We start from the raw sequence: 72,089 nt of genomic DNA, 5'->3' as shown, positions 1-72,089 counted from the left end.
CCTAGGGAGGTAGCTGCTCTCTTCTCTGGCTTCTGCAGTGTGGATGCTCCCTGAACTTAACCTTTGCTGTCCTCTCTCACAGGGCCTGACCTGCCTGAGGGTATCTCTGCATCCTCAGCCCCTGAGGCTTAGTCAATACTCTGGAATGAATTACATAGGACATTTAACCCTGCATTTCCTAGGGCAAAGCACCCAGAGAAATTCCACCTGGGGCATAATACAGGCAGAGATGATGCTGTCGTCTCTGTTTTGCTATTGACTAGAGACAACCATTAACGTCCCTTCTCACCCCCATTCAAGCTACAGAAACGAACACAACATTGACAGCAATCATTTTGCCAAAAAAACCCCAAAACACCACCCCCAAAACAAACAAACAAACACTGTGAAGGAGAATCTCTGTGTAACCTGAAGCCCTTGACACGCTGAGAAGAATGGCTGTAACCGGTACTGCTTCCCATTCAGGTGTTCCCCCAGGTGTGGTAAATATTGTGTTTGGAACGGGGCCCAGGGTAGGCGAGGCCCTGGTGTCCCACCCAGAGGTGCCCCTCATCTCCTTCACTGGGAGCCAGCCCACCGCCGAGCGCATCACGCAGCTGAGCGCCCCCTACTGCAAGAAGCTCTCGCTGGAGCTGGGGGGCAAGAATCCTGCCATCATCTTTGAAGATGCCAACCTGGCCGAGTGCATTCCGACAACTGTCAGGTCCAGCTTTGCCAACCAGGTATGTCCTCTGTTTTTCTCCCCCTTTGTTTTTTAGCTTGTTTTTTAACTCAGCAGGCTTGTCAAACAGCATCTGTTGTATCACAATGAAAACCAGGGTGCGTAGGTCAATGCAGGGCTATTTCAGTGAGAGGAGAATGGTTACACTGTGTTACTCTTTTGACTATCTCTTCAGTCTTATTTCACGTGGTGGCATTGTGGCATCACAGCTCCTGTTTAGCAAGCTCTTCTTCTCCAGTTGTTCAGTTGCTCAGTCAGGTCCCACTCTTTGTGACCCCATGGACTTCCCTGTCCTTCACTCTCTCCTGGAGTTTGCTCAAACTCATGTCCATTGAGTAGGTGATGCCCTCCAACCCTCTCATCCTCTGTCACCCTCTTCTCCTCTTGCCCTCAGAACTTTTATGGGGGACCAGCCATGGGCCAAATGATTGCTTTCTAGCTTCTCCATTCCTCTATTTATACTTTTCCCAGTCTTTTCTTGCTGTCCAAGAGTCTTATCTCTTGGAAAGCTTATTCTCTGCCCTCACCCAAAAGCACCTCAAATGCATTCACACACTTAGAAATAAATATTTGAATCAGTCTCATACGAGTTTCTTACCTTAAAATCATGGAGGAGCCTCAAGCAACTTTGTATTTCCTGATCATTGGAAGAATTGTGAAGATCCAATATCAATGTGATGAAAATATATGTTTATGTGTACAGGTGCAATCATATATACACAATGCTGACAAGTCCACAGTGTGGTTTGTAAACCATTACATGTTATGCTCAAATAATAGTAAGGATGGCTTTTCACTCAGAAACCTTTTAGTGCCTCTCCCGGGAACACCCAGTGTCTCTGTTTGGATGTCCAGTATCATCTGAAACTTCACCTGAACAAAGCAGAACTTCTGATTTCCCTCCTTTCCCTGCACCATCTCTGCTCTCCCTGCCTCGTGTTTTCCTTTCTGAAGAAAAGACTACCATCCACTGTGTGCTTGGGCCAAAAATCTGGGACTCATCCTTGTTCTAACCTGCTCTTTTCCTTCCACCTCACTTAGCCACCAATAGGTCCTATTGGTTCTATCTTTAAGGTATATCTGGAATCTTCTTGGGAGCACCTTTGCCAGTTTCTTTACCCTTTTGGAGTCCCCTTGCCCCTTTAAGAATCTGTTGACCTCAGTGGATTCCTTTCACGTCTCTCATCTCTGTTGATTCCACCTGGTCCAAGGTACCTCCCCTTACCGGGTGTCTGAAAAGCTCTCCTAACCCACTCTCATTCTCTCCAATTCTATTCTCCACACAGCTGCCAGAATGATCATTTAAAAATGTAAATCCTGACCACATCTTCTTGCTGCTTAAAGCTGTCCATGGTCCTTTCATGATACTGAGGATAAAATGCAAGCTCCTTGTGAGCCTGTGAACCTATAAGATTCTGCATGATGTTGCCTCGCTCCTCACCTCCTGCCTTTGCTCTGACCCCCATTCCTGCCTCCACTCCCCCACCCCCTTCAGCCCCATTCACCTTCCTCGCTTTCCTCACACACTCCAAGCTCATTTCTCACTTACTGCTGAGAATTCTGTACCTCTATCCATCTGGCTCCTTCACATCAGTCAAGGGTCAATTCAAACATTCCCTGTTCACTAGCGTCATCCAGGACTCCCTTTAATAAAAGGGAGTAAAAGTTCTCCCTCCCCACGAGTTTCTACTCTTATCCTCAGCTTAGTTTTCTTGTATTGTTTTGGTCATGGCCTGAAGTTGTGTTATTTATTGAGCATTATGGCGTTATTGCCTGTCTTCCCCACAAGACAATGTATTCCAGACGTTGGGACTTTGTCTTGTTGACTGCTGTTCCCTATTGTCTAGACCAGTGCTGGATATGTGACAGGCACTCAGAAGTGCGGGGCGATCTGTCCATGCAGTGGAGCCCCCTGTCTTGTCCTTGTCTTCATGAGTCATTCTTGGCAGGGTGAAATCTGCCTCTGTACCAGCAGAATCTTTGTCCAGAGGAACATCTATAGTGAATTTTTAAAGAGGTTTGTAGAGGCGGCCAGAATGTGGAAAGTTGGTATTCCTTCTGATCCATCGGCTGACATGGGCGCTCTGATCAGTAAAGCTCATCTGGAGAAAGTAAGTAAAACCCTCTGTGTAAGTTTCAGAAAGAATTCTTAAAAAAAATTTTTTTTTTTAAATTTTGTATTGGGGTGTAGTCACTTGACAATGTTGTGACAGTTTCAGGTGAACTGCAAAGTGACTCAGCCATACATATACATGTATCATTCTCCCCCAAACGCATTCCCATCCAGGCTGCCATATGACATTGAGCAGAGTTCCCTGTGCTATACAGAAGGGCCTTGTTAGTTTTCCATTTTAAATATACCCATGTTCCATGTACTATGCGGGGTTTCCCTGGTGGTTCAGATGGTAAGGAATCTGCCTGCAATGCAGGAGACCCAGGTTTGATCCCTGGATCAGGAAGATCCCCTGGAGGAGAAATTGGCAACCCGTTACAGTATTCTTCCCTGAAAAATCCCATGGACAGAGAAGCCTAGCAGGCTATAGTCCCTGGGGTAGCCACAGAGAGTTGGCCATCTATACAGCAGGTCCTTGAAGATTATCCATTTTAAATACAGCAGAGTGTACATGCCCATCCCAAACTCCCTAGCTCTCCCTTTCCCTGATCCTTCCCTTGGCAACCGTAAATTTGTCCTCTTAAATCTGTGAGTCCAGAAAGAATTCTTATGGGGAGAGAAATTCAGTGCCAAGGCATAGCACCATCTTTGAAATACTGTTAAATTACTGCCCTATTCTTTTGTTAAAAATTATGATCTGTGAGAAATTGTCTCCGGGTCCCAAGTCTGAATATGTTAAAGATAGATACACAAATGTAATCAAGTTAAAGCAGCACCTACATGACGTAAATAAACTTGGGAAGTCAGCATGGAGTCTGGCTTCCACAGAGCCAGTCAGAGTGAGGAAAGCAAATTTCAAAGCATAAAGGTCAGCTGACGAGAGTGTTGTGGGCTGAGGGTGGCAGGGATTTCCACAGGTAAATGTTCCCAGTCAGTTCTCAGGCAGTGAGGTTCTGCCTCTGGGTGATAGCAAACAGGGTTTCTGGAAGTGCGCATCCAGTCTGAACAATGTGGACTTTAGCTGGTGGGGTGACTTGTGGGGTCTTCGTGGGAAAAGCTATTGAAGAAGATGTTCTCAGGTGCTTTGTGGAATTTGGGTCTTTAAGATCATTTTCATTTCCTGATAAAACTCCCACAATAAGTCATAGAATTTTGGAGTTAAAAGATCTCATTTTGAGCTATGGTAACTAAGACCAAGCAAGGGTAATGGTAGTATGCCCCCATGGGTTAACCAGTGAGGGACAGAGCCTTTACGTAGATTCAGCAGACTTGCTACATTTGAACTTTGACTTTCACTATACTGTGAAGCACAGATTCCCACAGGTAGGAACATGTAGCATCAGTCTTCCCAGTCTCTTCTTATTTCTTTTCTTTTCTCAGTAAAATAGGAAGCAAAGTGAGGAGGGGAGATGGTGTTGAAGGTTTCAAGGAGGAGGAAAAGTTCTGAGATAGTCTTCAAGGCGATCAGGAGAGAGAGAAATGGACTTGAAGTGACAGTATTGTCAGCGGGGCAGCTCCAAGGGCTCCCCCCGGAGCTGTGATCACTTGTGGTCACACTAACAAAGCATATGGTCATTGATTTAAAGTGAGGCGAGCCAGCATGGCTGTGTCTTCCTCCAGTCAGATTCACCTGCATAATTGCAGGCACATGGGGTCCCCCCTGGGGGACCCACAGCTGTAGATGTTCCCATCTTGTAAAGCAAGGTGTCACCTGGTGTAAGAGGCTCCCTGGTTCTCTCTCATCTGACTGTTCTGAATTCAGGGATCCATGCTGTAAACCCACGCATGCAAATAAGTGGCGAAAAATAACTTTTGCCTCTTTCCGAATGCTTCCTGTGGAGAAAAGTTACCTTTCCAGGAGCATCTTTCATTAAGCTCAGGCCAAGTGAAATTAAAAGACGCTTGCTCCTTGGAAAAGAAGTTATGACCACCTCAACAGCATATTAAAAAACAGAGACATTACTTTGCCAACAAAAGTCCATCTAGTCAAAGCTTTGGTTTTTTCAGTAGTCATGTATGGATGTGAGAGTTGGACTATCAAGAAAGCTGAGCACTGAAGAATCGATGCTTTTGAACTGTGGTGTTGGAGAAGACTCTTGAGAGTCCCTTGGACTGCAAGGAGATCCAACCCGTTCATCCTAAAGGAAGTCAGTCCTGAATATTCATTGGAAGGACTGATGTTGAAGGTGAAATTCCAATACTTTGGCCATCTGCTGTGAAGAACTGACTCATTTGAAAAGACCCTGATTCTGGGAATGATTGAAGGTGGGAGGAGAAGGGGATGACAGAGGATGAGATGGCTGGATGGCATCACTGACTCAATGGACATGAGTTTGAGTAAGCTCTGGGAGTTGGTGTTGGACAGGGAGGCCTGGCGTGCTGCAGTTCATGGGGTCGCAAAGGGTTGGACACAACTGAGTGACTGAACTGAACTAAACTGATGTGCTGTCTGTGTTTAGTCGCTCAGTCGTGTCTGACTCTTTGTACCTCCATGGACCACCAGGAGGTAGCCACCAGGTTCCTCTGTCCATGGGATTCTCCAGGCAGGTATACTAGAGTGGGTTGCCATGCCCTCCTCCAGGGGATCTTCCCAACCTGGAGATCGAACCCAGGTCTTCCACATTGCAGGTGGATTCTTTACTGTCTGAGCTACCAGGGAAGCTCAGGCCACGGGACCATCTAAGGTCCCCTGTGCAGTTCACCAACTCGCCGGAGACTCAAAGCTCTCTTCATCAACGCAGCAGAGAAACTGTTTTTCTGTCCTAGGCACTGTCATATCATTAAGTTCTCCAGTGAGGGGAGGTATGTCAGTGAAGCAAATCAAAGTATTTGACTTTCCTGTAGCAGTTGAATGATGTGTAGCCCCTCTATGTGTGTGCATGTACACGCATGCATGCACACACACACAACTGTCTTTTGTGTGTGAGAGAAACCGACACCATTTACAGACTCCTATCGGTAGTTACGACTTTTCTTGGTCATATTCTGATTATTTCTCCCTTTTGCCCTATATCGTGAACTCGGACCAAATACAGACTTGCTGGGTTTCCCGTATTGTAGGTCCTGGGAGCGTTAATGCAATATTTGTGATGCTCAGCATATTCCTCCTGGCACAAAGGGTCCTGTCCTCTCTTTAGCCCCCCACCCCCCTGCACCCTCCTGAACTCCACCACAGGCTCTCCTCTGCTCTCCAACAACAAGCAGCCTCAGGCTGTGTAAGCTACTCTACCCCATGTGGGCAACAGGACCTTTGTCTACTGAGCCCTAGTTCCATTCAGAGGAGAAGAGTAAACAAAGCCAGCTTCTGACCCTGTTGTTGTGCTGTTCAGTCACTCAGTCATGTGTCTGACTCTTTGCGACCTCATGGACTGCAGCACGCCAGGCTTCCCTGTCCTCCACCATCTCCTGGAGTTTGCTCAAACTCATGTCCATTGAGTCAGTGATGCCATCCAACCATCTCATCCCATTTCCCCCTTCTCCTCCTGCCCTCAGTCTTTCCCAGCTTCAGAGTCTTGACCCTGTGGTGCCCTTTAGATGATGCCTCATGATGACAAGACAGTCAAGAGGAGGCCACTTAAAGTCTGGTTGTGCTAAGCTCAAACACACTGCCCTTTTAAAACATCCATCTTGAAAAGAGGGTACCTCATGGGGTTGCAAAGAATCGGACGTGACTGAGTGACTGCACACACACACACACACACACACACACCTCAAAAAGTTCTGAGGTTCTACTAGAAGATGTTGCAGTGTTAAAAAATTTTTTTCACAGTTAAGAACTTAAAAATAGTATTTATCATCAGCCATTTATTTTTGTATTTTAGGGAAGAACAGTACAGATGGTATTTCCATTATTCTAATGCACACAGAAGTGCAGGTAGCTGTGGGGTTCCCCTTGTTTTGTGGTTCCATGCGCAGATCTCTCAGCTTGGCTCGTAGTCACCCCAACACACACTGAAAGTCTCAGAACCATCCTGCTGAGGTTCAGAGGGTCCCTGGACACCTGCCATCCTCACTACTCCGCCCAGAGCATGTGTGCCTGGATGCCAGGAGTCGCAGCTTTACCTTCTGGGTCTCTCACCCCATGAGCCCCTGGAGGGGGGCTTTGCCAGCTTAAGTCTTGTGAGTGGACCCTGTGCGTCTCTGCCCATTGAGAGGGAGCCAGTGGAAACAGCTCGGGAAGCACATATGTGTCTTTTTCAGGCTGCGATTCTTCTCAGTTCAGTCTGCCAAACCTTAGTCTGGGATCAAGGAGGCAGCAGACACGCTCCACTGGTGGTTGTGTTTCCTCACCTTTCACCAGGAAGCTGTGGGGCTGCGAGTCAAGGAGAGGCCGGCTGCCATCTTGGCGTTCCGACCCTCCTCTTCTGCAGTGGGTCTCTGACATCTCCAAACCAACTTAGCCAGGGGGTCTTTGTGTCCATCCTACTTCTGTGGGATTGTCACAACAGATGGAGATGCGGTGACAGAAGAAGCCAACTGGAGCGTGTGACGGATGCTCTGTAACGGCAAAGGGCTCCTGGGTGCAGGCGTGGAGTCCCAGGTTCCTGGTGATGGCAGGGGAGGCACGGGAACGGCAGGTGATGTTATCCTCAGGGGATGCAGAAATGTCTCCCTTGTCTCTTTCACAGGGTTGCCTTTTGTTTTTGTTTTTTGCTTTTTTTTTTTTACTCTCTGGAATCCTCACCTACATGACTGTCTGGAGAATCTGGCTCTAGGCCAGCCTACCAAAGATGCAAGTAACTGGAGAGAGAGAATGCTGGATGTTGACAGTGAGTCTGGAGGAAGCACAGAGGAAGTTCATGGGTTTATCCCCCAGTAAGGCCAAGCTTTGGGTCTAACTAAGGTCCACTCTTTTATTATTTTTTTTAAACCAAAAACATTTTGTATTGAGGTATAGCCAATTAGCAACGTTGTGACAGTTTCAGGTGAACAGTGAAGGGACTCAGTCATACATATACATCATTCTCCCCCAAATCCAGCTTCCTGTCCTCCTTTGTCAGTTAAGAAAACTGGCATACAGAGTAGGGGACATCCTTCAAGTCTCACAGCTTGCGAATGTCAGATTATGCATTATACTGTCATCATCACCATCAACATGAGCAGCAGCATCTGACCCTCAGAAGTTTTGCTATGTGTCAGGTGTCACGCTAAGGACTTTACATATATTATCTTATTTAGTCTTTGCAAGAACCTATGAAAGAGGTGGCACAGTCAATCCCATTTTTCTGACAAGGAAACCGAGGCCTAGAGCATTTGAATCCCTCAGCTGGTAAGGACCTGAGATCGGAGCTCTACTGGACTCCTAAGCCCGCTCTTCCAACCTCCAGGCTTTGACTTTTATGTCCAAAATTACCAAGTGCTGACGATTCTCTGCTCTCTCCTCTCAAGGAAAGGTCTTAGAGGAATAGTTCATTCCATTTTGTATCACCTTTATCAGTCACAAGGTTGTTAGGAGTGTAGATATCATTGTGTCATCTAGGGATATTTTCTCTAGAAAAGAAGTTCAGTTTCGTGTGAGTCACCTTATATGCTAAATTAGGTGAATTCACAATGTGAAAACCGACACTTCCCTTCACATTTTATTATCCTAAAAGCTTCGAAGAGAGAATTGGGTAATTTTGCTTAGACACGATCATCTGAAGGCAGAGCGCTCCTTGCACTGTTTGAATGGCTGCTGAAAGTCCTGGCTCTGCATCCAGCCGGGCCTCTGCAGACTCACCTGCACACACCCTGTTCACACAGAACGCTGCCTCTTGGCATCTTTTAATTAATGTGAGTGTGCTGCTTCAATAGGGGCAAGAGAGCAGGAGAAAGAGAATTCTATCTTTATTGTTTATCAGCCATATGAACTATGTACCCTTTTGGAGATTCACTTATGTCATCAGCAAATAGAGAACAGTAATATGTAGCTAATAGAGTTTTGAGAGAATTATGTGAGAATGTGTTAAAAGCACTTATCCACATGCCTGGCTCTTAGACCTTAAATAAACAACTCTCCTTTTCTTACCTGTGAGGGCTGACTGGCCAGATGATGGTTACAGCATGTCTGCCTTCAGGCTTAGCAGCTGAGTGAAAATATAATCAACCATAGATGTTATGGGGGGAATAACCTTATATGTCTTTCCTGTGTGTGCATGCTCAGTTGTGTCCGACTCTTTGCCCCCCCATGGACTCTAGCCTGTCAGGCTCCTTCATCCATGGGATTCTCCAACAAGAATACTGGAGTGGGTTGCCATTTCCTACTCCAATATGTCTTTCCTAGGTGCTTGAAAAATATTGAATTTTCTCTGTGCTATGTGAAGACCAATGATAAGTTGTTACTATGTTTTTTCTCTGCCCAGGTCAGAAGTTACATCAAGAAAGCTCGCATGGAAGGGGCCCAAATTCTGTGTGGTGAGGGAGTGGATAAGTTGAACCTTCCCCCCAGGAATCAGGCAGGGTACTTCATGCTTCCCACGGTGATAACAGATGTTAAGGATGAGTCCTGCTGCATGAAGGAAGAGATATTTGGTCCAGTGACGTGTGTCGTCCCCTTTGATAGTGAAGAGGAAGTGATTCAAAGAGCCAACAATGTTAAATATGGACTGGCTGCTACCGTGTGGTCAGGCAACGTGGGGCGTGTCCACCGGGTGGCCAAGAAGTTACAGTCAGGCTTGGTCTGGACCAACTGCTGGCTTATTAGAGAGCTGAACCTACCTTTCGGGGGGATGAAGAGTTCTGGGGTGGGCAGAGAAGGAGCCAAAGACTCTTACGAATTCTTCACTGAAGTCAAAACCATCACTGTTAAACACTGACCTCAGCCAGTACAGAAGCTGATGCCTGGCTGCAGAGAATCTGTCGTCCAGTGTGGTGAAAAGAAATCCCTGCATAAATTTCAGCCAAGTCTTGACTCAGCAGAAGATTCTCTCTATAGCTTATCCTCTGTACTCAGTATTTTTACCGACTGGTGAAAAGATGCTTGCTCTTTTCAGTGAGGAGTCAAAGAAGAGATCTCTGAGTAGGAAGGCATGCAAAGGAAGCCGCAGAAACATTGGGCTCCTCCTAGGCTGTGTTTTTATTGTATTTTTTCATCATTTTGATTCAATTCTTAAAAATTCACAGATAATTAGTTTCTTTTTTTCATTTGCAAGTATATGGTAAAAAAAAAAAAATCTACAAAGCTAAAGAGAAACACATCACCATAATCTCTAACTTTGGGGAGTCTGCAGAAATGGTCTCTCCATCCATCAGCCACTGGCATGGCTCATTAGTAATCGACTGTACCTCATTATGCAAGGGTGCTTTGCATGTTGATGATGTAATTTATGTGGGATTTGTCAGAGTAACCGTATATGGTAGGTCCTACTAAATATATCTTTATGAGGACAAAGAAAAATGAAGTAATGACTACTTTTGGAAGAAACTCAGAACAAGGAGTTTGATATTTTCCTACTATGGAGTCTAATCAATTCCAATTCAAAGTGTATGTATCTCAGGAGACTTAAAATTTTTGAATACTGTATGGCTGAGTCTCTTTTCTGTCTACCTATAGCTATCACAGAATTGTTAACTATACTCTAGTATAAAATAAAAAGTTTAAAAACTTTACTAATCTTAAAGGAAACAATAAATGTTAATTTTAGCAAGCAGTCACCTTCTTCATGAATTGTCCTTTATTCTTATCTTCATCCTCTTAGGAGCGTAGACTTTTTACCAAGTATTAGTGATATTCTTAGCTCTTTTTTCCTGAATCTCACAATGTTCAGAGGAGAAATCTGAGATTTACAGACATTAAGTAGCACATTTGGGGTCCCACAAATAATGTGGGGAAAGGAAGAACTTGAATCCAGGGCTCTCAGATGCCATACCCTATGATCTCTGGCCATTTCATGCTTGCCTTGGATATTTCAGAAAAATGAAGTCCTTAGAGCTTCCCTGGTGGCTCAGATGGTAAAGAATCTGCCTGTAATGCAGGAAATTTGGGTTTGATCCCTGGGTTGGGAGACCCCCAAAGAAGCAAATGGCAACCCACTCCAGTATTCGTGCCTGGGAAATTGCATGGACAGAGAAGCCTGGTGGGCTACAGTTCATGGGGTCACAAGGACTTGAACACAACTGAGCAACTAACACTTCACACTTCAGTGGTTTGTAGAACACATCATGTTGGGTATCCCCTCTGTGTCTCCCTCCTGCTTTGCCTCTCCCTCCTCTCTCCTGCCTTACTCCACTCAGCCATGCAACCCAATCTATGCAGCCAGCCCTTTCCCAAGTTCTGGTATGCTTCTTCCCACACTGACCAAGACTATCTATTCACCTCTCTCTCTTCCTGATGGGACGGGAGTTGCCACAGGTCACGGCAGACATTCCTCCCCTCTGAAGTCTCAGAGTCACAGTCCAGTGCCTGGCTGTGCACAAAGGGTGCCCAGAATGAGTCACAAGATAGAACGAGGTCTTCCTGGGGCCCTAGTGTATTGGTTGCATAATGTATGGGGGATTGGGGCAGGTGTACAGAATAATCTTTGTCATTTTGTGTAGGATTTAGCGTATGTTGGCTTGTTTACAAATGCTGAAAATTATAAGTCCCTTTGAGGTCATGTGATTATATCTACTACTGCGGACAGGAACCCCTCAGAAGAAATGGAGTGGCCATCATGGTCAACAAAAGAGTCTGAAATGCAGTACTTGGATGCAATCTCAAAAACCACGGAATGATCTCTGTTCGTTTCCAAGGCAAACCATTCAATATCACAGTAATCCAAGTCTATGCCCCAACCAGTAACGCTGAAAAAGCTGAAGTTGAACGGTTCTATGAAGACCTACAAGACATTTTAGAATTAACACCCAAAAAAGATGTCCTTTTCATTATAGGGGACTGGAATGCAAAAGTAGGAAGTCAAGAAACACCAGGAGTAACAGGCAAATTTGGCCTTGGAATACGGAATGAAGCAGGGCAAAGACTGATAGAATTTTGCCAAGAAAATGCACTGGTCATAACAAACAAACACTCTCTTCCAACAACACAAGAGAAGACTCTATACATGGACATCACCAGATGGTCAACACCGAAATCAGATTGATTATATTCTTTGCAGCCAAAGATGGAGAAGCTCTATACAGTCAACAAAAACAAGACCAGGAGCTGACTGTGGCTCAGACCATGAACTCCTTATTGCCAAATTCAGACTTAAATTGAAGAAAGTAGGGAAAACCACTAGACCATTCGGGTATGACCTAAACCAAATCCCTTATGATTATATAGTGGAAGTGAGAAATAGATTTAAGGGCCTAGATCTGATAGATAGAGTGCCTGATGAACTATGGAATGAGGTTCATGACATTGTACAGGAGACAGGGATCAAGACCATTCCCATAGAAAAGAAATGCAAAAAAGCAAAATGGCTGTCTGGGGAGGCCTTACAAATAGCTGTGAAAAGAAGAGAAGCGAAAAGCAAAGGAGAAAAGGAAAGATATAAACATCTGAATGCAGAGTCCCAAAGAATAGCAAGAAGAGATAAGAAAGCCTTCTTCAGCGATCAATGCAAAGAAATAGAGGAAAACAACAGAATGGGAAAGACTAGGGATCTCTTCAAGAAAATCAGAGACACCAAAGGAACATTTCATGCAAAGATGAGCTTGATAACAGAAGCAGAAGATATTAAGAAGAGATGGCAAGAATACACAGAAGAACTGTACAAAAAAGATCTTCATGACCCAGATAATCACGATGGTGTGATCATTCACCTAGAGCCAGACATCCTGGAATGTGAAGTCAAGTGGGCCTTAGAAAGCATCACTACAAACAAAGCTAGTGGAAGTGATGGAATTCCAGTTGAGCTATTCCAAATCCTGAAAGATGATGCTGTGAAAGTGCTGCACTCAATATGCCAGCAAATTTGGAAAACTCAGCAGTGGCCACAGGACTGGAAAAGGTCAGTTTTCATTCCAATCCCAAAGAAAGGCAATGCCAAAGAATGCTCAAACTACTGCACAATTGCACTCATCTCACATGCTAGTAAAGTAATGCTCAAAATTCTCCAAGCCAGGCTTCAGCAATATGTGAACCGTGAACTTCCAGATGTTCAAGCTGGTTTTAGAAAAGGCAGAGGAACCAGAGATCAAATTGCCAACATCCGCTGGATCATAGAAAAAGCAAGAGAGTTGCAGAAAAACATCTATTTCTGCTTTATTGACTATGCCAAATCCTTTGACTGTGTGGATCACAATAAACTGTGGAAAATTCTGAAAGAGATGGGAATACCAGACCACCTGATCTGCCTCTTGAGAAATCTGTATGCAGGTCAGGAAGCAACAGTTAGAACTGGACATGGAACAACAGACTGGTTCCAAATAGGAAAAGGAGTTCGTCAAGGCTGTATATTGTCACCCTGTTTATTTAACTTCTATGCAGAGTACATCATGAGAAACGCTGGACTGGAAGAAACACAAGCTGGAATCAAGATTGCCGGGAGAAATATCAATAACCTCAGATATGCAGATGACACCACCCTTATGGCAGAAAGTGAAGAGGAACTAAAAAGCTTCTTGATGAAAGTGAAAGTGGAGAGTGAAAAAATTGACTTAAAGCTCAACATTCAGAAAACGAAGATCATGGCATCCGGTCCCACCACTTCATGGGAAATAGATGGGGAAACAGTGGAAACAGTGCAGACTTGATTTTTCTGGGCTCCAAAATCACTGCAGATGGTGACTGCAGCCATGAAATTAAAAGACGCTTACTCCTTGGAAGGAAAGTCATGACCAACCTAGATAGCATGTTCAAAAGCAGAGACATTACTTTGCCAACAAAGGTTGGTCTAGTCAAGGCTATGGTTTTTCCTGTGGTCATGTATGGATGTGAGAGTTGGACTGTGAAGAAGGCTGAGCGCCGAAGAATTGATGCTTTTGAACTGTGGTGTTGGAGAAGACTCTTGAGAGTCCCTTGGACTGCAAGGAGATCCAACCAGTCCATTCTGAAGGAGATCGGCCCTGGGATTTCTTTGGAAGGAATGATGCTAAAGCTGAAGCTCCAGTACTTTGGCCACCTCATGTGAAGAGTTGACTCATTGGAAAAGACTCTGATGCTGGGAGGGATTGGGGGCATGAGGAGAAGGGGACGACAGAGGATGAGATGGCTGGATGGCATCACTGACTCGATGGACGTGAGTCTCAGTGAACTCTGGGAATTGGTGATGGACAGCGAGGCCTGGCATACTGCGATTCATGGGGTCGCAAAGAGTCGGACATGACTGAGCGGCTGATCTGATCTGATAGTGTCAGATTATACCTGGTTCTTAGCTTCTACCTTTTACCCCCATTCCTTTCCTTGCTTTCCCTCTTCCCTGGCTAAGCTCCCTTGACCTTGATCACGTAAGTCTAGGACCAATTCTGAGTGTCAGCAGGAAGAAATTCAGTAGCTCCAATGTCTAAGAATCTACATCTTCACTCTTGTAGTTGATCTGGCCCAAGCTTCATCCTTATTTCTAATACCTAAGCCCTATCTTCAGTCCAAATTCTGACAACTGAAGCTCTTAGCTCCTGGTGCCTGAATACCCATCTCCCAACATGCTGGTTTTCTGTCCAGGAATCTGTCCTGTCTGGAATTTGGAGTCAGCCTTGTCCAGGATCTGGATCCTGCCTTGTGAAGGTGCCTGCTTCCTGCCGACAGACATCCTGGGGGCCATTTCACTGTTTCTGTGTCTCTTGTGGTCTCTAGGAGCTCCTCTGGGTTCACATGTCAGTCTCATGGATGCAGATTTGACCAAAGGCCGTTCTCCGTCAACTCACCACTGCCTTGGTTCTCAGTCCTTCAAACCATTAGATACAATGTCTTAGCACCCCTGTTAGACCTTTCCTCATCAGTTCTGTCCCAAGTGGGTGAGTTTAGTTCTAAGACCTTATCCTTCTCCAGCCATCTCATACCTGCTAAGGGTACCATTTGTGTCTGTGCCCACCCCACTACAGAGTTCCACCTGAGGGGAGTGCTGCCTTTGTGTGTGTGTGTTGGGGGGGCAGGGGGCGGGGTGAGTTTGCTCAGAACTGAAATAAAAAATCAAGGGAGATGTTGGCACAGAGCCTGAGATAACTCAGGCCCTTTGCTTGCAACTCAGAGGAGGCGGAAGGAAAGGCAACCCCACCTAGCAGTGAAATCCACCAAAGAATTTCACTTCCCACGGTGAAGTCCTCCTCACTTTTATAGTTATGAGGATACAAGCTGGACTGTCCACATACCCTAAAAAGAAGCCTGTTTCTGATCCCCTCACACACAGACGTGTAAAGTTGGTCCCCCATTCAGTGATGAGTTTCATGGGTAAATTGTCCTTCCAAACTGCAAAGAATAACCTTGCCAATTACCTATAATAATCAGCCAGAATGCTTTTTTATTAAAAAAATATTACTGACCAATCAGGGATCATCAAATATTTGGTAAAAGAGAAATATCAAGATGTGTGAAAGGTGACGCACCACAGGGGGAACACAAAAGGAAGACAACCAAAAAAAAAATTGAATTAGCATCTTCAGAGAGGTCTGAGACGACAGTGGATTCACACAAAAGAATAGGCTGCTATGAAAAGAGAGCAGGCAGAAAACAGGAAAGAAGCCACGACAGATTAAACATTCCCCAAATACATTTTAAAAATCAGTAGAATCGAATCACTGGTTTGACTGAAAACTAAATTAGTATCTGGAAGATGAAGTTGAGAAAATGGCTCAGAATGTACAGAATGACTGAAAAGGAAAATGTCCAAAAGCTGAAATGGCAGATAGAGCTAGAAACTTATTAATATGTAAATAATCCACACTCAGAGAACAAAAATGAGTAATGAAATAAATTAGAAAAGATAATTTCCCTGAACTAAAAAAAAGATTTTCAGATGAAAAATATTCACCAAGTGCCAAGAACTAGTCTGTTGAAAATCTGAAATTCCTAATATAAAGCTTGTGGAGAGAATTACCAGGATACCTACCAAAAAAAAAAAAAAAAGGCCACACAAAGTAAAAAATACAAAAAGAAAGCTCAAAAGACTGTCATCATACTTTACATTAATATTATTGATGCTAGAAGACAATGGAGCAAGACTTCAAAGTTCTCAGGGAAAATTGTTTGAGCCTCATTTAATAGCCAGCAAACTGTTACTTCAGAATTAAGGCAAAGCAAGTTGTCCAACAATGGCACCCCACTCCAGTCCTCTTGCCCGGAAAATCCCACGGACGGAGGAGCCTGGGAGGCTGCAGTCCATGGGGTCGCTAAGAGTCGGACACGACTGAGCGACTTCACTTTCACTTTTTCACTTTCATGCTTTGGAGAAGGAAATGGCACCCCACTCCAGTGTTCTTGCCTGGAGAATCCCAGGGACGGGGGAGCCTGGTGGGCTGACGTCTATGGGTCACACAGAGTCGGACATGACTGAAGTGACTTAGCAGCAGCAGCAGCAGCAAGTTATCTAATGACTCAGAAATTTTCTCCTATGTCCTCCTCCTGAAATGACTTGGGAATGTAGAAAAATAAAACTGAAAGCAATGAGCAGAACTGTCTGAGGAATAAAATGGAAAGACATTTCAAGTTATCAGCTGTTAATCAGGCCTAGAAAGCAGTTGGCTCAAATTAGAACAGGGAAGACAGGAGATAGTGACTGGAGAACATTGATTAAAAATATGTTTAATAATCTGGATGATCTTAGACATGTAAAAAAGTACATGTAGGCTATTCTATCCATTAGAATAAGAGAAACAAAAAGCTATTCAGATAGCATGATAAGACAAGGCAAACTGAAATGTGACATGATTTGGAAAAATTGAAGGGGTAAGTGTAAAAAGAATCCATTTTTCCATCTTTTTTTTTGGATGGAAATTTTCGGTAATATAAAAATCACATTTCTATCTTTATGGGCCTTACACACTACTTAATAGTAAAATTAATATTTATATATTTTGAATATATAAGACTAAAGGCAAAAGGAGAAGAGAGTGGCAGAGGATGAGATGGTTAGACAGCATCACTGACTCAGTGGACATGCTGCTGCTGCTGCTGCTAAGTCGCTTCAGTCCTGTCGACTCTGTGCGACCCTGTAGATGGCAGCCCACCAGGCTCCCCCATCCCTGGGATTCTCCAGGCAAGAACACTGGAGTGGGTTGCCATTTCCTCCTCCAGTGCATGAAAGTGTAAAGTGAAAAGTGAAAGTGAAGTCGCTCAGTCGTGTACAACTCTTAGTGACCCCATGGACTGCAGCCCACCAGGCTCCTCAGTCCATGGGATTTTCCAGGCAAGAATACTGGAGTGGGGTGCCATTGCCTTTTGAGTAAACTCCAGGAGATAGTGAAGACGGGGAAGAAAGACTGGCCTGCTACAGTCCATGGGGTTGCAGAGTTGGACATGACTTAGCTACTGAATAACAACGTTTTGAATATCTCAATATCTGTTACTGGTTTTCAATTTTTAAAGTCAAACTATTTTGGAAACTTAACTAAATTAAGCTTGGAAGGTGTCCTCCAGTGCCCCGAGTGCTGCCTGTCTGCCCAGCACGAGGTTCTAGAGAGGCCGACCTAGGAGAATCCTCTTCCCATCTCACCCATCCTTTCCCTCCTACAAACACGAGGAGGACGAGAGGCCCTTCTGGCCCTCTGTGGTGAATGTTGCCCTAAGCCAGAGCCCAGACTTTTAAAAGAATCTCCAAAGCTTGTGGTCCTTTCTTTTGGATTTGCTTAGCTCCTGGAAATTTGCTTAATCTTTTTCTTGGAGGTGTCTGCAGCTTCCTGTGACCCCCATTAACAGTGGGTGGATCCACCCCAGAATGTCTCACGATGAGCCCCTCGTAGCAGGCTTTGCGGATGACCCGTTTCAGGGTGTACTTTGAGGAAGACATTATGTTCATGTGTGTCTAAAGCAAGCCTCTGGAACGTGTCCCGGTGTTCACTCGTCTAACGGTCCCAAGCATCTACACTGTCGGTTTCTGTTGCCACGCTTGTCAGTGCCACCATCAGTACTGACTCACTCAGGGGCCTTGTGCAAACCGCTGGCGTCAATACTCTGCGGCTTCTGCCAAACAAACGCTAGGTAGTCTTCTGGGAAGAGTTGTATTTCTGACTGCAGCTGGCCATTCATCAAGCGTCTGGAATTGGCCCCAATCTTGTCTGTTGGCCCCGGATATGCCATCTCCCTGTTCTGATTAAGCTTTCCCATCCCACACCTCATTGCCTCCTCATCCACATTCCTCGGCCCAATCTTTATTTCAGGAGATATCATTGTTCTCCAATCTCATATAATTACCATTCCAGTGTGACTCAACCGTATCCAACGAAGCACTGAAAAATACTCCTTGGAACAGTAAGGACTGGGGGAGTCATTGAATCATAACAAGGTAGAGTTGCCAGGGACCTTGAGCTCACCGTGTCCAGCTCCCCTCTCCTCCCACATGGACAACTGAGGCACGGGGGGATTACCTGACTTGCCAAAGATCTTAACAGCAAATAAAGCCTCTCAGTGGAATTGGACATACAGAGATACAAGTATGGGAGAGGGAGAGGTATTCTGAGGACAATGGAAATAATTGCAAGTTCTGATAAGTATTTTGTACTTCCTCCAATAAATAGTAAGCAGCTGGCCTCTGTCTCCACTGAGGATAAGATATGGGGATGGTGGGGCGGGGGGAGGTTCTTAATAACAGTTTGAGTTTTTATGTAAAAGAAGTACTTCATTTCAATGTTTCTTTTTCAGAAATAAGGAACGGTGGAGGAGGGGGGGACCCCTTTCTGGGCTCTAAGCAAGGGTGGTGCCCCTGTCAGGGGCAGATGAGCGGCAGGGGTGAGGTGGGGGAGCCCTGGACGATATTGCACAGTGTCTGACAGCAAGGGCAGCACCCTATGCCCCAGGTGCCTGCTGCCTGTGTGGCTGAGCGGGCCCTGAGTGCTCTCCCTGCAACCTCTCAAGGGGTCTGCTTATCTGATTACAAGGTCTGCCACTGGGAAATGAACAGCAGGGACAGGTGAGTCTCTAAACAGAAGAAATCTGATTTTCCTGCAACATCCCTGTGAAATCAAAGCGTGTAAGAATCATCAAGACAGGTAAAAACTTGATGATCATCTTATTTATCTCTTGGGTGGGGGTGGAGTGGGGTTGGATTTTTAAACCATTTCTCTGATGTTTCAAGTTCAGCAAAATACATGCTTCTGGAGTTCACTTTTGCATTCAGTTCAGGTATCTTCGGGGAAATACACTCTCGCACTCAGTAGTAATAAATCACCAGGAAGCAGTTCTAAGGGGTTATTTATAACTCCTCGGGATCCCATGGCCCCTGGCCGGCACTTGGGCTGAGTTAGCGGTCTGCGGTCAGACTGCGGTTCCATCATCAGGATGGACATGCCCTGTTCCCGGTGGAAGCGACATAAAGCGCTGATGAAGCACTTGCCCTGAGCTGTGACCGCACTCGCTCCGCCCTCTGCCCTTCCTCTGATGGCCTAAATAAAGCCAGAGAGTTCACATCTCCTGGACAGTGGTTGCAGGGAATGTACTGCACCCTTTCCTCAGGATGTTCTTAGTGCATCCTAATCTTGAGTAAGACTAACTCCATGAACTTTAAGGTTAGAAACAATTAGACAAGAAAATCCCTTCCCTAGATTTCTTGTAACTGTCAGAATGAGATGAGTAGTGAAAACATTGCCCCATGCCAGACTTCTCACTCTTGTGAACCTTTGAACCGTATTGTTTATTAAAAAGAATATGACAGTCCCCTGGCGCGATAAGGTGAGCCATTACTATTTCTGCCTTTTGACTGTTCTTTATGCTTTGTTATCCATCACAAGTAGTCACATAACCCTAGAAACCTAAATAAATGCTGTGATTACTCCAGACAGCATACTGACCCTGTCATTCACCTCTCCTCCATTACAGGAAAATCCTGCTTCTGTCTTCATCAATCCATTTTGGAAAAATGACTTAAATCTTGGCAACTATAGCTTCGTATATCCTATGTGGATTGCTTTAGAGGTCAAGCATATAGAAGGCAGCATTTAATTTTCAAGTTCTGTAGGATCCGAAGGTGGCCCAGTCCTGTTTCCTCCCTCCCCCTTTTTTTCATCATTTATGTATTTTGAAACATATGTAAGTGTCCTCTGTGTGTTTTCCAGGCAGTGCTCTGAAGATGAGTTTCAACATTGTTTCATTCTCTGCGGAGTGTAAACTCCTGGAAGGCAGAGATTGTATTTTATGTTAGATGAATGCCAGGATTTTTCTTTATTCCTGCAGATCCTAGATCAGTGCCTTTGACAGCATGGAAACTGAATACAAATTTACTGTACTTAGACTGAATTTAATAAAAATAAGGATCATTATATGACTATTATCAACTGTCTTTTGTTCTGGAGAAATAATGCATGGTTTACAGTGAGGCTGAGACTGAGTTGTAATAGTTAGGCTAATCTTGACTGATTTCTGGGTAGGCCCGTCCATCCCACAAACACAAGTACAGAAATCAGTTGTCCTGGCCCATCAGACAACGTAAAATCTAAAGCCAGGCTGCTTGTTTCTTGGCAGAGAGTTGTGGCCCAAGTGGTGGGTAATGGAGTCAGGCCCTCAGACCACTCAGAGGTGTGGCCTGGCCCAGGTCTCGTTCTGGTGCAGAGTATTCAGAGAGTTCATTAAATGTGAACTCTAGACCACCGCTCAGGAAGGGCGTAGGCTTCACTATGTGGCTGAAAGGCAATGGTTAAACCACCATTGCCTTAGGTCCCCTAGAATGACTCATTGAATTTCTGTAATACTCTCCAAAATGTGTGTCTGGGATCTGAAGGAGGAAGAAACACTTTGTAATTGAAGACATAAGAGAGAGTGTAGGTACTGATAAGTCAATCTAATGACAAAATGTTAAATTGGTAGCATGAGCTACAGTTTTGTGGGAATTTAAAATCAGATATGTATTGACTCAAGTGTTTTGGGTTAAACTCACTAAAGCAATAATTTGTACCTTATCAAATGAAGCCTTTTGGCGGGGTGATCTGGCCATTCAATGAAGAGGTGACATCATGGACCAGAAAAGTCCCTGGGGCCAGAGTTTGGACATGTCATTCACAACTTCTACTTTCATCTCCTGAAAACCCTAAAGCCATTATTTTCCTTCCTTCAACCCTTTCTTCCTATGATGGTTCCTTTATTGTGACAAATGCAAAATTCTGAATTCCATCCATGGATGAGAAATAAAAATTTTCACCTTATTTCTGTAGCACAGGAAAAAAAAAAAAACACTTTTCCTCTATATTCTTAGGTTTATACCTGGGGCCTCTATATTAAACTGACAAAAGATTAACAAGAGCAAAGACATGACAATTTGAATTTTATGAGTATGAGGGCTCCAGAGAAAAGAAATGAAGCCCTCTGAACAGCAGTTATACTTGGGGGGAAGGGCTTATATGCCATCTTAACAAAGGTGATAAATGGTGGAGAAAGGACTGAGCGAAGAAGGAAAGAGAGTTAGGGCTTCTGGGAATGGCGAGTTGTGGGGAGGTAAACACGCGGGTGGAAGCTAACAGTGTGTGCGTGCTCAGTCACTCAGTCGTGTCCAACTCTTTGAGACCTCATGGACTGTAGCCCCCCAGGCTCCTCTGTCCTTGACATTTTCCAGGCAAGAATACTGGAGCGGGTTGCCATTTCCTCCTCCAGAAGTGAACAGTAAATGAGGATTATTTCGTAAGGTTGTTCAGGCAGACTCATCTAGTCTCTGTCTCTGTGATAGAGGTTGTTCTCTTTCTGGTTTGGGAGAGGGTGGGAGACACCTTCACACAGGAATTTATGCCCTGTTTTTTTTTTTTGTAAATATTTTGTTTGCAGTTCAAAATAATCCCTATACCAAAGCAGTGTACTTTAGCGTGGCATATACCATGCTTAGTTGCTTAGTCACGTCCGACTCTTTGCGACTCCATGGACTGTAGTCTGCCGGGCTCCTCTGTCCATGGAACCAGGCAAGAACACTGGAGTGGGTTGCCGTTCCCCACTCCAGGGGATCTTCCTGACCCAGGGATTGAACACTGGTCTCCTGCGTTGCAGGCAGATACTTTATCATCTGAGCCACCAGGGAAGCCTGGCATATATTGATCACCTTTGTTTTACTTATTTATTTATTTGGCTGCACACAGGATCTTTGTGTCACGCAGGCTCAGTAGTTGTGGTGTGCAGGCTTTCTAGTTGTGGAGCAGCATGTAGGTTATTAGTTTCCTGACCAGGGATGGAACCCTGGTCCCCTGCATTGCAAGGCAGATTGTTAACCACTGGACCACCAGAGAAGTCCCTCCCCTTTATTTTGTATATTTCCCATCACTTAAAGAAAATATGCCCATTACAGCTAAGTGAAGAAATATTTGTATTTATGCTTGGATGAGAACATTCTGGGAGAAAAACATACCCAGTTGGAGGGCAAGTGATGTAGATACTGTGAGTAACTGAGGTTTTTAAACTGGGTTTTCAAGGCCCCGTGTCCTCAGAGAGTGGCATCTGAACAAAAAAATGCAAAGGCTAGTACAGATTCTGCACTTCTGGGTTCCAGGCTTGTTCGAGAACAGAAATGAAAAAAGTGGGTTCTAGTGGGTAGAATCATCATTTTAAGAAGATCTATGAAAAAAGGAGTTGAACTTACCCACAGGGATTGACCAAGTCGAAATTTTATTCGTAAAATAAAAGTGGTAAGGAAGTCCAGGTCCTGAGTGTGAAATGGAAGTGGACACTATTTCATAGTTTTCTCAAGACTTTGTATCTGAAAGGAATCTTTTCAGTAATAACTTAGAACAGAGATTTCATCAAGGATTTAATGCTTAGTGTGTTATATTTTCAATATATAATGGGAATATTTTGAACGCCCTTGCTATTTGTAGGGTCATACAATGGAACTAAAAAAGAACAGGTTCAGAGTCTTTCATTTCACAGAGGTTTTAAGTGAGGGAGAATGAAAAAAGATGACTAAACAACAGAAACAGAATTAAGTAACACAAACTCATGTAAATAAATACAATACAAAGCAAGGTAGATATTATCACAAGGCGGTATTCTCCCCAAGGGAAACCATCAAGAAGATCTGGAAAATCACAGGTTTTTGTTGAGGGGTGGGACACTGAAATGCTAGAAAAGGAAATGTATTTCCGAGCATGGAGACAGTTGAGTAAAGCATTGCTGTTACCCTTTTCCTTAGGATGATTCCATTTCTCAGGAATTGGTGAGTTTAGAGGATGCTTCTAAACAGATATCTCTCTTATCCCTTTTCTTAGCCTGAGGTAACTGTGAGTGAACTGTGTTCACTGTGAGTTTCTTTAAAAGAAGCCAGGTCCTTGGAGGCAGGTTAACTGAAGCAATGCATCCTGGTCCTGGGAATCTCTGTTTAATTTGGGGACACTTGCTGTCTTCTGGGGAGCTGTTTGGTTCATGATGACTTTCATATCCTCATCTCCTTTCCTCTAGGAATTTCTGGTTTTCCATTAATCTTCACTTGGTCTGTTAGATATTTTTATGGTGTGGAGTTTTCCCATTTGGATATTTATTCTTGACCTGATGTTTTTCACTGAATGGAGATTTCCTGAATTAAATAATTGCATCCCTGAAAGTGCATGTTTCATAAGAAAAACTTCCTTTCTTTTAACAACTTGGTAAGTCCTTTGTAGCCTAAGTTCGTAGACTGTTCCATTTCTCTAGCAGGGTTTACCTCAAAGATGTTAGGGTGGGATTTTAAGATGCAAATATTTCTGTACCCATCGCCCTCTGTTGGAGCTGTGAAATGCTGTGTATACTGCAACTGGCCAGATTTACGGACTCACCGTGCCTCAGTCCTACTCGGCCTTATTCAGTCCTTGAGTCCCACTTGGCTCTCTCTGCTACTTGATGGATGGAAAATGCTGACACTGAGATGGTGCCTGGGAGCCCTGTGGCTGGCTCGGAAGGGATTTGTTTATCTGGGTTTGGGATGTACTGAAACAATAGGCAGGTGGCTTTAAGGCAGGGGTCCCCAACCTCTGAGATCTAATGTGGCTTGAATCATCCCCAAACCACCTGCCCCCTCCTCCATCTGTGGAAAAATTGTCTTCCACAAAACTGGTCCCTGGTGCCAAAAAGCTTGGGGACCACTGCTTTAAGATCATGGGGAAATAGAATCCAGAGTTGACCTAGTTATCCCCAACCCCAAATCCTCTTCAGCAGGAATGATATTAGTGAATTGTGCTTTACAACTGTGGTAGGGGGCAGGGCAGGGATGGGGGCTCTGGGACCACATCCTGCTCACCTTCGTTTGCCTTCAGAGTTTAATTTTGTTGGGAGATAATTGTTTGGGAGTTCCCTGGTGGCCTAGTGGTTAGGATTCTGAGCTTTCACTGCCATGGTCTGGCTTCAGGTCCCGGGAAACTGAGATCCTGTGAGCTGCATGACCACCACCATCAACAACAAAATAAAAATTCTTTGTATTCCCGGCCTGGTGGTGTCTGCTCACCAGAGATGAGGACGTAGGGGTGGCTCCTGTTACAAACAGTATGAAGCCCTCTCTATAGAACCAGACAGAGGGCCTGCAGTGGGAACTGCATTCATGAGTGTGATGCCACTGGGAGCCCCTCATCCAGGACTGGGGATGTAGAACACCTCATTCTTTTCATTTTTTATTTTTGGTGTGTTTTACAGAGTAATTTTGTATGTGTGCCAGTCTCTGGATTTTTTTTTAGATCTGCATCATCATGCAGTTTCCCCTCCATCCACCTCCCCCATCCTTGGGTATTTCTCAGATAGGATCGGAACAACCTGTGCTCAGAACTCGCATCACGGGCTCCCCTGTGATCTGTACATGCATATCTGTCACTGAGTATTGCTAAGTCAGATGAAATGTGAAGATTATGGGGACTCATATTAGGTTACAGATCCTTGAGACAGCATGTGAGGTGGCGTGACAACTAATGTTCCCTGGTGTGGTTTCTGAACTTGGCCTTTCTGCAGGCTGTGCAGTTTTCAAGGAAATGGCTGAGTGGTTTTGTTCTGGTTGCTGGCAGGGGATGGGGACGGATGAGGAGAAACTCACTGTACCTTCAAGTTGTGCTCAAAGGCAGGAACAGAAAAAAAAAAAAAAAGGAAAGTCCAACCTGGCTGGTTGTCCTTGGCATTGACCTAGCCAATGAGCTGATGTCCACTGAATGCCTTCCCTGTGCAGTGACCGAAGGTGTCTGGGGAAATATGCACTCCTTTGGAGCTGGCTGTTTCTCTGCACAGGGCTGCTCTGTATCAGGAAGACAGAAAGAGATGATGCCTTTCATTTCTTTGCTGGCTTGAGGGTCCTGGAGTGGGAGAGTCCTGGGGTGGGAGAGTTGGGTGGGCATTGCAGCTCCAGGTAGCCTGTCCTCACAGGAATCCTGGTGGGCCTCAGGGAGGGGAAGTGAGTGAGATCTAGCCACTCGGTTTATGGCTCCTGGTCTCTTTCAGTCTGTGGACAGTGTGACTTTCATCAGGCTGAAGATGGCTTCATTATGAATGTTTCTTGACCAGCTGAGGAAATATACACTGAGAACAAAAGTGCTTCTCAAGTAACGAAAGGAAAATTCCTCTCTAATCATAAATTATTTTTTACATCTAAATTGGAGTTCACAAATCCTAGTTAACATGTGTGCATGCGTGTGTGTGTACTCAGGCATGTTTAGCTCTCTGTGACCCCACCCTTGAGGCTCCTCTGTTCATGGGATTTTCTTGGCACATAGCTAACTTTATTTACTATGTATAGGGGCTTGAGAAGAGCTTGGACCAGGTGGTAAGGAGAGGTGGTTTTGCTGTATAGTTCAGCCAGGATCAGGTATGGTTGAGGCATGGCCTGGTTAATTGTCAAAGTTTATAAAGAGCTAGGACCCTGCACTGGCTGTCCCCAAAAGAGTGGGGCAGGCATTAAAGGTCCAGATGCTTTGCAGAGCTGGGGTAGGAAGTGAGAGCACCATTGTGGCAATGGCCACTAGGGGGCGGCAGTGCAAACAGCTGGAAGTAGTAGGGTGCCTATCCTACCAGGGCAACTTAAACATTAATAAATAAAATGTGGTCTATACATACGATGGAATACTATCCAGCCTTAAAAAATGATGGAAGTTCTGATCATTGCTACTGTATGGATGAAACTGAAAACATGATGCAAAGTGAAATAAGCCAGATGCAAAAGGACAGACAGTGTATGATTTTACAGGAGGTACCTGCTCCTGCTGCTGCTGCTAAGTCGCTTCAGTCGTGTCCGACTCTGTGCGACCCCACAGACGGCAGCCCATCAGGCTCCCCCGTCCCTGGGATTCTCCAGGCAAGAACACTGGAGTGGATTGCCATTTCCTTCTCCAATGCATGGAAGTGGAAAGTGAAAGGGAAGTCGCTCAGTCGTGTCCGACTCTTAGCGACCCCACGGACTGCAGCCTACCAAGGCTTCTCCGTCCATGGGAGTTTCCAGGCAAGAGTATTGGAGTGGGGTGCCATTGCCTTCTCCTGGAATCATCAAATTCACAGAGATGGAAAGTAGAGCAGTGGTTACCAGGGATTGGGAGACGAGGCAATGGAGGATTATTGTTTAATGGGTACAGGGTTTCAGTTTGGGATGAGAAAAATGTTCTGGAGGTGGATGGTACTGTTGGTTGAACAACAGTGGAAATGTACTTAATATAACTTCACTGCACATTTAAAACTGGTTAAAATATGCTGTGTATATTTTACTACAATAAAAAACAAGTGTGGGATAGCTAAAGTCAACGTATCAAGAGAAGGATAGTAGAAGGTCATGGTCGTTGGAAGGAAAAGCCATCTGGGCACCTGGTGTAGTGAATCAGAAACCTGGACCCAAGCCCAGCTCTTGGTGAACAAGTCACCAAACCTCCTTGTCCTCTTCTTCTCATTTGTGGTTAGAAACCAGGACCCCATGTTCTACCTCAGAGGAAATGGCTTATCTTGTGAAAGTATGTAGTGAACTCATAAAATTCTACCACAAAGGCATTCTACCACAAATTCTACTGTGAAGGCATTACTACCTAAGGGGATGGAAAAGCCTATTGTAAATTCATATTTCACTGACCTGGATGATCTGGATTCACAGATATACTGCAAAATCACCATGTGCCCGAGTCATCCTACCATGCTGCTGCTCCGTTAGGTCTCCATGGGAGGCTCGGACACATTTACAACCTCAGTGAAGCTGCCTCTTTCCAGCTGAGTGTCTCTGAATGGCCTGCCACCAATAAAGCTCTTAATTAACATCCATAAAACCCAGTAAGGGGTGCCTGTTGGATACACATGACCTGTGTCTGGTACAGGGTTTGGGCAAATGAAAGAGTGATTGATCCCAGGTGATATTCTAAGGCTATGGCTCTAGACATCCATGCGCCTCTTTCTCTAACTGCTTATTTGCTGCTGCTGTATGTTGCTGTGCTGTGCTCAGTTGTGACTCTTTGTGACCTTATGTACTGTAGCCCACCAGGCCCCTCTGTCCATGGGATTTTCCATACTGGAGTGGGTAACCATTTCCTCCTCCAGGGGATCTTCCCAACCCAGGGATGGAACCCACATTTCCTGCATGTCTTTACTACTGAATCACCTGGGAAGCCCATGCAACGTAAAGTACAGAATTAAAGCAGGTTTCATTGCAAGATTTTTCTGGTTCTGTCATCTGCATAGGTTGAAACTTTCAGAGAGGGCCCATTATTAGAGTTACAGGTTGATCAGCCTTAAAAGTGATTGGAAGAAATACTAGCAGCTTTATCACTTTGGGGTAGAATTTTCTGGTCACTCATCAGGGATGGCACTTGGCTTTTTCACTCTTGGCTTTATGCAAGGAGCCCAGTTCTAGCCACCTGTTGAATAAGGGCTTGGGGCTAAAACTCTAGAGCAACAGTTCTGAGACACATAAATCCTCCAAAAGCATCTAAGGATTACCTGAGTCAAACATCTTTCCATAGCTATGTCCTTAGAGGTCTTGTTCTCAAGATTTTATTTCTTTCTTTTGAATCTGGTTGTATTATACAGCATATACATATGTTATATAGCAAATTATATATATATGTATGTATATATATATATATATATATATGAAGGGAATGGACACAATTTAGTTACTAAGCAAAATCAACAATAGATGTATTTTTTTAATCCAGTATTTCTACCTATGCTATATGTTGGAAAGGGTAGTTCCTGTATATGTCCAGTTTACCATCTCAATTAAGAATGGAGCTTGGAATCCATATTAGTAACTTCTGAAGATTTTGATGCTTGGCCATCCAGGCAACCAGGGAACCAAGATGGTGCTCTTTCTGGAGCTTGGTGTGTCCTCCTAGGGCTGGTGGTCCCTGATCCCTTGGTGGCTCTGTCCATGATCACTTGGAGTCACTAGAGCCTTTTAGGAGGGAAGAACAGGTCTCACTTATTACCATAAAGCTAGTCTTTTGAAGACACTGACATTATTGAGTTATACTGATTGAAAGCAACTTCATTTCTATGCATCCAGTAATAGACCAGGGTTGGAGTAGAGAATGGGCTTCCCAGATGGTGTAGTGGTAAAGGATCTACCTGGCAATGCAGGGGATACAAGAGACATGGGTTTGATCCCTGGGTTGGGAAGATCCCCTGGAGGAGGGCATGGCAACCCACTCCAGTATTCTTGTCTGGAAAATTCTATGGACAGAGGAGCCTGGCGGGCTATAGGAGTCCGTCAACTTGCGAAGAGTCAGACACGATTGAGCGCCTGAGCATGATGTTGGAGTAGAAGACTGGGAGAAGAGGCATGGCAAAGGGGGGAAAGAAAGGGAAAGAGGGGCAGAGAAGGAAGAATAAGAATGAGACAAAGGAAAATGATGGAGGGGAAATTTAGGTCACCCCAAACGGAGAAAAGAGTAAAAGAGGAAACGAGATGGGATCAGGGAGGGACATATTGCCTTCCTGTCTCCTGTTCTCTGGAAGCTTCACTGTTGGCTCTATAGCTGGCGGCTTCCAGCCACAGCCGAGTCTGGGTCTGTGATTGCATCTGCAGGTGGCAGCTGGCAGGTGAGAGCCTCTCAGCCTGGTCCTCTTGAGACCCCACCCTTCATCTCTCTGATTCACTCCAAGTCCAGCTCTGGAAGCCTGGCTTGGTGTGACCTGAGGGAAGCCCCTTTCCAGTGAGTACATCAGCCAGAGGAGTCATCAGTTGCTATTTTTTACCATTTCTAGACAATGGCTTTATCTATCTATAAATGTGTTCTATTACCACAGTTGTTTTTCCTTTTTGAGCTGGGGACATCTTGGGGAAATTTTTTTTTTTTTACCAGCCCTGTTACTGTGTCCCAGAGAAGATCAGTGAAAATCTCACATGTGTGAAAGAGCTCTTGAATGTTCTGGAAGATCTGAAAACGCAGTCTATCTGACTGACCAGCATTCAAATGATCTGCCATTCGAGTTTTGCTCCAATGCACAAAATTAATGTGAGGCGTCTGAATTGTGAGATTGATGAATTCCAATTAGTTCTCTCTTTTAAATAGCAGTGTTTGGTGTGTGGTGCTATTTAGAAACTTCTAGCACCCCCATTCTATTTATAAACTGCCTTTATAAAGCATAGGTTTTAAAGGCTGAAAGAGACCTTAGAAATGCTGTAATGAAAAGAACGCTTTCCAGCTTCAGCTTGGAAACCTGATTGTTGGTGACCTTGAATAAACCACTGAACTTCTCTGTGTTTGATTTTCCTCCTCTGTAAAAAAAAAAAAACCTGCTTTTACAGACTGTGAAAATTCTCAGTTTCTCACTCTCCTTTATCTGTTGGCCCACTGTGGTTTCTCACTGTGAAACGGGGCTCTGAGAGATAGGCATCCCGGCCAGGGCCGCCCCCGTGGTCAGGGACAGGTCCCCCAGCTCCCCACCTCCCACTCTTCTTGCAATGAGTCCCACACAGTCTGGGCCACTGGGCTGCCTGTGTCATGCGGAGGCAGACAGAGCCCACGCAGACCTACATCAGCTCTAGAGTTATCAGCTCAAAGTAGTGATCCTTGTTGGGTGGGAAATAAAGCTAGTTCCCAGAACTCACCAGATCAGTTCTGGGTATAAATCTGCCAAGAAATTTGTGTCTCTACCCCAAAGCAAAGTCTGTCAATTTAATCGAACAAAAGCTTTCCAGTTTGAACATGGACACTTTTCAAATGAATTTGACAGTTCCCATTATTATCTCTACTTCTAGACTCCTTGTGATCAGTTTAGCTTCTCCTTCTGAACACAGACTGGGCATATCTAAATAGGTGGACCATGGGGCTATGACTTAAACCATGTCAGACACCGAACTCATTGCTCACACCCTGCCCCTCTCCTTGTATATCTTCTATATTCATTACTACAGTTCAGGGTACTGTGAGGAAATCTGGGTTCACTTCTTGGAGGATATTAAGCCAAAAGACAGCCAAGCCAGAGATCAATTAGGAGAAGGAAGGCAAGAAGAACACTGGAGATCTTTCCCAAAGTGGTGTCCTCCCAAACAGCAAAATTGGGGGAAGTTTTGAGCTAAGAGTAGATGCCCATTCATGAAGGGGAGTGTCTGGTGTATGCTTATTTGTGATGAGGAATGAGCAGAGGGGATTCCAGCATAGAGTTGGGGCAAAGGCCGACAGGGTACACAGCTGTAGTTGATTGATGTCACTGAGGGTCAGGAATGGTCAGCACCATCATCCCTTAGGTTCCAGTTGATCTTTAACATTGAAACAGAACTGGGGGTCTTTAAAGACTTTGATTAACATAGCAAAAATCTTTGCTATTGTTAATTCTCTTGCCTGAAAACAATGGTTTGTTCTTGCATTCTTTCATTCTATTAGGATGGTTAATTACTCAGACCTGTTAAAGGACAAGTGTTACGTGAGGCTTACATCACCAAGAGGCTTACACCAAAAAATGGCTTCTCTTAAGCCCAGAAAGCCCTGCCTGATTCTCTTTCTGGGACCCCCTACTCCATCTGCTTATAGCACTAGCTTCTATCCAGTAGTAGCCTCTAGCCTCTATAGCTGGTCCAAGCCAGGCATATCTAGGTCACTTTTGATCTCTCTGTTGCCTTCTTCTTCTTTTTTTTTTTAAATAGTGCAATTTGGTAATGCATTTGATGTCTTTTGGGACTTCCCTGGTGACTCACAGTAAAGAATGCAGGAGACCCAGGTTCGATCCCTGGGTTGGGAAGATCCTGTGGAGAAGGAAATGGCAACCCACTCCAGTATTCTTGCCTGGAAAGTCCGTTGGACAGAGGAGCCTGGTGGGCTATATAGTCCATGGGGTTGCAAAGAGTCAGAGAGTGACTAACACTTTGATGTCCTTTTAATTTTTAAAATTTATTTGGCCACACCCTATAGCATGTGGGATCTTAGTACTCTGAGCAGGGTTCAAGCTTGTGCCCCCCGTGTCAGAAGCATGTAGTCTTAACCACTGAACCACCAGGGACGTCCCTCTTCTCCTTCTTGACCCACACATCAATTGGCCTCTGTGTTAGTGTTCCAAGCCTGCTCTTACAAAGTACCACAAACGAGGTGGCTTAAAGCAACAGAGATTTATTAGAAGTCTAAAATCAAGGTGTCATCAGGGCCATGCTCTCTGTGAAGGTCTAGGGGAGACTCTATTCGCACCTTTCTCTTAGTTTCCGGTCATCTCGGCATCCTTGACTGGCAGATGAATCACTCCATTCTCTGCCTCTGTCACAATGTGGTGTTCTCTTGTGGGGGAGGGCAAACTTCGCCTCTTTCCCTTCTTTGTTCTTTTGCTGGCAGTAAAAATGACATAAGGCAGATTAATAGGAAAAAAATCAAATTTATTATGTATGCATGAGGAATTTGCATAACGGTGAAGAATTTTGACGACAGCAAGGTAAGGCAAAGTATATTTTCTGGACTAAGGAGAAAGGGGTCTGAGTGTTACTGAGTCCAAGCTTGTTCTGCTCACCACACAACAGGCCGATTAATCTGAGAGATGAGGTGTTGAGGCAAGGAATAGACTTTAATCGGGGAGCCAGCAGACTGAGAAGATGGCAGAATAGTGCCTCAAAATAACCATCTTATTGGGGTCTGGATGCCAGATTCTTTTATGGATTAGAGAGAAAGTAGCAAATAGGAACTAAAGTCAAAAGGCAGAATAGAGGTGGAGATGCAGTGGGGAAGTAAAGTGAAAGGGTCTGCAGTCTTGCAAAACATCTCCAAGGGAATGTCCAGCCTTCAGAAGGGGTGTGTTAATCTCTTCTATTCACAGGTGACCGGGACAAACTCTCTCTCCATGAGCTGAACAAAGGCACTTCAGTTTACAGTCAGCAGAGGGCAGGGTCCTCCAGGCAGCCATGGAGTATAATTATAATAAAGAAAGCAAGTTAAAGAAACAGTTTCCAACATGGAGTCAGAATTGCTTCCTCCCTGCAACAGAAGTAGATTCCCTGGAGAAGGGAATGGCTACCCACTCCAGTATTCTTGCTTGGAAAATTTCATGGACAGGGAGCCTGGCAGGCTACAGATCGTAAAGAGTGGGACATGACTGAGGAACTAACAGTGAAAGACTCTGCTGTTTTGGGGCTCCAAAATCACTGCAGATGGTGACTGCAGCCATGAAATTAAAAGACGTTTGCTCCTTGGAAGAAAAGCTATGACCAACCTAGACACCATATTAAAAAGTAGAGATTTACCAACAAAGATCCATCTAGTCAAAGCTATGGTTTTTCCTGTAGTCATGTATGGATGTGAGAGTTGGACTATAAAGAAAGCTGAGTGCCAAAGAATTGATGCTTTTGAACTATGCTGTTGGAGAAGACTCTTGAGTCTCCTTTGGACTACAAGAAGATAGTCAATCCTAAAGGAAATCAGTGCTGAATATTCATTGGAAGGACTGATACTGAGGCTGAAACTCCAATACTTTGGCCACCTGATGCTAAGAACTGACTCTGGGAAGAGTCACAAGAACTGACTTTGGAAAAGACCCTGATGCTGGGAAAGATTGAAGACAGGAGGAGAAGGGGACAACAGAGGATGAGATGGTTGGATGGCATCACTGACTCAATGGACATGAGTTTGAGTAAGCTCTGGGAGCTGATGATGAGGGAAGCCTGGCGTGCTGCAGTCCATGGGGACGCAAGGAGTCAGACACGACTGAGCTACTGAACTGAACTGAACTGAGCAACTAACACTTTCACTTTCACAAAGTTATTCACAGGAAGATAGAAAGAGTTAATGTAAACGAATGTCTCTTCAAAGACAATGAGGCACGGAGAGGACTTGGATCAAATGGGCTTCACTAGGTTCCTCCCTGTCCCCCACACCTGACATTAATACTTTACTGTAGTTGTCTATGGGGACTTCCCTGATGGCTCAGTGGGTAAAGAATCTGTCTGCAATGTAAGAGACTCAGGATATGTGGGATCAATCTCTGAGTAGGGAAGATCCCCTGGAGGAGGAAATGGCAACCCTATTTCAGTATTCTTGCCTGGAGAATCCCATGGACAGGGGAGCCTGGTGGACTACAATCCACAGGGTCTCAAAGCTCCTACTGGCACAGGCCTCCTGTCTTACATTCTTCAAGGCAGTTAGGATTCCTCCAAAGGAGGAGAAACTCCGAAGGTTTTTCCTGAGTCTTCTGGATCGCTATCATTTTCAGCTTGAAATGTGCATGCTAGAGCAGCATACCGGGGCGGCCAGCCCTGAACCCATTACTTCCCTGCGCTTGTGTCTTTTCTCCTCTTTTCATAAGAACTCCAGTCGTATTGGATTAAGATCCTTCGCTAACTGGATATGATCTTATTCATATCCTGGATGACTCCCCGTGTCCTTCCATGAGCCTGCCTTCCGTTTCTGGAGAATGGATGTGGGGCTGAGGGTCAGGGCTCTTTTCGGCCAAACTTTTAGAAGGATGAAGGGAGTCGGAGCAGCTCCTTAGCAGCTTTGTTTACAATGTGTGTCTTTGGAACTTTAGCCATTCAAGACTAAGGCAGAGAATTCATGCAGCATTCTGTTACATCCAAAATGCGGGGGGACAGGGAAACATGTCTCCAAGGGCAGGTTCACACTGTTCCTCTGGGAAGTGAAACATTTTGGCTTCTTTTGGCTTCTTTCTATCCCCATGCACAAGAACTACACCAGTAACTTTTTGAAAACAACCTTTTCTACTTTTATATATACAAAAATTTAACCATGAATAACTCTCCTCTGGGAAGCTAAATGGATATAAAGACTTCCTTTCAAACCTTATTCAACTTAAAAATTATTTCCTGAATGTGTGTTCTATGGCTACCTTTGGAATAGAATATATTGTCTTACTTTCTTTGTTTTGAAATTCCAAAGACCTTGTACCTATTCCCAAATAGGACATGCTAAAGGCAGGAAGGCAGGAAGACAGAAAGGAAGGAAGGAAAGAAGAAAAGAGGGAGGGAGGGAGGGGGGTGGGAAGGAAGGGAAGGTAGGAGGGAGGGGGCACGGGGAAGGAAGAAAAGAAGGAAAGCAGGATAGGAATTACTAATTAATGACAATGGGACCCTCAGGACTGAGCAGAAGGGAGCTGGGCTCTCATTCTCTGCTTTAACTTTACACTAAAGAGTTTATTGTTATTTAAATTTATTTTGCAAAGAGTCTGTTGCAAGCCAGATTCTTAGCTCAATAAGGAAGCACCGGTCTGATTAAAGACTCTAAGACCTCTGAGCTTGTCTGTCTCCTCAGAGGTAGCACAGAGAACTCTTTGAGGTTTTATTATGAAATTATGATAAGGGCTATCTGTATCCAAACCGTCTATTATACTTCAAGAGCTGGTCAAGAGTTTGAGAGTGGCAGAGAGTGATCCAGAACTGCAGACTTCTGGCCTGGAATCCAGTCCTGGAAAAAGCTCCAGGAAGCTGCTGTTCTAAGGCTTTCTTCTCAAAGAATTTAACTGAACTGTGAATTTAAAAACCAAGAGCTAATGAGCACAGAACAACCTAGCAACATACATGTCTAATAAAAATAGAAAAATTATGCAACTGCACAGATTTGCAAATTAAACAAGGAATACAACTTGCCACGTATAAGCCTAATGGATATTAAAAAAAAAAAAGAACAAAATCCGATGACTAAGGGATCAAGCCTTCTCATATACTACTGCTATGGTTTAATTGGGACAACATTTTTAGAGTGTAATTTTTCAATCTGTATACACGTGTGCATAAGTTTGAATCAGCCGTAATACTTTTAGGAGTTTATTTCAGAAAATGCTTTAAATATGCACAATGATTTAGCTACATGCTGCTTCCTACAGCCTTATTTAAAAGAATGAAAACCTGCATGTAAGCTATCAGTTTAGTTCAGTTCAGTTCAGTCGCTCATTCGTGTCGAACTATTTGTGACCCCATGGACTGCAGCATGCCAGGCCTCCCTGTCCATCAACAACTCCCGGAGCTTGCTCAAACTCATATCCATCGATCGGTGATGCCATCCAACCATCTCATCCTCTGTCATCCCCTTCTCCTCCCGCCTTCAATATTTCCCAGCATCAGGGTCTTTTCCAATGAGTCAGTTCTTCGCATCAGGTGGCCAAAGTACTGGAGTTTCAGTCTCAGCATCAGTCCTTCCAATGTATATTCAGGACTGATTTCCTTTAGGGTTGACTGGTTTGATCTCCTTGCAGTCCAAGGGACTTTCAAGGGTCTTCTCCAACATCACAGTTCAAAAGCATCAATATTTTGGCGCTCAGCTTTCTTTATAGTGCAACTCTCACATCCATACATGACTGCTGGAAAAACCATAGCTTTGACTAGATGGACCTTTGTTGGCAAAGTAATGTCTTTGCTTTTTAATATGGTGTCTAGGTTGGTCATAGCTTTTCTTTCAAAGAGCAAGTTAATTTCATAGCTGCAGTCACCATCTCCAGTGATTTTGGAGCCCAAAAAGATAAAGTCAGTCACTGTTGCCATTGTTTCCCCATCTATTTGCCATGAAGTGATGGGACCGGATGCCATGATCTTCATTTTTTGAATGTTGAACCATAGTTTATAAAATGCAACTCAACCATTAAAATGAATGTTGTGATTACAGCCCTTCCAATGCTGCTCTGTATGGCCCAGGGAGTCTAATGCTACGGTCTTATGAAGGATGAGGGTAGGGGGTTCCTAGCCTGTCACATCCTTTTCCAACCAGAAAAGCACAGTGGAGTGAATACTAAATGTGAGAACTACTGCTAGAACAAAAGATGAATTTTAATACAGCAAAAGATGTTTGTGGTATAATATGAAAACAAAAAGGCAATGAAGCAGTGTGAACACTGTTAAAGAGAAAACCACATTAATACTTGCCCTTATTGCAGCTTCCATCTTCTCCAGAAGCGTCATCTTAATCAACCAATCTGGAATGTTCTGGTCAGCACTAATGAGGTGATCCGTCATGCAAGTCTTCTCCATTAACCTCCCCACCTCCACTCTGAGGAAGAAGAGGCAACTGGCAGGCAATTAGCATGCTGCAGTCTATGGGGTTGCAGAGAGTCAATTTGCCTGTGTATCCATACAGTGGAATAGAATTTAACAGGAAAAAAAAAAAGAGTAAAATATGTGTACTGTGACATAGATGAACAGCAAAAACATTATGCTCAATGAAAAAAAAAAGCCAGATACAAAAGATGACATGTTATGTGATTCTATTTATATGAAATATCCAGAAAAGGCAAAGCTCTAAGAACAAAAAGTAGATTAGTGGTGGGCAGGGTGGAGGGGAGAGGACACGGTGGGCAAAGCAGATTAACAGTAAATGTGTTACAAGGATGGAAAAGTTCTAAAATACTACCTGGGTGTACTCCCTTTCTCACCACAGACCTTCCCGTGAGCACACCAACTGGATTCTGTCCCAGATTTGCTAGTTAATGGTGTGGCTCCTGAGAAATAAGAGACACAGTCCTGACTAATTTTGACTGAAAGAAAGTGCAACAGCCACAAACAGATAGCCCCCAAAAGACACAAAAGACAGCCCCCAAAAGAATAAAAACAGATCTTTCCTCTGTCCAATGTGATTACTTCTGAGCAGAACTCTTACTTGCTATTTGTTAATAAGTTAGTAAGTTAAAACCCTTGCCATTTTCTTCTCCCTGCAAAAAAGTCCTGGCCCACAAATAATCCTTTCTTTTTCTAATAGCTCCCTGTCCTACCCTTCTCTCTCTATAAATGTTCCAGTTTGTACAGCTTCTCAGAGAGCTCTTCCAATTGCTCAATGGGATACTGCCTCATTCATGAATTGTTGAATTAAGCCAATTTCATTTTCAATTTTACTTGGTTGCATTTTGTTTTTAACAATACCGTAAATCTACATTTTTGGTGGCCTGATGGTTTGGGGGTTTTCCTCTCCAGTTTTCCCTTGCTAAAGCATTTCTTTTTTTTTTTTTTGGATTTTTCTGCTCCATTTTTTTTTTTTTTAATTTTATTTTATTTTTAAACTTTACAATATTGTATTAGTTTTGCCCAACATCGAATTGAATCCGCCACAGGTATACCCATGCTCCCCATCCTGAACCCTCCTCCCTCCTCCCTCCCTAAAGCATTTCTCTCTCCCAAGAGAGGCAGGGCACATACAAAGCATAACAGAAGAGAGTTCTTATAATGGAACTCAAAGTGGGAAAAGAGAGGAAATGAGAGTGATAGAGACAGAGGGAAAGAGAGAGAATGAGGGGGCAGGGCTTTCAAGCACACTATTCTATTTCATATAAATAGATTCACATAACATATTGTCTGTTGTATCTGGCTTTTTTTTTTAATTGAGCATAATGGTTTTGCTGTTCATCCATGCCACAGTACATATATTTTACTCTTTTTTTTTTTTCTGTTAATTTCTATTCCACTGTATGGATACACAGGTAAATTGACTCTCTGCAACCCCATAGACTCCAGCATGCTGGCTTCCCTGTTCTTCACTATCTCCCAGAGTTTGCTCAAACTCAGTTCCATTGAGTGGTGGTGGTTTAGTCGCTAAGTTGTGTCCAACGCTTGCGATTCCATGGACTGGAATTGCGATTCCAGGCTCCTCTGCCTATGGAATTCTCCAGGCAAGAATACTGGAGTAGGTTACCATTTAATTCTCCAGGGGATCTTCCCAACCCAGGAAATGAACCTGAGTTTCCTGCATTGCAGGAAGATTCTTTATTGACTGAGCTACGAGGGAAGCCCACTGAGCAGATGATGCTATCTAATCATCTAATCCTCTGCCGCCCCTTTCTCTTTTGCCTTCAGTGTTTTCCAGTATCAGCATCTTTTCCAGTGAATCAGCTCTTCACATCAGGTGGCCAAAGTATTGGAGCTTCAGCTTCAGCAACATATTAAACAATTAATCAATCAGTTAACCCATTTATTATTTATGGATTGTCTACATCGTGGAACCATGTCTAATGGATTCGTTTCTCAATTCTTGTTAATCCAGATGTTTCTGACGCCTTAACACTGTTATTGCCTCCCTCAGGCTTTGGGTCAGGATCACTTTCTTTCCTCTAAAGTACCTTCTTTTTGGTGAGGATGGGGTGTGTATATATATATATATATATATATATATATATATATTTATATTTTAACTTTAATCTTTCCTGTATTGTGGGCTTCTCTTGGTTTAATATTCAGAGTTATTTTAAGTTATTATATATGCCTTGATTCAGAGAAGTATTGCAGAGTCAGATTCCTCTTCGGTTTTTGTGTATACATTTGTGATCTTGAAAACCCTTCTTTTTTACTTATGTGTCTTTTGTACATTCAGGACATCTTTTCACATCTTAGTGTCATTTCGTCCTGTGTCTGATTGCCAGGTGAGTCATCTTAAAACCCAGTTCTTATCATTTTATTTTCCTTCCCAGAAATCTTCAATGCTTTTCAATGGCTTACAGGAACAAGCTCAAACTCCTTATTCTTGCGTTTATGAAATCATTTAATCATGTCTCAACTTCCCTTTCCTGCCTTATCTCACTCTATTCTCCTAAAAAGTCTTACTCAGGTTAAGTGGATCTTCCTGTTGTTTATTAGCACATTGCATTTCATTTTCTTTAAAAATAAAGAATTTTAACATGTTTTCTGCCTCTATTTTTTATGTTTGCTCCATTTTCCCCCATCATCCTTGAATGTTATCTGAATTCTAGCAATTTTTCCAGATGTAACTCCAGAAATCTTTTTTCCATAAAACCTTCTCTGGTCCCCTGCCTGCAGCCCTGGTTCTCAAAGCAATCAGGTCCTTTTCACTCTGGGGCCTACGTTGTTTGCTGATTAGCCTGATTTTTTATTCTTTATAGTTGCCATTTATGTTTGTATGTTTTCATGCCAATTCTCCACAATGAGACATCAGGAATGCATATTACACTGTGCAAGTCTGTGTGGTCAGTCGCTTCAGTCATGTCTGACTCTTTGCTACCCCATGGACTCCTCTGTTCACAGGATTCTCAGGCAAGAATACTGGAGTGGGTTGCCATGCCCTCCTCCAGGGGATCTTCCCATCCCAGGGATTAAACCTGTGACTCCTGCATTGCAGGTGCATTCCTCACACACTGAGCCCCCTGGGAAGCCTGTCTTACACTGTATATACCCCTCAGTATTGAAAATGCCTTGTGTGAAATTGCACTCATCAGACACAGGTTTTTCTCCATGTGGTAGAATTCTAGAGCTGGATGGAGATTTGGAGATCTGACAAGCTGGTCGATCAATTAATGGAGTCTGAACTAAAGAACACTTTAAACTTTTGAACCTAGCTATATACTCAAAATAATCAATTTTGATTAAGTGGCTTTATTAGTATATATTATTGAGGTTGATTTATAAAGAAAGATGTATAGCATGCATGAACAGTTTGATACACAAGTATATCTAAGTGAAGTGAAGTGAAGTGAAGTGAAGTGAAAGTCGCTCAGTTGTATCCGACTCTGCGATCCCATGGACTGTAGCCCGCCAGGCTCCTCTGTCCATGGGATTTCCCAGGCAAGAAGTGGGTTGCCATTTCCTCCTCCAGGGAAGTATATCTAAGACATGGCTAAAATTAACCTGTGGAGAAATCTTTCCACAGTCTGATGGTCTTGTCAAAGTTTAAAGTTTCAGCTTCTGATTAAGACAAATGCTCCGGATTCTGTATTCAGTGAAACCTCAGACTCCACGATTCTTCATGATTTGTGTTACCACATGCAGCACCATAATATCCAAGCAGGTGGCGCTGTTTCTCTGCAGTAATTTTTTTTGATGCGTTCATCAGCCTCCCTCTCACCCACATTGCTACTGCAGAGGCCAGACCACACAATTTGAAAATCTTACCTTAGTGGAGGGGCTTTCCTGGTGGCTCAGCAGTAGAGAATCTGCCTGCCAATGCAGGTGACATAGGTTTGATCCCTGGGTTGGGAAGATCTTCTGGAGAAGGAAATGGCAACCCACTCCAATACTCTTGCCTGGGAAATCCCATGGACAGGAGTTTTGCGGGCTACAGTCTGTTGGTTTGCAGAGAGTCAGACATGACTCGGTGACCAAACAACAACCACCTTAGGGGAAATAGGAATTGCTTCCATTTCTTATATAATCCCTGATAAACAAGGATATCAAAAAGTCAGGTTTTAAAAAATGATTTTCATTTGAACATTTCTGACCTTGAAAGACTAGTTTTCTCATTATTATCCTCAAACACTTCAGGTCTTTCGGATCTTGTAACCAGTTGAGGAGACCGAGAGGACTTGAGAAGACCGTCTAGGATCTTACGGCCCAGATCCTTGGGCCAGATCCTCACTCAGAAGCAAAGGCGGAGCCAGGAGGCAAACCCAGACCTCCCATCAGTCGCCTTCGCGGTCCCGTCCTGTCCGGGCCGTTGGTGTGCATCAGCTGCGCCTGGCCACCAAGTGAAACGTGACAACGCCAGTATCCACTTCATGCTCAGGAGTTACCAGGGGTGTCCCCAAATAGGAGTGTGCGTGTCTCTGTGTGTGTGTGTGTGTGAGAGAGAGAGAGAGAGAGAGAGAGCAGGAAAAGGATTCTGTGCAATAATTTTATTACTCTCTTTGCAGCACCTTACTTGGGGTAAGCCCTCCTTTTTTTTGAATGAATGAAGGATGGAAGGAAATGAAGAAAGAAAGGAAGGAAAGCTTCAGGAGAGGGAAGGGAGGAAAGGAAGAAAAGAACAGAAAGAAGCAAGGTAAAGGGAACAGAAAAGGAGAAGGTGGGGCCTGGAAGGGGAGCTCAGAGACTTGTAGCATTGCTAACCACCCACCGCGTCTGATAGATGTGGAGATGACTCACACTCGTTTAGAGCACTCTGAAGAAATAGGATGGAAAACATTTTCTGGCCAACTGGGTTATTTTATTAGCTCTTATTTCATTCTGCTTTGCTGCGGGCAATAAATTAAAAGGTGAATTCAGCGGTGTGTAGATCTCAAGGAGGATAAATCTCCACCAGCCGCTGTGTCACATCCAGCAGCCACAGCAGCCATTAGGCCACTTCCTGAGTCCGGTCTGCAGACATCATGGAAACTGCCCATTCATGACAGCAGATGGGACAGGGAAGTTTTGGGGAACAAGTCCATATTCAGTCAGAAAAATTCCAGGAAACCCAAACACATGGTTTTATTAAATTCACATCTCAAAGGAGAATTATCGCTCTACATGGAAGCAGAGCATAAGAGCTGTGGCCCAAGACAGGAAACAGTCTCTCTTATTTCTGACTCAAGCACGAAGTATTCACTTTTCTTTCTTGTGATTTATCTCATTCTAGAGGCAAAGCCTAAATGTCTCGTATTTTATTTCTGTGATTTTTTCCTTTAGACCTAGCCCCTCCTTAGGGATTTTAGGTTTTATGATATATATCTCACTTGACCTGGTCAGCCATCAAAACTCATCTATTCTGTGTTCCATTCTTAATCTTGCTAGTTGACTAAACAAATTAATCTGAAGTGATAATTCTTATCTTAGAGGACACATGTCATTTAAAAAAACATTTTTATTGAAATACAGGTGGTTTACAATATTATGTTAGTTTTGGGTACACACCAAAGTGATTTAAACTGGGACTTACCTGGTGGCTCAGACGGTAAAGCGTCTGCCTACAATGTGGGAGACCCGGGTTTGATCCCTGGGTCGGGAAGATCCCCTGGAGAAGGAAATGGCAACCCACTCCAGTACTCTTGCCTGGAAAATTCCATGGACAGAGGAGCCTGGTAGGCTACACTCCATGGGGTCTCAAAGAGTCAGACTCAACTGAGCGACTTCAATGTCAATGTCATATATAAACTGAATCAATTATGTATAATCAATTATAAGTGAATCAGTTAATATTATTTTTCAGATTCTTTTCCATTGTAGGTTATTACAAGATAATTGAATGTAGTTCCCTGTGCTATACAGTAGGTCTTTGTTATCTACTCTACATAAAATAATGTGTATATTTTAATACCAAACTCCTAATTTATCCCTCCTTCTTGTTTCCCCTATGGTAACCATAAGTTTGTTTTCTATGTTTTTTTGTCTGTTTTGTCACTAAGTTCATTTGTATCATTTTTTAAGTTTCCACATACAAGCGATATGATATTTGTCTTTCTCCATTGGACTTACTTCACTTAATATGATAATGTGACTTGCCAGGTGCTATATTGTCATGGACTAAGTCACAAAGACCATGGGAAGGTGTGATTTGCCAGGTAATATGATGTCATGGAGACCAACCTAGGCAGCATATTAAAAAACAGAGACATTACTTTGCCAACAAAAGTCCATCTAGTCAAAGCTATGGTGTTTCCCGTGGTCATGTGTGGATGTGAGAGTTGGGCTATAAAGTTGAGCACTGAAGAATTGATGCTTTTGAACAGTGGTGTTGGAGAAGACTCTTGGGAGTCCCTTGGACTGTAAGGAGATCAAACCAGTCCATCCTAAAGGAAATCAGTCCTGACTATTCATTGGAAGGACTGATGCTGAAGCTGAAACCCCAGTAATTTGGCCACCTGATGCGAAGAACTGACTCACTGGAAAAGACCCTGATGCTGGGAAAGATTGAAGGCAAGAGGAGAAGGGGACGACAGAGGATGAGACGGTTGGATGGCATCACCAACTTGATGGACATGAATTTGAGCAGGCTCCGTAAGTTGGTGATGGACAGCGAAGCTGGTGTGCTGCTGTCCATGGGGTCACAGAGTCAGACATGACTGAGCAACTGAAGTGCACTGAACTGATGTTGTAATGGACCAAGTCACAAGGCCATGGGAAGGTGTGTCTGTGTCTTTACAGAAGACACAGGCAAGGGGTCTGTGTCTTTGCCTCTGCATGATGACATGCAGCGGACTGAGTGCTGCAGGAGATCTGTGGGAGGCGGCAGGGGAGAGGGTGGTGTTCAGGGTTGGTAAAAAGATAGACTGCAGCCAGTGGCAGCTGCCCAGGCTGAGTGACAGGGAAGGGAAGGAATCGAAAGTGACTTCTAGTTTTATTTTAGAAACTCAGTAGGTAGAATGAAGTGTACAAGGGAGTGTAGTCACAGGGGAGCCACAGTTACGCAAAAATGTGTGTATAAGAAAATCTGAGTGTGTTGAGGAATTGAGGATGGTATATTTTCAGTGTAGGGGATGAAGGGCTTTGAGCCTAAAGACAGGCAAGCTTCAGGTGACCTCAGTGTTACCAAGGAATACAATACATGCGACAACTTTTATTTGTTTTTCTGGCACACATAAGGTTTATTTTAAACATCTTAAGGACAGAGTTTCACCATAATTATAAAAATGACATACAGAATCAACAGATTTATATGACTTATACTTCTAAATGCAGAGACCAAGGAACCATTTACACATTGTCTAAAATTAAAATAAAATTAAAAATGAATTCAAGCTTGAAAGATGAGGTCATTTACCTAATCTTAAAATGCAGGCATGAAGACCTCTTGAGCTATACACATTCATTCAAACTGTACTCATGATGGAAAACATAAACGGCAACATTTCCCAAAAAATCACAAGCATATTGGCCATAATTATTTTGTTATAATCATTGTTCCTATATTTTTGAGAATTTTTATGTTTTAAAAGACTAGTAACTTAATGTTTTCAGTTCAGTTCAGTTCAGTTGCTCAGTCGTGTCCGACTCTTTGCGACCCCATGAATTGCAGCAAGCCAGGCCTCCCTGTCCAGCATCAACCCGCAGAGTTCACCCAAACTCATGTTCATCGAGTCAGTGATACCATCCAGCCATCTCATCCTCTGTCGTCCCCTTTTCCTCATGCCCCCAATCCCTCCCAGCATCAGAGTCTTTTCCAATGAGTCAACTCTTCGCATGAGGTGGCCAAAGTACTGGAGTTTCAGCTTTAGCATCATTCCTTCCAAACAACACCCAGGACTGATCTCCTTTAGGATGGACTGGTTGGATCTCCTTGCAGTCCAAGGGACTCTCAAGAGTCTTCTCCAACACCACAGTTCAAAAGCATCAATTCTTCAATGCTCAGCTTTCTTCACAGTCCAACTCTCACATCCATACATGACCACTGGAAAAACCATAGCCTTGACTAGATGGACCTTTGTTGGCAAAGTAATATCTCTGCTTTTGAATATGCTATCTAGGTTGGTCATAATTTTCCTTCCAAGCATTAAGTGTTTTTTAATTTCATGGCACCATCTGAAGTGATTTTGGAGCACCGAAAAATAAAGTCTGACACTGTTTCCACTGTTTCCCCATCTATTTCCCATGAAGTGGTGGGATCAGATGCCATGATCTTCGTTTTCTGAATGTTGAGCTTTAAGCCAACTTTTTCACTCTCCACTTTCACTTTCATCAAGAGGCTTTTGAGTTCCTCTTCACTTTCTGCCATAAGGGTGGTGTCATCTGCATATCTGAGGTTATTGATATTTCTCCCAGCAATCTTGATTCCAGCTTGTGCTTCTTCCAGCCCAGAGTTTCTCATGATGTACTCTGCATAGAAGTTAAATAAGCAGGGTGACAATATACAGCCTTGACGTACTCCTTTTCCTATTTGGAACCAGTCTGTTGTCCTATGTCCAGTTCTAACTGTTGCTTCCTAACCTGCATATAGGTTTCTCAAAAAGCAGGTCAGGTCGTCTGGTATTCCCATCTCTTGAAGAATTCTCCACAGTTTATTGTGATCCACACAGTCAAAGGCTTTGGCACAGTCAATAAAGCAGAAATAGATGTTTTTCTGGAACTCTCTTCCTTTTTCCATGATCCAGTGGATGTTGGCAATTTGATCTCTGGTTCCTCTGCCTTTTCTAAAACCAGCTTGAACATCTGGAAGTTCACAGTTCATGTATTGCTGAAGCCTGGCTTGGAGAATTTTGAGCATTACTTTGCTAACATGTGAGATGAGTGCAATTGTGCGGTAGTTTGAGCATTCTTTGGCATTGCCTTTCTTTAGGATTGGAATGAAAATTGACCTTTTCCAGTCCTGTGGCCACTGCTGAGTTTCCCAAATTTGCTGACATATTGAGTGCAACACTTTCACAGCATCATCTTCCAGGATTTGAAATAGCTCAACTGAAATTCCATCACCTCCAATAGCTTTGTTTGTAGTGATGCTTTCTAAGGCCCACTTGACTTCACATTCCAGGATGTCTGGCTCTAGATGAGTGATCACACCATCGTGATTATCTTGTTCATGAAGAATGTTTTCAGGCACTACAATTTATGACCATCAAAACTGTCTTCTAATGGGTCCACAGCATTCAGAGATTCAAGCTCAAGACACTTTGGGGTTTGGCATGTAAAACAGTCAGTCAGTCAGTTCAGTCACTCAGTTGTGTCTGACTCTTTGTGACCGCATGGTCTGCAGCAGGCCAGGCTTCCTTGTGCATTACCAACTCCCAGAGTGTGCTCAAACTCATATCCATCCAGTCAGTGATGCCATCCAACCATCTCATTCTCTGTCATCCCCTTCTCCTCCTGCCTTCAATCTTTCCCAGCATCAGGGTCTTTTCCAGTGAGTCAGTTCTTCACATTAGGTGGCCAAAGTATTGGAGTTTCAGTCTCAGCATCAGTCCTTCCAACGAATATTCAGGACTGATTTCCTTTAGAGTTGATTGGTTTTATCTCCTTGCAGTCCAAGGGACTCTCAAGAGTCTTCTCCAACACCACAGTTCAAAAGCATCAATTCTTCAGCGCTCAGCTTTCTTTATAGTCCAACTCTCACATCCATGTAAGACCACCAGAAAAACCATAGCTTTGACTACATAGACCTTTGTTGGTAAAGTAATGTCTCTGCTTTTTAATATGGTTTCTAGGTTGGTCACAGCTTTTCTTCCAAGGAACAAGTGTTTTTTAATTTCATGGCTGCAGTCACCATCTGCAGTGATTTTGGAGCCCCCCAAAATAAAGTCAGCCACTGGTTTTGTTGTATCTCCACCTATAGTCATGAAGTGATGGGATCGGATGCCATGATCTTAACTTTCTGAATGTTGAGCTTTAAGCCAACTTTTTCACTCTCCTCTGTCACTTTCATCAAAAGGCTCTTTAGTTCCTCTTCACTTTCTGCTATAAGGGTGGTGTCATCTGCGTATCTCAGGTTATTGATCTTTCTCCCAGCAGTCTTGATTCCAGCTTGTGCTTCATCCAGCCTGGCATTTTACAATTACTGTAAAACAGTAATAGGATTGAAACCTGGTTGAGAAGTAACTATGATTGTTCTCAGAATTTGCAGTCCCTTCAAATACTGCATGGAACATATAACTGGAAAACCACCTCTGTTGGTACTGTTTGCTTCAATAGTGCATTTTATTTTACAACCACTAAAACTGCATGGTAGGCAAATAGACAGAAAACTGAAAACAAAGAAAAACAAAGAACGCAAAATAAAAACCCTAAATATCTTTAACATGTAATTTTAGTTACATTGAACATTCTACTTGGAATAGCATGCAAAAAAGGATGGTCTGCTTTTAAGGTTTTCCTTTGAAGCTTTACGAGCACCCAGACATCACAGACAGGCGTGCACACACACCACACAACACAACAATACTCTAGCAGGTCAATGAGAAAGGCCGATAAATTTTTTACAGAGATTCTTCTATGCAGAGATGTCTTTTGTTAAGTCCCACAATGATAATGTTGGAAATTCACATTGGATTCCAAGAACAAGAAACTAATTTTTAGATATCAGGAAAAGGCAAGCCATGCATGGAGATCTGAAACACAAACCTATATGAAGCCTGAAATACTCGGCTGTGGAGCAGAGTTAGTCATGGAGTCAGGAAGTGTGGTTTAATCCACCAAAAGAATAAAAGATGGGGAAAAAAATGGAAAAGAAACACCCTCTTTCCCCTTCCTTTACCCTAAAGGCAAGAAAAGGAACAATGATTAAAATAATAATAATCACATGTCACATTTGAGAGACTGGCCAATTACAAGGTATTAAAGTTGCTAAAGGTCCTTGCAGAAAAACCACAGTTCAAGTCACTCAGTGATGACAGAGATGTTTTAACTGACACAACTTTCTGCGTGCTTCCAAAGAACTTGATTTTTCATCCTGAAGTCACTCTATGGTATTTGTGTAGTAAACCCAGGACACTCTCTCTCTGGGTCACGTGTCTACTTGGGCTCCGGAGCCAGGTTCAGCCTTGAGATTCACATGGAAGGATTATTACAAGGGCCACCAGGAAAGCAGATGACATGTGTGCAGCATGACCTTGTTCAAGCAGGGAGGAGCATCTCACACCTGGGTTGGGTTCTCACTGCGTGGAGAAGCTCTCCTCTGGCTGAAACCCGGGAGGCACTGGGCACACTGCAGAAAATGGGGTGCTGTATTTATGGGGTGCAAGGGGTTACCAGCCAAAAGCTCAAGACACAGCTTTCCTGCAGGCAGAAATGTGCATCATGCGAACCACTCACAGCCAGGCCTTGAAACTACAGAATCTCTAACACCAAGAGCAGCCACCATGGAGGTTGTAGGGACCTCTGATATTTGATTGACAGCCTACATAGGCATTTCACCTTCCAACCAAATCTCAGGTCGGATTTCTAATTTCCCCAGGAGACTGGTTCCACATACTGCCTTTCTCTTAGCTTTCAAAATGCCAGGGCTCCTCTGAAACAAAGTGACAGATGGCCATTTCACTATGAGACCAACCACTTTTGCAGTTCTATTTTGATTAAAACAACCTTGCAGAATAAGCCACATAAGGAGCCTGCGGCTGGAGGCTGGTGTCAGTTACATCTATGAGCCAGCACAGGTGACTGACCCTGACATGGCAGGGTCCACTCTGGAATGGATCCACATCAGCCGCATAGAGGCAGCAAGAAGACGCAGTGCCACTAAGATAGCAGAGGGTTTCTGCTGTTACTTGCCCAGACACTCTTCGTCGGGACAAGCCCAGGAGAAAAAGCCTTCTGACCATAATCATACCATCAGTAAAATAGGAATAAAAATAAAAAAGTGTCCCAGAAGATGTGTTAAAAAGCAACAAAACTATTCTTAAAGTTACATTTCTAATATTTGTGTTCTCCCAGGAACTTACCACATACACACAAACCACTGATGTACTACTGAATTTTAAATCATGTACTAAAATTCAAATTACTGATTTGTACAAATAATGGATGAAAAGTACTGACCAAAATACACCTGCATTTCACTGTGTGGACCAAATTAAAATACCTGGGCTTTGACCCCCAATCCCCCAATAAAGTAAAATATATTTAAAAAATGTAACCAAAAATGTAAATAAACATTTTGCAAAGCTTAGAATCAAAGTCAACATTTTACCCAGATTTCTAATGGTTAAATTCTCATGTGGGTCATTAGTGGTTCACAATTTATTCTTGTTTGGACTTCCAGACTGAAAAGGTGCTTTGCACTTATGACTTTCAAAACAAGCTGAATGTCCCGATGTGCTTTCTGTGCCCAAATTTAGTTTTAAACAAGCAGCAGTCATGTAACAAATATGACTGACTTCCTTCAAAAATTCCTGTTGAACTGGAAAAAATTATTTAACCCCCACTCCAATCCATAAAATCTTCCCTGGTGGCTCAGAGGTTAAAGCGTCTGCCTCCAATGTGGGAGACATGGGTTCGATCCCTGGGTTGGGAAGATCCTCTGGAGAAGGAAATGGTAACCCACTCCAGTATTCTTGCCTGGGGAATCCTATGGACAGAGAAGCCTGGTAGGCTACATTCCACAGGGTCGCAAAGAGTCAGACACAACTGAGCGACTTCACTCACTCACTCACTCCAGTCCATAAAGTACTGCCAATGAAGTGTGTGTGTATGTGTATGAATACAGATCTGTGCCTGCATGTGTGTGTATATATATATATATATATATATATATCACACAGATACAGAGAGGTATCTGTGTATATACTGTGTATACACAGTAGACACAGTAGAGATATAGAGAGGCAAAAACACCAAACTATCCTTGCATTGTGACGGCACAATAAGAGGATGTTAAGAGTGAAGGGAAAGCAGATAAAATCTTTTAGTTTTATGTAACTGTGATCCTAGCTCAACTGTTTACCAAACTTGTCTATAACTCCCCTCCAAACAGACAGACTTCTTTTAAGCGGAAAGAGTTCTTTACAAAAAACACTTTGTTTTCACATACATCTATACTATTCAAAACAAAATCAAACCTGCTGGCAAATTGTGGGTTCCCAGGGACATTTAAGCTCTCATTAAAATGGAAAGCAATCAAACCTTTACATCTACAGATTACACATTTAATAGTTTCACAAATTTGACAAAATTCATGAAGACATCTAGAATGCTTTCACCAAATCGTAGACATAAATATAGAAATCATCATCAAATTTGATGAAGCAGATGGACGGTTTGACCTTTACTTGATGGATGATCATGCCATTCCTTTCAGAGCCATCTTGTTTGGCGTAGTCCACTCGTTTGCCCACCAAGAAGTCTACCACTTCTCCTCGTTCCCTTTATACTGGAAGTGAATCAATAGAATAAGGCATAATGCGAAGGTCACCTTCTTTATAATCATCTAAGAGCTGGTACATATATAAGACAGGATCTTCTTCATAGGTGGTGTAAAAACCCGTGTTCATTACAGGGACGCGTGCCAGGGTCATTCCCCTCCACTCATCTTTAGAGCCATCCTCCGTTTCAAACAGGTGCTTCACTGCTTTGCTACTCATCATGTCTGCTAGGTGTGCATCACAGGTTTGAGAGGTTGCAACTCTATCAGGGAGGACTTCAAGTGCAGAAATTCTTTCATCTTTATTAAGTTCTAGTCCATAGACACAGTCAAATCCATCGTATTTTATAAGACACAAAGAAGGATTTACAGACACCTGGTCCAGAATGGTTCCTTTCCACTGGGTGACAGGGCTGTTACCTTCTTTCCACCCATGGCGAATCCTGCAGCCTATGATGCTCTGTTCCGGCTGAGAAACAAGTGAGCTGGGTCCCACACTGCTCCGATGTTTTGCCTGAGTCGTCCTTTTCTTCCTTATGCTAGCTCCGATGTTTTGCCTGAGTCGTCCTTTTCTTCCTTATGCTAGCAGATACACCAGTGATAGCTGCATCAGCTCCGGACCACTGGTCAGCTATCTTCCTTAATGAAGTCTTCATCTGAAGTTACGTGAGAAGTGGAACTGCTGGATGAGGATGAACGCTCAAGATTCTCCAATTTGAAACCTTCCACGGAATTTCAGTGTTCTTATTAATCCATTACCCAAGTACTTCTTTTACAAGTTCAGCAAAAGCTCGAAATCCTAAGTACTTTGCAGGGCCGCAGGGGCCAACGTCCGCAGCCCGCGGTCCTGCTGCTCGCTCCCAGCACTGGCAACCCAGAAAAAGACACAGCCCGGCCATGCCTCCGCCCCAGCCTCGCCCAGCCACGCCCAATCCCTAAGCACAGCCCTGCCCCAGCCCTGCCCCCAGCCTTTCGGCGCCTGCGCACTGAGGCCCCCTGACTGTGCCTGCCTTTGTTGACTGGATGCCAAAATCTTTATTTATCGTTGCAAAATTTCAGTTATTAAAAGGGTGTGCTTGGTTTTCTTTTGATCCTATAGGAGGTCAAGTATGCACAGTTCTTGCATGGATCACGCGGAGCTGCAACACTGATTAACAGGATATGTGAGTCGCCTATCAGGATCCTTCCTCTGTCCTTGGCATCATCCATCCCTGGGCCCTGGGCTCACAAACAGGCTGTGCTGCTGTTGGCATACATAATTCACCCGCGCTTGTCAGTGGCTAGAAAATGATGTCACCAGCTTTGTTCTCCACAAGAAAACTCTTAGTTCAGTTCAGTTCAGTCACTCCTTGCGTCCAACTCTTTGCGACCCCATGGACTGCAGCATGCCAGGCTTCCCTGTCCATCATCAACTCCCAGAGCTTGCTCAAATTCATGTCCATCAAGTTGGTGATGCCATCCAACCATCTCATTCTCTGTCATCCCCTTCTCCTCCTGCCTTCAATCTTTCCCAGCATCAGGGTCTTTTCCAGTCAGTGACTTCTTTGCATCAGGTGGCCAAAATATTGGAGTTTCAGCTTCAACATCAGTCCTTCCAATGAATATTCAGGACTGATTTCCTTTAGGGTTGACTGATTTGATCTCCTTGCAGTCCAAGGGACTTTCAAGAGTCTTATCCAACACCACAGTTCAAACCATCAATTGTTCAGTGCTCAGCTTTCAGTTGGACTATAAAAGTCCAACTCTCACATCCATACATGACTACTGGAAAAACCATAGCTTTGACTATACAGAACTTTGTTGGCAAAGTGATGTCTTTGCTTTTTAATATGGTGTTTAGGTTGGTCATAGCTTTTCTTCCAAGGAACAAGTGTCTTTTAATTTCATGGCGGCAGTCACCATCTGCAGTGACTTTTGGAGCCCAAGAAAATAAAGTCTGTCACTGTTTCCACTGTTTTCCCATCTATTTCCCATGAGGTGATGGGACCAGATGCCATGATCTTAGTTTTCTGAATGTTGAACTTTAAGCCAACTTTTTCACTCTCCTCTTTCACTTTCATCAAGAGGCTTTTTAGTTCCTCTTCACTTTCTGCCATAAGGGTGGTGTCATCTGCATATCTGACATTATTGATACTTCTCCCAGCAATATTGATTTCAGCTTACACTTCATCCAGCTTGGCATTTAGCACGATGTGTTCTGCATATAAGTTAAATAAGCAGGGTGACAATATACATCCTTGACGTACTCCTTTCCTGATTCGGAACCAGTCTGTTGTTCCATGTCCAGTTCTAACTATTGCTTCTTGACCTGCATACAGATTTTTCAGAAGGCTGCAAAGTGGTCTGGTATTACCATCTCTTGAAGAGTTTTCCACAATTTTTTGTGATCCACACAGTCAAAGGCTTTGGCCCTTACAGTCATTTGGGCGCTGAGAGAACTGTATTTGAAGGTGTTTGCAGAACCGTCAAAACTTCCGGCTCGATTTGACCTTCCCTGTACCATGTATGTAGAAGCCATGAACTTAATACTCTGTTAGTATTATGACTCAAAAAAATAAAAAAGAACAAGAAAATTAAGTATTCAGTGTGCCCAGATGGCTTTCTACTTGACTTTGGACACCAGAGATGGGAGAATTTTTAACTGTTCTGTAAAACTTGTGATATGAAGCTCATTAAACACGAGCCAGAGTGATGGGAATCTTCAAGTATCTCTACCAAAACTTATTCTGAGACTTCTTAATGATGGTAAAGAAGTCAAAGTAACACGCCCAGGGTCATGCTCCTTTTTCAAAGAGTCCATAACTTTGAAGAAAGAATAATATATTATTTGGAAGGAATGTAGAATAACCATGAGTGTTTATAGTTGAATCATGTTTAGGAGTAGCCCGTGCCTTTGAAACTACTCCATGAAAGAGTGCTGTGATTTAATCAATTTAGGAGACCACTCTCAATACTTTCTTTTCCTTACGGGGGTGTCATTGATATCTGATGAGTTCTGAGAACTTCTGCAGTAAAGAACCCCTGGAAAACTTCAGATTAAACAAACAAGCACAACAAACAAACAGATATCTAATGATGAGTGTTTCAGTTATCTGCTTTGTGAGTGTGTATTACCATCTTTCTCTTCTATCTCCTCTACAAAACCCTTACTAAAACTCTGAGGTGAAGAAGGTGAGTTCATGTTTTGGGTGAATGTGAAGAAGTGGTTGGGTGTATGGCAAAAGGAAAGACTGGCTTTGGGTGATAGCTGGCCTATGGGTTCCATGACAATGCAGAGTAACAAGGTGGGTAAAGCTCAACATTCAGAAAACTAAGATAATGGCATCCGGTCCCATCACTTCATGGCAACTAGATGCGGAAACAGTGGAAACAGTGGGTGACTTTATTTTTATGGGCTCCAAAATCACTGCATGTGGTGATCAGAGCCATGAAATTAAAAGACGCTTATTCCTCGGAAGGAAAGTTATGACCAACCTAGACAGCATATTAAGAAGCAGAGACGTTACTTTGTTAACAAAGGTCTGTCTAGTCAAGGCTATGGTTTTTCCAGTGCTCATGCATGGATGTGAGAGTTGGACTCTATAGAAAGCTGAGTGCTGAAGAATTGATGCTTTTGAACTGTGGTGTTCGAGAAGACTCTTAAGAGTCCCTTGGACTGCAAGGAGACCCACCCAGTCCATCCTAAAGGAGATCAGTCCTGGGTGTTCCTTGGTAGGACTGATATTGAAGCTGAAACTCCAATACTTTGGCCACCTGATGCGAAGAGCTTACTCATTGGAAAAGACCCTGATGCTAGGAAAGATTGAGGGCAGGAGGAGAAGGGGATGACAGAGGATGAGATGATTGGATGGCATCACCGACTCAATGAACATGGGTTTGGGTGAACTCCGGGAGTTGGTGATGGACAGGGAGGCCTGGCGTGCTGCAGTTCATGGGGTCACAAAGAATCAGACATGACTGAGCGAATTAACTGAACTGAACTGACATATGGGTTCCATGGACAGTGCAGAGTAACAAGGTGGGTAAATAGAGATACTGTGGGATTTTGGAGGAGGGACATGCAACACAGATAGGAGGAGGTCAGAGAAGGCTTCCTATACTGTGAAAGCTGAGTTGAAACTTGAAGGGTGAATGGGAATGATCCAAGACGCTTACTTCTTGGAAGGAAAGTTATGACCAACCTACATAGCATATTAAAAAGCAGAGACGTTACTTTACCAACAAAGGTCTGTCTAGTCAAGGGTATGGTTTTTCCAGTAGTCATGTATGGATGTGAGAGTTGGACTGTGAAGAAAGCTGAGCACCGAAGAATTGATGCTTTTGAACTGTGGTGTTGGAGAATACTCCTGAGAGTCCCATGGACTGCGGAGATCCAACCAGTCCATTCTAAAGGAGATCAGTCCTTGGTGTTCTTTGGAAGGAATGATGGTACAGCTGAAACTCCAATACTTTGGCCACCTCGTGCGAAGAGTTGACTCATTGGAAAAGACTCTGATGCTTGGAGGGATTGAGGGCAGGAGGAAAAGGGGACAACAGAGGATGAGATGGCTGGATGGCATCACCGACTTGATGGACATGAGTTTGGGTGAACAGGGAGTTGGTGATGGACAGGGAAGCTGGCGTGCTGCAATTCATGGGGTCGCAAAGAGTTGGACACGACCGAGCGACTGAACTAATTCAACTGAAGTATTCCATTATCATTACTATGTAACAAATTACCTCAAAACTTAGTCTTAAAACAACCATTTCATTTTGCTCACAATTGGGAAATCAGCAGGGAGGGACTGTTTTTTTTTAACTCTAAATTTTATTTTTTGGCCACACTACATGGCATGCTAAGTCTTCCCACACCGGGGATCAAACTTCTGCCCCCTGCACTGGGAGTGTGGCATCTTAACCACTGGACCAGGAGAGGGTCTTGGTTGGGCATTTCTTACTTGGAGGTTCACCTGTGTTTGCAGCCAGATAGCAACTGGGCTGCAGTCACCTGAAGGCTGCTGCCTTAGTTTTCCAGGGTTTCTGTAACAATGTATCACAAACTAGGTGCTTTATAGGACAGAGATTTATTGCTCACCAATTTGGAGCTAAAAGTCCAAAATCAAGGTGTCAGCAGGGCCACACTCTGCTTGAAGACTCTAAAAACGGATCATTCCTTGATTCTTCCTAGCTTCCTGTGGTGGTTTAGTTGCTAAATCCTATCCAACTCTTTTGCAATCCCATGGGCTGTGGCCCGCCAGGCTCCTCTCCATGGGATTTCCCAGGCAAGAATCTGTAGTGGGTTGCCATTACCTTCTCCAGGGGATCTTCCTAATTCAAGGATCAAAACCCAGTCTCCTGAATTGCAGGCAGTCTCTTGCATGGCAGGCAGATTCTTCACCGATTCCTCCTGTGGTTGCCAGTAGTCTTTGCCTCATAGATGAATCCCGTCCGTCGATGCCTTTCTTATCAGGTGACCTTCTCCCTGTCTGTCTCTTCGCAGGGTAGGCTTCTCCTTCTGTTTGTCACTGTGTCCGTATTTCCCTCTTCTAGTGAAGACACCAGTTATTAGATTAGGAACCCCTCTGGTCTACAGCCACACCACCCTGAACATGCCCAATCTCGTCTGATTTCAGAAGTTAAGCAGGGTCAGGTCTGGTTAGTACTTAGATGGGAGGAACCATTCTGGTTCAGTATGACTTCACCTTAACTTGGCTATGTCTGCAAAGACCATCTTTCCAAGTATGGTTACATTCACAAGTTCCAGAGGTTAGGACTTGACATTCCTTTTGGAGGGACACTATTCATCTCATAATAGCTGGCTGAGGCTGAATGTCTACGATGTCTCATTTACATTCTGGCTGTTGAGGCTGGTTGTCAGATAGGAACTCAGCCGGACTGTTGACCAAAGCACCTAAGCATGGTGATCATGGAGAAGCTGAACTTCTTACTTGGTGGTTGATACCCCTACTCCCACCCCTCCCTCAGCAGACATCCTGAGGACTGGGAGGAAGCTTCATGGCCTTTTCTGGCCTTGCCTCAGAAATCACATAGCATCACCTGTGTCATACTCAATTGGTGGAAGCCGTCACAGACTGTGACTCCCAGTGGGGGAGTGTGAAAGAATTTGAGAGTATGGGATTATTCGTTCTCTGAAATTGAATGTTCAGTGTTTTTATAAATGAAAAGGAATTAACAAAACAGTTAAAAGTCTTCAAAAGCCTATGACTGTTCTATTACCCACATCCCACTGATAAAAAGAGCACCAGGAAAAGAGCAGAAGAAGACAAGATAAACTAGGAGTGGAGCCCACACCTCCACAAACAGCTTTCTTTTTTAAATTTATTTTTAATTGGAGGATAATTGCTTTACAATGTTGTGTTGGTTTCTGTTGTACAATAATGTGAATCAGCTGTAAATATACATATATCCCTTTCGAGCAAATAGCTTTTTCATTGCATTGTTCTCAGGTAAGCATTTAAGTATGCCAGTGCTAAGACCCTGGCTGATACAGACTTATGGATCAGAGCACGTTTGCTTTCTTATATTAGATGTTTAAAACAGTATCATGTATTCTGATGAACTGTGGCATACTTTTTCCTTCAGCATACCGTATTGAGAGGGGATGGACACCTTCAATGATCTCTAAGTGAATGCTTGTTCCTTTTTAGTCATTCATGTATATGCATGCATTTTTGGAGTCTCCCAGGTGGCTCTAGTGGTAAAGAACCCACTTGTCAAAGTAGGAGACATAAGAGACTTGGGTTAGATCCCTGGGTGGGAAGATCCCCTGGAGGTAGAAATGCAGACTAGAAGGAAAGAGGACAGAGTTACCTCTGTGAAGTAATAACAGTTAGTTGTGCCGGGAAATGTTTAAAAACCAGCTCTCTTGTTGGGGGTAGTCCAAACTTGTGGCATTTGCCATTTTCTGTGGTGTAAATGTTTCTGCCAGGGCCAGTTTCAAAACACCAGTGTGACCTTGTTGAATAAAAATTGGGAGGAGATGCCATCTCAGTAAGGTTTCCCAGGTGGCGCTAGTGGTAAAGAACCTGCCTGAGAATGCAGGAAACTTAAGAAATCTGTGTATGGGGAAGATGCCCTGGAGAAGGACACGCATGGCAACCCAGTATTCTTGCCTGGAGAATCCCTTGGACAGAGGAGCCTGATGGGCTACAGTCCATGAGGTCGCAAAGAGTCAGACACACTGAAGGAACTTAGCATGCATGCATGCCATCTCAATATCATCTCTAGCAAGCTGGCAGAAGCCAGCTCCAGCACCCCACTGTTTCTATCCAGCCATACGCAGATTGGGATGAACACATTTATATGACAGCAGGAATTTAATAGATTAAAACACTATAGCAAAGTAGTTTTTCGGGAAAGTTATTGTAAGTCAAAAAGGAAGTGTTAATTAGCTAGCAGGTGAATATAAATAGGAAGCACAGGTGTGTTTGTGTACCCTCTCAATGGAGGGTACAGTGCCATTCAAGCATTCCAGGCAGCCTCATGGTTCCAGGATCCTGGTACATTGTCATGGTTTCTAAACTATTGAATGTGTTGGCTTACTATTGCAAATCAAGCTTCTGTTATAGCTGGAGGGTTTAGTTGTCTTCTTTCTTAAACCAATCTTATGTTTAATTTTTAATTAGCAACATGAGGTGTGAGGGTGAAAAATTATTTGAAGATAATAGAACAACCAGCATGGTTTCATTTGAAGTTCTCTGAATGTATGCTGGAAATGTGACCAAAATTATATAACTGAATCTTGAAATCCAGAACCCAGGTGACAGCCTTTAAAGCTGAAAAGAATAACTTTAAAGAGAACAACACATAGAAGTAAGCAAGTATTAAAGTGACAGTATGTATAAACCTCTAACATGGACCATGATAAAAATATAAATAGCTTCCAAAAATGTTCAGAAAAATCCTGGGATGAAGGGAGTACCAAAGTTATTATGGAAAACTAGCTGTATTTTCAAGTTAAGACCAAAAATCTTGAAGTGAAATAGGTGCCAGCCTAGATCTCCTGCATGTTGTATCATTACATGAAATTGTCAAAAATCCAAAGGAAGAATAGATAGGACATTGGGAATTTATTTTGATATTTTAAAACATGTGCAAATTGGGTTTCTGCAATTACATGCTATTGTAGATACTTTATTAGAAGTCAGTAGTGTCCTGATGATGGGCCGCTAGGAATAGACAGCCCTCTGTGTAGCAGTACAGAAGTGCATTATCTATAGAGAATTTAAAAACAGTAATCAAAATGACTACAGGTTAATTTGCTTTTCGTCACAATCATGTGCTAGTAATTCTAAGCAATGTCAATGATGAATCATGAAAAAAGGTTGATTTAATTTCTAATTTTTATAGTTACGACCAAGTGTTAATTACATATTAGCTGCAAATTTGTTTGTATTATTATTATTACTTGTCCTTTAATAGACATTGTATTTTACAAAGAAGTCAATGTAGAGAATTCCCAGTTATTTTCCTGGCTCTAACGCATGTGGAGCCAACACCACAGTTCAAAAGCATCAATTCTTTGGTGCTCAGCTTTCTTTAGAGTCCACCTCTCACATCCATACATGACTACTGGAAAAACCATAGCTTTGACTAAACAGACCTTTGTTGACAAGGTAATGTCTCTTCTTTTTAATATGCTGTCTAGGTTGGTCATAACTTTCCTTCCAAGGAGTAAGCATCTTTTAATTTCATGGCTGCGATCACCATCTGCAGTGATTTTGGAACCCATAAAAATAAAGTCAGCCACTGGTTCCACTGTTTCCCCATCTATTTGCCATGGAGTGATGGAACCAGATGCCATGATCTTAGTTTTTGAATATTGAGCTTTAAGCCAACTTTTTCACTCTCCTCTTTCACTTTCATCAAGAGGCTCTTTAGTTCTTCTTTGCTTTCTGCCATAAGGGTAGTGTTATGTGCATATCTGAGGTTATTGATATTTCTCCCAGCAATCTTGATTCCAGCTTGTGCTTCTTCCAGGCCAGTGTTTCTCAAGATGTACTTGGTAGGTTTGATACAAACAATGATAGTACAAAGGTTATAAAGAGGAAGAAACAGAGCTTGAGTTATTTCAATTCTTTCTCTCATTTTATTTATTTCTCCACTGATCTCTAGTAGCAATTTTGTTTTATTTGTGTTTAAATTAGAAGCAGTGAAGCAATGTCAGCTACAAGATATAATATTTTTGATTGGTTAGTACACATTTAATTCCTGAAGGACATAGTTTTCTGAATTTTATTAATATCTTTAAAATAGAATTTTATTCTTTTAAATTGTTAATTATTTAAAACTAAAAGAAAAAAATGAAGAAAACATATTACATTAATGATATGATTTAGAAGTCAACTAAATTTTAACTTTTGTGGATGTTTCAGCTACATTAAAATCACTTATTAATGTTATTGCCATGATATATAAAATTCTATAAGAGAAAATGGTAATTGTTTGCATTTGCTTTCTGTTATTATTATTATTTATTTCATTTCATATTTGTACTTAAGGTAATTTTACCTCCAAAAAGGAGGAGAGTAAAAAATGCTACGTTCCATGTGATAAATACACTAGGTATGTACACTAAGTAAATATGAGACTTGTGTAAGTGGTATAATTGTCCCCTATCATGCCTGCCTTATTATTGGAATGGTTTACACATTCTTTTAAAGAAAATCATCCATAGTAAGCTTTAAGATCCTAATCTAAAGGATGCCATGTGTAATAGATTTCATGACACAGACATAGAGACAATATCTGCCCCCAGGAGTCTGTGGAAGAGAAGCCCTGAGCACATTGCTGCATCACACAGTTGTCACCAAGGATTCAGAGACTGAATATTCCTGGAAAACAATGCTATGTGGTCAGAGTCTAAGAGAAAAACAAGGGGATGAAAATGTCCTTGGAGGCCTATTGCTGTATGCATGCATGTACACATGGACACAGATGCGGACACACATGATCATACTTTGGTAATACAGCATCTTTACCTCCTTTGACAGTACCGTCACCCAATGTGACCTCGGCCCATCTGTAATTCACAAGTGAAGGATATGAGGAGTCTGTCTCATTACCAGAACTACTTATCAAACCTCAAATCACTGTTTCCTGCAAACTATCATGTCTGGAGATGGGATTCATCCTTGGAATTTCTCACCAGGAACCAATAAAGTAAAACGGTTGCACTGTCATATTTAAAAATTGCCTACTCAATCTACTATTTTATATTTTTTAAATAAAAATCACCGTTCACGTTCTAGGTGGGGGCAGGCAGTTGTGCAGCTTTGTTCAGTTACTGGAAAATTGCTGGTTGTGCTAAAAAGCATTTTCCATACAAAAACTGTATATTCATAAATGTTTACAATCAAGATTTTTTTTTTTTTTCTGGCTACACCACCTGGCTTATGGGATTTTAGTTCCCTGACTAGGGATTGAACCCAGGGCACCAGTGGTAATAGCACCAAGTTCTAATCACTGGACTGCCAGGAAATTCCCTGATTTTTTTATTTGTTCTTTCTTTTGAAAGACATTTGTTTCTAGAACCGTGTGTTGAATTTATGGTACTAGTTGAGGCAAGTTCTCCCGAGCCCCTAACTTAACATGTTTTAATTTAATCACACAGATTTAGCATGGAATCTATGCTATTCTCTTTATAAAAATTAAATCTATCTGAGGTTGGCAACAACTCTTGCATGATGGAGTTTATGAAAAAAATGAATTCCTTGTGTCATTATTTTTTAAAGCAGGGAGTAGGAGACAGGAACATTTTTCACAAGTTTCAGGGAATACAATCTCCATTTTTCTAGTTTTCTTCTTAAGCAGTCTCTGAATGTAAACTTAGAAGTTCTGCACTAAACTAAGTAACTTTTTAAAAAGTGTATGTTAAAGGAGGTATCCAAAGTAGAACCACTCGGTCATAAGTGTGTTTTTTGTGCTGGTCTGATCAATGTGCACTCAACGTGCACGCCTGGACCCAAGCTAGTTCCTTCATATCTTTTACGGCTTCTGATGATAACGGGTAGGAAACTGTTCAGGTATTGGAACAACCTGATATACCAGTTCAAGTAAGACTGATAACTGATGTGATTGTTTCAAATAGATTGATGTCTGTGCTGGGGTAATAAACTTTAAGAATCAAACTGGATATTTGTTTCTTCTTGTGACCATTCCTCAGTGGGGCTGGGAGATTTGGGGAATTTGTCAGGACTGTACTCGAGAACAAAGTCCGCAAGTTCTTGATCTTCTAAGCTTACATGTTAACAGGTCCAAGTGCAAGATTCAGAAAGACACCTGAGGAGACTGTTGTGTTGACTCTCCAGAGCTGTTTCTTTGCCCTGTCTCTTCAGACAGGAACAGTGCGTCCTAAGCTAAAATGTGAATGGGGGGAGAATTTGGAAATGAAAAGGTGAAGTGGGAATTGACATATTGTGGAATACTTTTTTCTGTTTGGAACTCTGAAGATTGAGAGGATCTGTTCTTTACTTTATGGTTGAATCCTGGACACCACGGATCTTGTGGGGGACTCCCCCCCAACATCTTTCTCCCACTTCCATCTGTCCATAGAGCTGGTAGCAGGGAGACTATAAGCTGGAGAAGCTACCAAGGTTCCTGGCGATGCAGTGTGGGTGGGAAGAAATTTGGAAGTTTCTGGGGCACTTGTGTAGCTCCACAGAAGTGAATGAAAGCACAGCTCTAATCCAAGTTCTTGATTCTTGTGTTTTAAAGTTGACATAGTAAGTGACAGAATTGTGATCAGACTCCTGTCTTCTGCTTCGTTCTACAGGACTTATCAGCACAGGTGAACTTTTAGTGCCTCTCTGAGAGAATTAAGGAGCATAAACGAGGGGAAATAGAAAAATAGAATATGTATATTTTTGATGTAATAAATCTTCATTGAGCACACAATGTAAGAAGATCGCTGTCTATGATATATCATTGTTATCTGAAGAACTTCTGGAATGTTTATAGTGTTTGGGGGCTGTTACCATACAATAATGTTAGCGTATAAAAGATGATAAGCTTAAAACTCTCCTTTTCATTTTTTTGCCATTGTTTTCCACACATATAAATAGAATATAGATCGGCATTGTCCAGTGGAGTTTTCCTCATTGATGGAAGTATTCTGTATCTATACTGTCCAGTTTAGTAACCACTAGTCACATGTCACTATTAAGCACTTGAAATGTGGCTTGTGAGACTGAATTTTTAATTTAGTTTGATTTAATTTTTATCGCCACCGGTGGCTAGTGTCTACAACAGTTGGACAGTGCAGGTCTAAACTCAATTTATTTCCTTCTAAAACTGTGTAGAAAATAACTCATGAAATATCCACAACAGGAATAAAATCTGAAAAGCTTTTATATAACATGCACTATCTCCATCACTCAGTTAACACTGGCTTTCTCCTGGCTTTCAGCTCAGTTCAGTTCACTCGCTCAGTTGTGTCCGACTCTTTGCGACCCCATGAATCGCAGCACACCAGGCCTCCCCGTCTATCACCAACTCCCGGAGTTCACTGAGACTTATGTTCATCGAGTCAGTGATGCCATTCAGCCATCTCATCCTCTGTCGTCCCCTTCTCCTCCTGCCCCTAATCCCTCCCAGCATCAGAGTCTTTTCCAATGAGTCAACTCTTCGCATGAGGTGGCCAAAGTACTGGAGTTTCAGCTTCAGCATCATTCCTTCCAAAGAAATCCCAGGGCTGATCTCCTTCAGAATGGACTGGTTGGATCTCCTGGCTTTAGTGGTTATCATTTTATATGCAAATTATCTGATTTCCCAATAATCCATGGATTCCTTTGAGGGAAGCTATTGTTAATTTATTGGAGAAGGCAAAGGCATCCCACTCCAGTACTCTTGCCTGGAAAATCCCATGGACGGAGGAGCCTGGTAGGCTCCAGTCTACGGGGTCGCTAAGAGTCGGACACGACTGAGTGACTTCACTTTCACTTTTCACTTTCCTGCATTGGAGAAGGAAATGGCAACCCACTCCAATGTTCTTGCCTGGAGAATCCCAGGGACAGAGGAGCCTGGTGGGCTGCCATCTATTTTTTTGCATTCTTTAAGCATCTACCACAGTGTATGTATGTGTATGTGTAGCCAATAGTAGGCATCAATAAATATTGACTGAATCATAACCTGTAAAGTAGTGACACTGATACACACACATATGCACACACGTACACACATATATATTTAATCATTATTTGAAGATTGTCTATATTTATGAATTTACCCACTCACTGAAATTTGTTTGTAATCCCCAGATCAACACTCCCAGTGCTTCCATTGTCATTTATGGACTGCAGAGGATGGTGACAAATTTAAGACTGTCCATCATGCGCATTGAGAGGGAACAAGCCTAAATTCTGCCTTCTGTCTTCAGCTCTCATGCTATATACAGGGCCCTTTGCTTGGTCTATTTAATGCTATATTTTTCATGTTTTTGTTGGTGATTTCACTGTTTAAAACAGTGAAACGTTAGTGCTAAAATGTTTAGTGTTTTAAGGTGCAAGAAGGCTAATGTGCCTTACAGAGTAGATACATGAGTCAGATAAGCTTCATGCAATTGGGAGTTATAGTGCTGTTGGCTGTGGGTTCAATGTTAATGAGTCAACAGTAAATATTAAATAAGGCATCTTTAAATAAATACACCATAAAACAAGGTTCTATGTTGATCAGTCAATGAAAATGTAACCTGCGGCTTGCAGGAACCCAACCCTGTAAACTCTGTATTTCTCCTCAGGAGCAGTGCTTCAGTATTCACTAATTCATTGCTCACTATGACTTTATAGACTATAACTATCATGAATAATGGGAATCAATTGCATATGCTTGCACATATGTATAGAATATATATGCATGAATGTGTATGTAAAATCTGTGAATGTGTGTATACAAAATCTGTGTGGTGTATGAGCAAGTTCTTCACTTTACAAGTCCACCATGCCTGTTATCTGAGGCAGGGGAAGGGCTGATTTTAGTAGGCAATGTGTAGTGACATTGAAGTGAGGGGAGATTCTAGTGGAAGTTAAGTCACCTTTTCTATGGGCCTGTGGTCACTGCTGTAAATTTCATTTGTATATGTCTTCTCTCCTTTCAGGCTTCTGGGGCTCTAGCTCTGAGCACTACTTCTTTTCTCTTACATTCCCTGATAGTGTACACTTCGAAAGTATGCCTGAGAGTGCTTACTAAATACAGAAGCACGGCCAGCCATCTGTGATTCAGGTTGATCCCAGTGAGATTTATTTGTTTTTCAATTTTGCCTCTGATGTGTCTTCACTGTGGCTTGGGGGCTCCTCTAGTTGTGGCATTCTGGCTCAGTGGTTGTGGCATGTGGGCTTAGTTGCCCCAAGGCCTGTGGGATCTTGGTTCCCAGACTAGTGATCAAACCTGTGTCAACTGCATTGGAAAGTGGATTCTTACTGGACCACCAGGAAAGTTCCCCAGTGAGATTTATAACAAAGCTAAACACATCACTCCTCAATGGTATTACCTTTTCCAACAGAGTGCTGCTGTTTTTTACATTCTCTGGGGAGAAGGTAGGACTTGCCTGCTCTTCTTTCAGTAACTGTGGATGTGCTAGTTGAGAGCAGATGAGCCGAGGACCCAGTGGTCTTTGGTTCTGCGAATTAGCTCAGCAGCCAGGATAGGGGAGCCAGGTCCCTGGGAATAAGCCAGGCCGTCATTTCTATCTGTCTCAGAGTACCTCATCTTTGAGAGGAATCAAGTCAAGAATCAAGACTGGGTTTGGCAGCTGTGAATTTTTTATTCACACAGTAAGATTCTGAAGACTGAAATAAAGAAATGGAATCTGTAATCATATAATCTGTATGACTGTAGCAGAGGTCAAAATAGCTGTTTCCCCTTCACACTAAGTAACCTGTGTTAAGTTAGAGATTTGGATGGAAGCTTGCTGCTTCTTGAAGAGGTATGGTCAATTTTCACCAAAATTAACTCCCAGTGTAAAACTGTCTTTTATTTGTATAAACACGAAATTCATTAGCCCTGCAGATGTTCCAGAAAATCAACCCATTCTCTTCATTGCAAGCTTTATAAACAAAAAAGCTAGCATTCTCTCCCTATGGAGCTTGCATCTATCAACACTCCGCCAGCATGAATGGTTATGCTTGCTTGAGCAACTCTGAAGTGAGCCAATCTGAGTGCCCTTGTCTCAGATTTGAGATGCACTCACGCCGTGTACCCTCAGCATTCAATTGACTGCAGACTGACCCAGTGCCAGGATTGTAAGCAGCTGCTATTTCATTTGTATCTACTGACCATATTTTATTTACTGGGGGATTTTTTTCTTTGTAAAATGCTTGCATCTTTTTTACTTCTGACTTGTTTTTATTTTAGGAGGGCATCTGCTAATTCGAATCTGGAAATAATTTCAAAAGTTAGTTGTCAAATTTGTCAGCAGCCCTCATTCTCCCTTCTGTTTGCATTTTTTTTTTCCTGTCTCAACACTTTTAAAGTTGGGTGAGCACTGAACCAGAACCTTCAGATAGAAGATGATTCTGGATCATTTAGCTGAGTTTTCTGCTGCAGATTTGGGTTTTGTTCAGTCGCTAAGTCATGTTCAACTCTTTGTGACCCCATGGACTGCAGCATGCCTGGCTTCCCTGTCCTTCACTGTCTTCTGGAGTTTGCTCAAACTCATGTCCATTGAGTCAGTGATGCCATCCAACCATCTCATCCTCTGTCATTTCCTTCTCTTCTTGCCTTCAATCTTTCCCAGCTTGAGTCTTTCCCAATGAGTCAGCTCTTTTCATCAGGTGGCCAGAGTTTTGGAGCTTCAGCTTCAGCATCAGTCCTTCCAATGAATATTCAGTGTTGATTTCCTTTAGGATTGACTGGTTTGATTTCCTTGCTGACCAAGGGACTCCCAAGAGTCTTCTCCAGCACCACAGTTCAAAAGCATCAATCTTTAGTGCTCAGCCTTCTTTATTGTCCAACTCTCACATCTCTACAAGACTATTGGAAAAATTACCAAGAAGTAAATGAAGCTTAAGCTTTAGGGTCCAATCTTCCCAATGTTGTTAGAAGTTCACATGTTCTCCTGAATTTATATATTTTTGAAATTTTCTAATTTCATATTCTTTTTCTTAAAAAGCATCCTTTCCTCCCTCTTTTCCAAAACACACCATGATCTAAAATTCAAGTCCCACAAACCCTGAGTCTGTCTCTGCCCCTGTGGCTATGTGGGTGACCCTGGACCTGTGTGTCATTTTTCCTTCCATAATACTGCCAGCTTCCCTTGACCTAGGAAGCTGAAACCTGTTGTGCATTGTTAGTCTTGCTCCTTTCTTGGGAGCTGGGTTAGGCTGACAGACCTTTCATGCTCAGATAGGGCCCTGTGATAATTGTAAACAGTTCTGCAGTTTTCTCTGTGTATTACTCAGTGTTCTTCAGAGAAACTGACCAATAGGAAATTGGTTGATTATAAGGAATTAGCTCATGTCATTTTGGAGGCTAGCAGGTCCTAAATCTGCAAAGCTGATATCTCCATTTAAAGACCATCAGGCAGGAGAATTCTCTCTTATTTGGAGGTAGGTCTGATTTTGTTTCATTCAGGCCTTCACCTGATTGGATGAGACCCACCCACACTCTGGAGGGCATTTGGCTTTACTCAGTATACCAGTTTAAACAGTAATTTCATCCCTAAACATCCTCCCAGAATTCCCTAGAATAATATTCAGCCAAATAGCTGAGTATCCTTCAACTTAGTCAAGTTGGCATGTAAAATTAAGCACATTTTGTTAGCTGTGTGTGCTTAGATTCTCTGTCTGTGTCTGTCTCCTTGCAACCCCACAGACTATAGCCTCCCAGGCTCCTTTGTCCATGGGAATTCTCCAGATTCTCCAGAATACTGGAGTGGGTTTCCATGTCCCCCTCCAGGGGATCTTCCAACCCAGAGATTGAATCCAGGTCTCCCACATTACAGGTGGATTCTTAATATCTGAGCCACCAGGGTAGCCCAAGAATACTATGGTGGGTAGCCTACCCTTCTCCAGGGGAACTTCCCAACCCAGCAATCAAACCAGGGTCGCCTACATTGCAGGCAGATTCTTTACCAGCTGAGCTGTTTTACCAGTGAACTGTTATTTCCATGACTGGCCTATTTATATCTGGGTTCTTAATAGTTTTTTCCCTTTTTAAACTATATATGCATTTCCATTTTAGGACACATTTTTGAAAATCTGTTTTATGTCCTATGGAAAAAAGATAAGGAATAGAGAAAAATAGGAAATAGGGTCTTGTCTTTGAAAAATTTGTCCTTTAGGTGTAACCCTGTGATTAACTTACTCATTGAAAGAACTCATTCACCAGATTGGAGAGTTCAAAGGCCAAGCAATGACTGAACTCAAATGCAGAGACTCCAAGGAGTCTTAAAGAGAGGCAGAGGTCTTTCTAGAAACAAACACTTAGGAGAGGCTTCAGGTGAATTCTGAAGCTAAATTAAAACAACAACAACAACAACAACAACACTTGTTAAGTTGATGTTAACAAAGCAGTTAACTTGATGGAGATCAGGAAGTGGGGCTTCTGTTAGACAGGAACATCTGTAAGGATGTCCAAAGCGTGGTGGCTGGATTGTTTAAAGAGGTGGGACCAATTTGAGGCCAGAGAAGTTGCTGAAAAACAGGTCAGTGGATTGTGAAATGGCAGAATATGAATTCAGCTTAATTCAGCTCAAAGCCTCGTGACGTTTTGAATTGAGGGACACCTTCTCATGGCAGAGAACTGGTGTTTAATGAAGACTTTTAACTGAATACATGAACCAAGAGCTTTGTACAATAAACAGAATTTTCACTGCAGTACTTTTTGCTCTTATAAGAACTTGAGAGAATTGCTCTTCCTTTATAACATTAATCTATGCCTGTCTTTGGAAACTACACATATTTTTTGAGGCTGATTGAAAATTTACCACATATAAAGGCAGTTCATAACCTTAAAATGCTTATGAAACTTACATATGTAATTATGCCTCATGTTGTCCATAATAACTAAGAACTGACAAGTTTAATTTCCTTCCCTAGGTCAGTTTGGAGCTTCAGGAATAGCTCCAGAGGCAGAGAAAGGGAGGTGTCTTGTTTCATGAATTGAGTTTCTGCCTAAAAATTGTTGGAAGAAAGAGGTTCCCTGATTTTTTTTTTTAATAAAGAAAATTACTGTCTTAGGTTAAAATGACTAGTCAAAGAGAAAATCCAAATTAGATTAAGAAAGCTCAGAATGTGTGTGTGCGCTTGTGTTTTGCGGGTGGGGGGAGAAGGAAGGAGAGAGAGGTGATATAAAAAGATCATTTGATTTGCCAACATATCTGCTTACAGAATCTTATCTATTATAAATCTGTAATTCACAAAATGAAACACAGTTGTATAAGTTGTATAGATTCTCAGAAAGTCACAAACTAGCCACCAACTTGTTGGGCTTAAAGCAGAAACCTCAGAAATTAATGCTTTAATTTTTCTCATTTCTATCAGCAATATGATCTAGAACACCAGAGCAAAAGTTGCACCAGCTTGACTATTTAGTTTATAATTTAGTTTTTGTGTGTGTGTGTGTGTGTGAGACTCCTGCTTTTATTTGTTTATTTTTTAAATTTTATTTTATTTTTAAACTTTACAATATTGTATTAGTTTTGCCCCACATCGAAATGAATCCGCCACAGGTATACCCGTGCTCCCCATCCTGAACCCTCCTCCCTCCCCCCTCCCCATACCCTCCCTCTGGGTTGTCCCAGTGCACCAGCCCCAAACATCCAGTATTTAGTAATTAACTAAAATTAATTTAGTTTTAATTATTATTTACTTGATTCTTTAGTCTAGAAAACACTATATCTTCTAAAGAGTAAGTACAATTTATTTCACTCTTTCGGATAAGTCAGTTACTTCCTCAGGAGCTTGCCAAACAAGACTGAGGTATGTTAACAGAGGCTTCAGGTTGAAACTCCTAGCTTTCTATACAGACTTCAGTATCCTTTTGTTTGTATAATTTAGAATGTCATTTTGATTGCTAGAAATCCATTTTAGATCCTTTAGCAGGCAATGGCAACCCACTCCAGTACTCTTGCCTGGAAAATCCCATGGACGGAGGAGCCTGGTAGGCTGCAGTCCGTGGGGTCGCTAAGAGTCGGACACGACTGAGCGACTTCACTTTCACTTTTCACTTTCCTGCATTGGAGAAGGAAATGGCAACGCACTCCAGTGTTCTTGCCTGGAGAATCCCAGGGACAGGGGAGCCTGGTGGGCTGCCATCTATGGGGTCGCACAGAGTCGGACACGACTGAAGTGACTTAGCAGCAGCAGCAGACTTAATCACCATACTGTCCCCCATCCCCTCCCCAGAAAAACCTAACAAAGAAAACCCCAATCTTTTTTCATCTAGATCAGTCAGTAGCTGTGAACCAGGGGTGATTTTGCCCCCTGGGTAATATTTGTCAGTGTCTGGAGACATTTGTTTGTTACAACTGGGGGAGTGCTCCTGGCATCTAGAGGAGAGAGAGGGATGCTGCTAAATAGCTTACAATGCACAGGAGATTTCTCTTCAACAAAACATTGTCTGGCCCCAAATGAAGCTGAAGCACCAATACTTTGGCCACCTGATGTGAAGAACTGACACATTGGAAAAGACCCTGATGCTGGGAAAGATTGAAGGCAGGAGGAGAAGGAGGCAACAGAGGATGAGATGGTTGTATAGTATCACTGACTCAATGGACATGTGTTTGAGCAAACTCAGGGAGATAGTGAAGGACAGGGAAGACTGGCATGCTGCAGTCCTTGGGGTTGCAGAGTCGGATATGACTTAGTGACTGAACAACAACAAATAACTACAGTTCTGAGGTTGAGAAATCCTGCTCTAAATAGATCTATCCAGGCTCATTTTGCATTTGGTATCTGTTGGACTGTCCATCTTTCAATGCCGTCTTTGCTTTGAAAATAGGAGAAATAGCCTCCACAACCTCAGCAGAGAAATTTTCAGGCAAGTATATAGGCTAGTTTCAAATGATAAATGCTGTCCCTCTTGAAAATATTCTTAAAATATTGAAATCAAGTCCCTCTAGTCCTTGCAAATAACTTTTCTCAGGAAGGGAAAATACTGATCAGTTCAGTTCAGTTCAGTTGGTCAGTGATGTCTGACTCTTTGGGACCCCATGGACTGCAGAAAATACTGATCAAGGAATGTCTAAACAGTGAGAATGGCAGATTCATGGATACCATGATAAAAGGCTATTTGGGACTTCACATTTTTCCTCCATTGACCTTTACTGTGGCACTGTTGACAGTTCTCATCTGATACTTAATAAAAAATTATCACCTTGATTCTTTGAAAAACAGAGACCAGTTTACATAAAATCCCACCACCTGCTCCAGTGTAAACGGTAACACCCACCCACAAGCCCTGTCCTTCGGGGATTCAAGGAGAACCTTTGTGCTATGTCTTTCCAGCCGTGGTGGCCACAGACTCCCTGCAGGTGGCAAAAAAGGTGTCATTTAGTGGGTGATCGGTAAGTATTATTGAAGGACTGCCTTCAGGCAGACTTTCTTCCCTGACTCCCCCATTCCCTTTCCTCTAACCACGATCAGTGTTTTCTCCTGGTCCACCTGGGCTGCTCCAATAGCAAGAAGCTTATAAACATAAACAAAGAAAAGAAGACGTTCAGGTTAGAGGAATTTTCAGGAGGAGAATTAAAAACTGAAAATTAGAAAACAATTTAAAAATTAGAAAATTAAAAACCATGTTTCTTTTTTTAAATTTATTTATTTTTAGTTGAAGGATAATTGCTTTACAATGTTGTTTTGGTTTCTGCCATAAATCAGCATTGATTAGTCATAGGGATACATATGTCCCATCCCTCTTGAAGCTCCCTCCCACCTCCCATCCCATCCCACCCCTCTAGGCTGTCACAGAGCACTGAAAACTGTGTTTCTTAAACTTAGCAAAAAGGGATGTTCAAAACAGGAGGCATATGTGCTTAACTTGAAGTTTGCTTGACCTTGTTTGGACATCATGTGGACCCTCTTATCTGCCTCATGATAATTTTTTGTCAGCTCCTGCAAAATGTCTGGACTACAGTGAAAGCTAATCTATGCTGTTTGGCTCAAGTGGGTTGGGAAATAAAACCATGTGAAAATCTTAGGGCTAGAAAAGAAGTCCAAATGGATTAGGATGTGCTTTTAATTCGTGAGTTCTATTGATACAGGTAACTGTGTATAAACTGGAAATGTAAGCTGCCTTAATTCCAAAAGGTGGTTTTAGCACATGTGTGATTTACAGATCCGTTCCTGAATTTTTACAGTGCATTTTTGAGTCTCAGTTCTAGAGAACTTATAAGACAAGTCCCAGCCACGGAAGTAGGTACAGTACATATGGTAGACCTCTTACCTCATTTCAGACTGGCCAGAGTGTAATGTGATCTCACTGCTTTGATAGCCTTGGTACCTTAAAGGAATGAATGTTCAGAGATCATCATTGGGTCCTTTGATGAAAAGAACTGATCTAGAAGAAAGAAATCCCAGCCAGCTTGAGAAATCAAGTAATCAGAGAAACCACACGGGCACTGGGACACTTAGCTGCTGGCACAGTAGGCAGAATCTACTCTGGTAACAAAGCAGCCTTTCCCAGGTCATCCAGTAGGGAAGGCAGCGAGTAACCCATAACGATGGGGCCCAGCACTGGGCGTATTATATAATTAGCACTCTGTTACTCAGGGGCTTATTCCCCAGCAGATGTTCTGTGCTCTTTCCTGCTGCTTGACTGTTAGCCAGCTTGGAGCTTAACACCTTCACTAGGATGTTGGTTTTTCTATAAGAGATGTTAGAACATTTTCACAAGCCACAATTTAAAAGCAAGGGTGATAAGTACACCTGTGTTCTTTATTCCTATTATGACATTCAAAACAATACTTTCCGTTTTAATCATACCTTTGCTTGACTGAAGACCAGTGACAGTCCAGAATTTTTATCCAGTTCTCAAAACTCTTACTGATGAGCAGGAGCTCAGTGAGCCAGAAGTTACCACTTACTTTTCCTTCCTTGAAATTCAGTCTGACTACAAGAAAGCGCTTAGTTCTGGGAGCTATCTTGGTGGTGTCAGTGCTTCACTTGCACGTTAATGGATTATTGAGAGAAACTGTCAGATCCTTAGAGCTGGAGAGGTCTTGGGGTCATCACTGTTTTACATTTGAAGAAGTCCAAGACAAAGAAATAGGAGTTGTTATCTAAAATCACAAGGATATTGAATGCAGGAAAGTAAGATTTGCACTTTAAAATATGTTAAGAGGATAGAGCTCATCTTAAGTGTTTTTACCACACAGAAAACCCAATCCACACCAAGCCACACACAAAAAGGACCACAAAAAACCCAACCTGCACCAAGCTATTCATGAAACGACACAAGGACATTTTTGGATGTGATGGAGATATTTAGTACCTTGAAAAGTATCATGGGAATATACATAAGTCCAAACTCATCAAGATGTGTATATTAAATGTA

The 72,089-nt window shown here is 42.8% G+C and overlaps 1 protein-coding gene and 1 pseudogene across 1 annotated transcript in view; one reads left to right on the top strand and one right to left on the bottom strand.

Moving 5' to 3' along the window:
• The window catches only part of ALDH8A1 (aldehyde dehydrogenase 8 family member A1), a 24,515-nt gene extending 14,084 nt beyond the window's left edge, over positions 1 to 10,431 (top strand). Inside the window, 3 exon segments of the mRNA XM_005899117.3 lie at positions 466 to 722; positions 2,671 to 2,832; positions 9,176 to 10,431. Of these exon segments, the coding sequence (XP_005899179.1) occupies positions 466 to 722; positions 2,671 to 2,832; positions 9,176 to 9,628 (872 nt within the window). The 3' untranslated portion in view covers positions 9,629 to 10,431.
• Positions 10,432 to 49,425: 38,994 nt separating this feature from the next.
• LOC102282281 (spindlin-1 pseudogene) lies at positions 49,426 to 50,500 on the bottom strand (annotated as a pseudogene).
• Positions 50,501 to 72,089: the final 21,589 nt, after the last annotated feature.

Source organism: Bos mutus, chromosome 9 (assembly GCF_027580195.1).
Source record: "Bos mutus isolate GX-2022 chromosome 9, NWIPB_WYAK_1.1, whole genome shotgun sequence".
NCBI classification, from domain to species: Eukaryota; Metazoa; Chordata; class Mammalia; order Artiodactyla; family Bovidae; genus Bos; species Bos mutus.
Note: the sequence above shows the minus strand (reverse complement) of the source record. Positions and strands in the feature narration are given on the sequence as shown.